This window comes from Pimephales promelas, chromosome 3 (genome assembly GCF_988280905.1).
Source record: "Pimephales promelas chromosome 3, fPimPro1.hap1.1, whole genome shotgun sequence".
NCBI lineage: Eukaryota > Metazoa > Chordata > Actinopteri > Cypriniformes > Leuciscidae > Pimephales > Pimephales promelas.
Window position 1 is genome coordinate 15,467,071 of NC_142771.1, and position 71,883 is coordinate 15,538,953.

Here is a 71,883-nt window from a genome sequence, read left to right on the forward strand (position 1 = left end):
TATAAACGCTAAATCTAATAGCTATAGAGTATAATATACAATGAGTATTGAGTAGGTGTTGAAATTCCCACCGAAGTCAATAATTTTAGCCCTTAAAACTCATCATTGATCACCAAAATGACATATACTATATATGAAGAGTTCAGATGCAAAAGCCTCTAAATGCCATTTGAAATTTTCTTCTAGAATGATCATTTTTATCAAGCTTGTATATTTAAGTTCAGTGATTTCACTTAAATGGCATTGATAATTACCTATTAATTGTTATTTAAGTGAAATTACTGAACTTAAATATACAAGTTTGACAAAAATCATCATTAAAGAAGAAAATTTCAAATGGCATTTAGAGGCTTTTGCATCTGAACTCTTCATATATAAATAAATAAAATAACTGTGAAAAAAAAAAAATTATTCATGCCTTAATGTAATTCGGTTGCTTTCTAAAAATCAGCATACTTAGAAACGCTTTGAACAACTCGGAACTTCAGTTGAGAAAGACATATAGTTAATCATAACATTGTAATATCATCATATTCTACATAATTCACCCGCTATATTGCAAAATATACCCGATTTTTCATATCACCAGAAAAATATACCAGGATAGCCTGACGATACACGAAAGCCCGCCCCCCTCGTGACGTGATTGGTTAAGGTAGTTTGTAACTTTCTAAGGAGTTCTAAGGAGAAAACCCTCAGCAGTAGTTATGACTTATGAATTTGCACATGATTGGTTTTAAAACATATTAAAAAACAACATATACACTCACCGGCCACTTTATTAGGTACACCTGTCCAACTGCTCGTTAACACTTAATTTCTAAGCAGCCAATCACATGGCGGCAACTCAGTGCATTTAGGCATGTAGACATGGTCAAGACAATCTCCTGCAGTTCAAACCGAGCATCAGTATGGGGAAGAAAGGTGATTTGAGTGACTTTGAACGTGGCATGATTGTTGGTGCCAGAAGGGCTGGTCTGAGTATTTCAGAAACTGCTAATCTACTGGGATTTTCACGCACAACCATCTCTAGGGTTTACAGAGAATGGTCCGAAAAAGAAAAAACATCCAGTGAGCGGCAGTTCTGTGGGCGGAAATGCCTTGTTGATGCCAGAGGTCAGAGGAGAATGGCCAGACTGGTTCGAGCTGATAGAAGGGCAACAGTGACTCAAATAACCACCCGTTACAACCAAGGTGGGCAGAAGAGCATCTCTGAACGCACAGTACGTCGAACTTTGAGGCAGATGGGCTACAGCAGCAGAAGACCACACCGGGTGCCACTCCTTTCAGCTAAGAACAGGAAACTGAGGCTACAATTTGCACAAGCTCATCGAAATTGGACAATAGAAGATTGGAAAAACGTTGCCTGGTCTGATGAGTCTCGATTTCTGCTGCGACATTCGGATGGTAGGGTCAGAATTTGGCGTCTACAACATGAAAGCATGGATCCATCCTGCCTTGTATCAACGGTTCAGGCTGGTGGTGGTGGTGTCATGGTGTGGGGAATATTTTCTTGGCACTCTTTGGGCCCCTTGGTACCAATTGAGCATCGTTGCAACGCCACAGCCTACCTGAGTATTGTTGCTGACCATGTCCATCCCTTTATGACCACAATGTACCCAACTTCTGATGGCTTCTTTCAGCAGGATAATGCGCCATGTCATAAAGCTGGAATCATCTCAGACTGGTTTCTTGAACATGACAATGAGTTCGCTGTACTCAAATGGCCTCCACAGTCACCAGATCTCAATCCAATAGAGCATCTTTGGGATGTGGTGGAACGGGAGATTCGCATCATGGATGTGCAGCCGACAAATCTGCGGCAACTGTGTGATGCCATCATGTCAATATGGACCAAACTCCCTGAGGAATGCTTCCAGCACCTTGTTGAATCTATGCCACGAAGAATTGAGGCAGTTCTGAAGGCAAAAGGGGGTCCAACCCGTTACTAACATGGGGTACCTAATAAAGTGGCCGGTGAGTGTATATATATATACAGCATTAAAAACTTTAATCATTTTTGAAAAGTCAAAGTCTTGCTGTGCAACACAAAAACGTGGCGTTTCTTAACTAAAAATGTATCAAAATCATAATTACCCCCACCCCCTCCAACCAGAGTTGCACAATTAGCTGATTTCTTTGTGAATGAGCTAAAACTCTGCTGTCATGTAATCAGGAAGAGAACAGGAAGTATAATTAACAAATGGGTCAGAGGCTACAGAACTGGGTTAATGTGCGTTGCAGTCTCTGGTTACTTTTGTCGTGTTTTTTCAATGGACCCAAAGCTTGATTATGCTGACGTGGTGATGGTCAGGCTGCCTACGGTCAGGTGGTTTATTCGAGATCTCCTTCACCCTCAGCCGCTGGGTGTTTCTATGGGAACTACATGAGGTTTGAGGACCACCAGCAGCGAGCTGCAGCAGGAGACTGGCTCTTAACCTCACCAATCCCTCAACCTTTGGTTTGGTTTTCCGCTCTTCTCCCGTTAACTTCTGCAGCGGCGCAGAAGAACTTGGACCTGGACTTTTAAAAGGCATTGGAATGAGTTATGGAAGGGAAAAATCATGAGCTGGCATTCATAGTGGACACTTAGCCAAACCTCACGCTTTGTATCAGAAGAAAAAAATGATGCCTATTCCCTTCTGATCCTTAATCCAATAGACCGAGCTCAAAGGAAGCGGCAGAGGATTTGGTGTAAAACATTGTTCAACTGGTACAATTGGCCTCAATTTTTCATTTTTAAAAACGCCTGTTCTCCATCGAGGCATGATATTAATACGCTTGCTTTTCTCTCTCTAAGCGTGACCTCATTGAGTTGAAACATTACACCATGTTTTAGCGAATTGATTACTATGAGTATCAGCAAGTGCATGAAATGCCAAATGCCGCCCTGCCACCCAAACCGTCAGCAGGGCGAGCATGCACTTCATTTCTGCGCTGCCTGCCTTGGTGGTCTCTGGTGTAAGCTATATTTTACCCTCGCCTTTCTTTTCCCCATTTTTTATAGCAAACAGAAAATTGTTCCTAATTCGCTGTTGCTAGAGGGGGGTAATTTGTGGCTTTTGGCAGAGTGTCACAGGCCTAAAATTTGAAAAAGCTGCTGTGGGGAAGCTGTTTTTTACGGCCGTGCAAGACAAGTTTTGGCAGCGAGAGAGCCAATCACTTTTATATATCAAGGAAAAAACAGAATTAAGGAAAGGAAGCGCTGGGACTAAACAGAGGGCAACAAGACTGTATTGATCTCTGAGGAAGGAAGTAACCCTTGTCTAACATAGTTATCTCCTGTTTTATGCGTACTGAGGAGGCTTTCGCAGCTGGCGCATTTGATCTTGAGATATTTCCATGTCTCTGAGGAGATCAAGAACATATGGGAGTTATACAGTATACAGCATTAAGTGTAAATGAATGAATTTCATTTAAACTGTTGAACATGAAGTGTGCGGTAGCTCCAAATTAATGACATTTTTTGGGTCTGTTGAAGATGGTGGGAAAAGTTGCAGGCAAACTGAACTTGTTTGATCACATTCTTTAGAATTCATAAAATGAGCTTCAACCTGTTTAATAGTTCTTCATTTTAACTGAACACTCTTAGTGTTAATAACGGCAATGTTTCTGGTAGGGCTGATTAAAAAAATACAAATTTAGATGATCACAATTCTTAAAATCCCAAGATCTATCTTGTAGCATAGTCTGGTTCACGAACAAGTGACCGGTGTTATGAACCGGTTCTTTTTAGTGAATATCGATACAGTACAGTGGAACAAATATTTTTTTGTACCGGTCATTTTCATTCATCACTCAAAAAGACTCATGGACTCAGTTAGAGGGGTTACAGTGTGAATCAGTGATGAATCCTTTACTCAATGAACTGAATTAGTGGTTATTGAATGAACATCAAGTCTTCGTAATTTCCAGTGAAATTTCCATTTTAATATATTAGCCTACATGATGGATGGATGGAGTATTAATATACTTATTAACGTGAATTAACTGAAGTGTTTATGAGTTTAAAAGTCTACAATAACTTAATCATTTGTAGCATAAACACACACTTTTAAGTTGATTACTCAAAAAATGTAAGTCGCTCCAACTACCAGAGTTGTAGCCCTGGAACCAATTAATCTTATCAGTTCAAATCAACAGATATCATAGCATATACTAACATAACTTATTTAACCGAATATTTAATGAACAAGTAAGTCAGTGTAGTTTACCTTCAAGAGTCAATGGTTTACCTTCAGCACAACCCCAAAAACGTCAACATTAGAAACTCTTTTAAATGTCAAACATTAAACATGAAAAAGTCTTTCCCTTCACTAAAAAAAAATAAATTAACAATTAATTTCAACATTTATTCTCCTTATCCAGTCCTAGGGAACTAGAAAGCCACTGCCTAATTTCTGAAGTTCAAATCAATTTCATTAAGTTACTTCAACATAATTTTGAAAAAAAATCCAGAAATTTGAGTTTAAATTACAGACGATATTAAGTTGATGTACTGATCAACATTATTATGTCAACAGAAATCTACAAAATAATTTTTTCAATTTAAAAGGTTTAATTAAAACAATAAATTCGAATTTTTAACTTGCATCCATTCATTTATTTAAGTTGTGGTAACAGGACCACTGAATTACTTTTTAAAGTGACAAATTGTTTGGATCAATTTAATAATTTATATTAAACTGTAAAATATTGTAATATTTTAATCATTTTAATTTTGTTATGTACCAAGTTAGAATGTTTGCAATTTACAACAATAGCTGAAGGAGAATTTCTTTCATTGTATATTAAATAATGAACTGGAATCAAACTGAAATCAGAATTGAATCAAAAGCTTCGAATCAAAATGAGAACTTTCTTCGTGTCAGTGCCTAGCTCTAGTTTCCAGAGGCCCTAAATATTTCTTTATAGTTATTTTTGGTTTATTCTAACTCAATTTCCCTCTATTTAAATACCTTGTTTTCCCTTTTGTCTCCTCCTTGTCAGACCCTCTCCCCTATATTCACTTTCACTCTTCGGGGAATGCTGAAGCATTTCACTGTCTCCAACTCCAGCATGGTTTTTCACTTTCACAACACCACGTCATTACCCTGGGTGTTTAGTCACTTAAGGAAGGTTTAAAGAGAAAAGAGGGGAAAAAAAAAACAGAAAGTTGTACATTAACTCTACATTACCCAAAGGCACTATAAAACCTGCACCCAGAGCAAAATGTAAATAAATAAAACCTGCGCCTGTCAAAGGTCTGGAACAGAAGAGTGGATGCGAGGGGGTGGGATGGGGGGGGGAGCATGTTGAAATTAGAAGCACTAAACTAGGAGGGTGTCTGCTGTAGACTGTGAGACCTTTAGACCAGTTGTTGTGTGCCAGTAACTAATGATGTTGGGTGTATTGCCTGCCAAGCCAAAAGTGTTTGAGTCTTAATAACTCATTTTGTTGAATGACACAACACAGTTGCCATTCGGAATGGGAACACCATCATAGAATATGACACTCCCTGTTCCTATCCAGTCTTTGGAGGTCTTAGAGCTGCAGAGAACATTCAAGAGTTGAGTAAAAAGTCTCAATCTAATCTAATCAAAACTCGACTGATACGTCATTTAGTTATTCTCTGAAATATCACAGTTTTTTCACCACGTTTAATTAAGCAACTGTACTGCCAAAATAATAGCAACTGTTTGTTGCATTCACACCCTCCAAACATCTGTTTCTGGTGGGAAATTCCATGGGAAAGTTATCACATTCAGAAACTCGTTGGCCACACAAGAAAGTTGGAAGAACCAATACCTTTTATATATCATCGTTACGCATAAAGCAGTTTTGTTCTACATTGGGGGCAGTTCTAGTCACACAATGAAGCTCTTTTGATGGATGGAAGCCCTGGAGGACACCACAGGTGTTGTGTGGGATACATCTATCACATGCCAAATCAAACCGAAGTTGTTCCTCCTGGATTGAGATGGATGGAAAACAGCATTCCAAAAGTCGTGAAAGAGAGCGAGGGAGGGGGGGCTCAATGTAAAAAAAGGTGAACGTTTGACCTCCTTATCTGACTATTAGGTTTACCGGAGAGGTTGAGTGGAGGAGTGAAGACCAAGGAAAGGTGAAATATGCGTTATGCGTTCCATGTATATGGGGTGCCATTATAACTTTGCTGTGTCTTCTACTAGTGATGAGTTGTTAGAAATATCTTAACTTAGCGTTTTAAAATCTTTAGGCACACATGCAGCAAAAAAGTTACACCTGTAACTGTTATTATTATTATTATTATTATTATTATATACTTTGGGGCTTTAAACAAACCAACAGTGTCATGACAACTCATAATAATTCGCATGAGATGGTGAAAGTGTATGATATTGTACAAATTGCCTTTCAAGATTACTTTTACAGGTTTTTGTACCTAAGTTGGACGTTTTCAACTCATCATATACAAATTATTATTTTCAAAGGGACGTCAATAATATCTATCTATCTATCCATCTCGTTCGTTGATATATTTGTATTATACATATTTGTATTACGTTTTACAATTTTTTTTCAAAGTTAGCATCACTGAATTTATTTCTCATGCGGCAATAAATATATCCTCACAAATGTCTCGCATTTACAAATCACAGAAAACCCCAATTCCTTCATGGCTCACCTCTTCTCTTTCTTTCAGTCCTTTCCTCTCTTTTAACCCCCCTTGGGGAGGTAAAAACCCAGACCTGAACCACGCTTCTCTCTTATTTAAGGGGGTCAGGTCGAGCTTATCGGTCTCCTGGGAGCTATAAAGCGGCCAGGCTAGTGTTTTCTCTGCGCGCCTCTGGATGAGTTGCGGCGCGTGAAAGGCTCGCGCTGTGGGCACGCGGAGGTCTCGCGCGCAGTTAAAATGAAACAGTGGCAGTGGAAAGAAAATATAAATACTTGTGCGGCCTTCGGAGTATTTGACTCCTGCGAACCTGTGAAGTTCCGGGAGGACATGCTTCGTAAATTTCCTTATTTTCGCTATTTTCCCTGTTAAAGCTGCGGTTCACACTGGTAAAGAACGTGCGCGCGCACACGTAAATACGGACATGACAGGTGTCGAGTGCGCGGAAATGGATTGCAAACGTTAGATTAAGTCTATGTTTCTGTTCTAGCTTTGACTTTTGACAACAAAAATGAAATTGTTAACTGAAGATTTAGCTAAATCTGAAAAAAATCCTTTCGGACCCTTTTCTTAAACAAAGGGACTAAAGAGAATGTATAAATATATAGGCCTATAGGCTACAATTTTTTTCTTCTGTAAAATAGACTTGGGTTCATGAGTAAATTCCTGCAAAATCATTCCAAATAAAATAATGCTCTAGTGAGTCGTAGATCGATGGTGGTCTTGAGGTATAGCCTAATGCTCTGCAAAAAAAAAACAAAAAAAAAAACACGTCATGTAATGGCCATTTTAAATGGTTTTAAAATTAGCCCTTGGCTTAGACTTTAGCAGGCAACATTTAAAATTCAATTTACCCTCTGAAAGTAACCTAGCTCCTCTTTATTTCACCTAATTAATGATGCTGCTCTGCAAAATACCTTTTACAAAAAGGAAATCTTTCGTGAAAAAAAACACCGTAGCATTTCAATATATAGCCTATGAACTCAACCACGATTACATATTTCGCAAATTGACTCCTTTAATGATCAATATTGGTAATGAGGGTGGGAATGGGAGGATCTTTTTTTAATTAGCCTATAATTGTTTTTCTTTCATCATATATGAAAAGGATATGAGAAAACTGAATAAAATTGTAATTAAAGAAAATATTTATTTTATTAATGCTCCATAAATATATATATATATATATTTGTATTTGTTGTTAGTACATATAAGTTAACTATATATATATATATATATATATATATATATATATATATATATATATATATATATATATACATATTGTTAACTTAATATATATGTATTATTTAAATATACATATTCCATAGAAAGAGCAATAGAGATATGGCCTGCTGGACCACAGACACGTAGTGAGTGTCAGTAGGGAGTGTAGACATTAGATGTAAAGAGAGGAAATTTATGTGCTGGTGAATGGGAGGGTGGTCAGGGAATGAGTGAACGAGGAGGTGGTTAGAAAGAGAGATGTGGAAGGAGGGGTGGGAAGCGGGGGGATAGCACATGTTCGGAGAAAGAGAATGTTTGGATAGAAGAGGGGAAAGTCACGCTAATTTATACTCGGCTAATTGGAACCAGGACAGGCCCTGCACCTGAGATGCATTCCACACAACTGCAACACGGGAGAGGGACAGGGGGCAAGGGAGTCTACATGTGTGTTTGAAAGCGCAGCAGGACGGTGTGTGTATCTCTGTGTGTTTTTGTTAAGTCAGAGGTCAGGTTCTTTTTAACATGGAGCAAAAGGTCAGCATCAATGGTTGTCTTTGTTATCTAGCATCTCACAGCGGTCGGAGTGTGTCGAGAATCGTCGTGACGGTCGCACAAAGCTACTCACAGTCAGACCACCCTGCTTTCGCACACACACACACGCTCATAAAGTTTCTCCAATCAGTTTGGAAAATCTGGAACGCACAGTCACTATTAGTATGATCTAACAACCAGGCCTTTATAGTGGCAGATGGACATCATCATGCTAAAATTCTCACTCCAACGTGGATGCTTAAGTCATAAAGCAGATTGCCAGATGTTAAGAATAGGCTATCACTGTATCAGTCCAGCTGGTATGAAACGAAAAGCCAACTTTGGTTTGTCTGCCATCCCGATGCTGAATAGAAGCGTCTGATAGCAATTTTAACAGATGATCTATACAGTGGTGATGATGTGCCTCATATCTTGGCTGGCATTAGATGTCTGTCAAGGAGGCTTTGACTTGTGCCTCGTCTCACACACGCAACAATGCAACCTATCAATATCCTGAGCTGTGAACGGATGGCCCGGCAGCGTGTAGGCTACACGCTCACTGAGTACACACATATAAATCCCAGGAGAATAAAAGCTAGATAAATAGATGTGTGGAAAAAAACCCTAAATTCCATTAAAAATAAAAACATGAGCCGGGTTGAAAGACATGCGGCTGCAGTCAGACATATGGGGAGCATATTGGTCACAATGCTATATCCCCTCCTTTTTTCCTGTTTTTTTCACCTCTCTTTGGAAAGGGAAGAATTGAAACAGAGATTCAGATGTGGCGGAGAGTGTTTTGTTTCCCTTTGAGAAGGGCTGCATCACTCAGGAAGTTCAGGACAGGCTTTTTTTTTTTCTTGCTCTTTTGAAGCTATCTTTTCCAGTTTCATTGTCCATGACAGACGGCTCGATATTTGCACACATTAATGACTTCAAATCACTGGAGAGTGAAGGAGCGTTGTGCTTGGTTCATTAGTGGTTGCTGCACAGACGCAAACTCTCTTCGTGTGTCTTCCCAGTCTATTCCCGACTCAAAGTGCTTCAAAGAGGCCGCAGCACGTCTGCCTTTTCTGCCTTTCGGGACACATGCACGCACAAACATGCCCATTTTGCCCCATTTCTGCACAATCACAGAACACTTTGATAACAGGTGTAATAAAAACAGACGTGAAGTCCAGATACATGAGGCCGGAAGGCCACCTCTGGATGCAAATTTGAAAAATGTATGAAAAATATATAAAAAAAAAAAACTAATAATATTGGTAACGCTTCCTTTTTACAGTAGCCTACTTATGTGTAATTACAGTGTACTTACCTAGAAAGTACTGGCTAATATATGGTCAGTACATGGGTTAGGGTTAGTATCTAGTTATTACCCAGTAATTGTAATTAGTACATAGTATAGTATGTACATGGGTAACAGCCGGACTGTAAAAGGAAGCGTTAGTATAATATCATTAATAAAACAATGTCAAATAGTTATATAAAATAAAGTAAATAAATAAAAAATGTGTGAAATAAAATAATGTATTTATAATAAATAAACAATAAATACAAATATTTTTATCAGCCAATATAAAACAGGATTAAAGTCAATAAGAAATGGTGTTCGTAATCTATATTAGAAACAAAAATTTCAATTAGACATGAACATTTGCTTTAAAGTTGTGATGAACCAAAGAGACAAATCATCCATATTGTGATCAGAGAGTCAATCACTTCGCCAGAGTGAGTCTTTTCACTGGAAGTAATGAGTAATGACATTTTGAAAAAAAAATAATAATAATTCGCCAATAATTCAAACCATTATGAATCACAATGAGACCAATAAACGCATGCATTTAGAAAAAAGAAGAGTGAATTTTCATTTAATGCCAACATTAAAAAAAGTCATTTTTTAGCTTACTGATGACACAGCACTGATGAAATTATCCCGTGAATTATCCCCCCTAGGCAAATTGTAACCATTCCTGTTTTCTATTTTTCCCTCCTCGCAGTTTTCTGCTGGATGCATGCTTTCAAAAGGACCACAGTAAAAAATCAGAGGTCTGGCCTTTAGGCCCAACTCACTGCCTTTCATTTGACATTTTAGATGAAGGACGCAATTTTCTCTCTCCTCCCTCTCATCATTTTCTGTCTTCCTTTTATTGGGTGATGAAAAACTTGGGGTTGGGGGTTCTTATATGATTAGTTCACGCAAAAAGGAAAATTCAGTCATTATTTACTCACCCTCATGTCGTTCCAAACCCCTTTGCTGTTATTTCTTTTCTGGAGCACAAAAGGAGATGGTTAAAGAATATCTACACATCTATTTTGTGTTCAAGAAGGTCTGTCAAACACGCGCACACACATTTTTAAATGAATTTAAATGAAACCAAAACTGGTTTCAAACCCAATTGCAGTGTTTCTCTCTGCCTTGACACCATATGATCGCTCTTTAGATCGCGCTCAAGGTCTCGTGTGTGCATGTTTTGCATTTGAAATTACACAACTGGATAGTCCTTCTGAACACATCTAATAGCTAGAGCATCAAAGAAAATGTGTTTTTACAGGCTTATGTTTCTTGTCACTTCAAACCGTTTTTTTTTTTTTTTTTTAAGTTTATTCCTTATGGTACGGGTCAACAAGTGCTGTAGCACTAACATCAGCCACTCGATCAAACATATCCATTAAAAAACAAAGACAGCCCTGCATGATGTAATTGCGCCATTAGCATTTCAGTCTCTCTGGTTGTCAGATTGACATTGCGTTACGAATTACATGACCAAACAGACCCGACTCTTCCATTACGCAAGTGTGCGGTCGGGCCAGGGTTAAGTCCATGATCCGCTGTGTTGGACAGGAGCGATCCTGGTCAGATCTGCATTGTATTAATTCATCCTTGAAGCGGAATCCAGATCTCTCTCCGTGTCTGGTAATGGGAGGAACAGTATGCTTGCTTTGGCTTGACCCCGAGCCGCGATCAGACCGCAGAGTGGTGTCCATTACAAAGAGCAGTGAGCTCTCTATGCTATGTTCAAACACATCCCGCAGGCCTGCACTTCAAACGTGGGCTGTACCCACTCACCAGCAGCAGCATGTCAGTTAGTGAGGCCCGCACAATTAATCAATTAAGGGCCTGTGCGGAGCGCTGCGAGGCCCCCGTCCTGCTGTGATTTGAGGGAAGGATCATTAGTACTCACTCTAGAGTCACTTTAAGATCACTCAAGTCTGCATTCAGATGAGGTATGTGCGGTAAAGCAGTTTTCATGGCATTAGGTTGTTAGAGGTTCTTAATGATCTGAGCGTTTCTCAATTCATTCACGTGTTCATTTGTTCACTTTTTGTATTGAATTGTCCAGAAAGGCTCATAAAACGAGACTGATGAATCAGTCTAATATGTCACTTACTGACTGAATCTTTTTGATGACTCATCCAGCGAACCTTGATTCAGTGAATTGATTCAGTAAAATTATAAAGTGGATACCTTGAATACAGTGTACTGGATATGGCTTTGGAGAAAAGTCACAAAAACGATGATCATGTTTCTTGTAAAGAAAAGTTGGTAATTATATTTCACAATTTTTCTGTGTTTTTTTGTTTATCAAATAAATGCAGCCTTGGTGAGCATATAAGACTTCTTTCAAAAACATTTGAATGGTACCAAAACTTTTTTAATGGTACCGAAGTTAACGTTAAAGGAGTAGTTCACTTAAAAAAAAAAACATTTGCTGATAATTTACTGATAATCCATGTCATTCTTTCTTGAACAAATCTTGTTTCGTGTCATTTGGTTCATTCAACGAACGAAATGAACGAATTGACTCGGAAAAAGATTTGTTCATTTTGATGAATGAGTTCGAACAGGAGAGTCATGAACGCACATCACAGAACAGAGCAAGGCGAGCATTTGAGCTTATAAAACTTAAACTTTGTTTTTGTTTTGTTTTTCAGATGAGTGATCATTTCGCTTGATAAGACCCTTATTCATCGTCTGGAATCGTTTAAAGCCCTTTGAACAGTTTGCAGTTTGCACTGAAACTGTCTTATGGATCTTGAACCGTTGGGTTACCAGTAAAGTCCATTAAATGGAGAAAAATCCTGGAATGTTTTCATCAAAAACCTTCATTTCTTTTCGACTGAAGCAAGAATGACGTGGACATCTTGGATGACATGGGGGTGAGTAAATTATCAGCAAAAGTTTTTTTTAAAGTGAACTACTCCAGTATTTTCTTCAAACTACCATTACATAGAACCACAATCAGACACCAAAGTTATTCAAATCAATTCATATCACCACTTCACAATACGATGCACATTGCAATAAATATTTTGAATGTATTTAGTTTTTTTTTTTTTTGGATCGATGCAACATCATGACCTGATTCTAGTTAACCCAAAAATGAAAATTCTGTCATCAATTACTCTCCCTCAAGTCGTTCCAAACTTGTAAACTTTTGTTCCTCTTCAGAACACAAATGAAGATCTTTTTGATGCAATCTGAGAGCTTCCTGTCCCTCCATTGACAGCTGCACAATTACTTGATGATTCAAAACGTTCACAAAGAGATTGTAAAACTAATCCATATGAATTGAGTGGTTTAGTCCAAATTTTCTGAAGAGACTCGATGGCTTTATGTGATGAACAGATTTAATTGAGGCTTTTATTCACATATAAACATTCATCAGCGAACATTAACAGAACCTAAACCAAACCTGGTGACGTGTATGAACAAACCTCGTTGATTCTTCCCTTTGACTGAAATAATATGAATGTATACACAAATAAATTAAAAAACAAACAAACAAACAAACAAATATATAAGGTATCAGTGCAATATTGAGAATCTCTACATATGTTGTAGGAGCTTAGATAGATTGATTTTATTTCTATTTGTAGTACTTGTGCAGTCAAAAACATATTTTAAGCATTCAAAAGACTTCAACTTGACAGTCCAGCTGAATGTAGACGCTGCAAAGTAAACCTTTACGAGTAAAGTGCTTTTGAGAGCAATACCTCATAGCTATAGACTTCATTTGTTCACAAATGTAATAAATAAACACCACCGTTTTACGCACTGAAATGTTGCCAGTGCCCCATAAACATTAAAAGTTTGATTGTGTGCGCATAAAAAAAATAAGCACTCAACCTGCTATTATGAAAGCAAACTTTTGTTGGTCCATTTTTATTTTGTAATTTGGCCAGGGCTATTATCAATGCTTTATAGGTTGCCTGAAAGCCACACACACTGTTACATACTGACTCTAAACAATCACTGCTGTGCACACACACACACGAAAACAGCTCTAATATGAAAAAGATGAGGGGACTGCAGTCGGAGCGCTCCCTCTCTCCTCCAGGGCTGGGCGCTGGACATTAGTGTTGTTCAGAAGAGTCATGCTGTTTGCAGTCAATCAGCAGACGTGTGCTGTGGCTAAGCAGCGTGTAGTTCATCTCCAGCATCTCTTTGATTTATAGTATTACACGTTTTATGTTTTTTTAAGGCTGTTTATAATTAAGCAAAATATTTTGATACATAAAAAATCCAATCTAAAACCTGTTTTGGGTTAAACAAATTATTAGTCATTCTATATAGGCTACACTACTGTAGCATCAACTTTTATCCTAGTTCTTTCTCAAGTCTCTATTTTTGTTTTCCGCACAGCTTTTTTTTTTTTTTTTTGACATGCCTGTTACTTCTATCTGTATTTTCATGGTATTACAGTCAAGTCACATATTTCCATTTTATTTGACAAAACAGCATTTTATTAAATAAAATGTTTGATGGCACATATGATGGCATCTTAACCGTCTGTGTGATTTATGTTAAAAGATAGGTCACTTTAAAAAGAAACTGAAGCCATCATTTACTCACTCTGGTGTTGTTATTGGGGGTGTCCATTCAGAAGAAGAACAATGGCCATTCTCCTAATCTCCTTAAGCTCTTAACTGTCAGTCCCATAAATCTCATAAAAATTATAAATCTTGAATACTTAAGTTTGGTCTCTTTTTAAAGGACATACTAGGCAGATTATTGTAGAAATATGTAATACAGGCTACATAGACCTACTACACACACACACACACACACACACACACATATATATATATATAGAGAGAGAAACATTTTATTTAATAAAATGCTGTTTTGTCAAGTAAAATGTGCCATCAAAGATGTACTAAACTTTCCCATAACTAGACTCCTTTGCTGACCATATAAGGACTCTTCAATTTCAATATGGTTTGAGTGATATGAACCATATATATCCATCATTTTTATACTATATTTATAAAGTAGACATCCTATTCAGAAATAGGTAATATGGGCAGTATGGTAGTAGGCTACATGATTTGAATTATACCTCTAACAAACACGTGAGACAGCCTACGGAAAAAAACACTGATGTGTAGCCTATCATTTCTTATTTATTTAAAACATTTTATTTTTTTATGAACTCTTGGCGTGAAAACAAACTGAGGTTTTTGCCATTATTTAACGATTTTTCATGCATGTTCAACGCTATTGTTATTTCAACATAAAGGTCTAAACACGCATCATGAGTCTGAAAGTATAGCCTACTTGTTGCAAATTAATAAATTATTATTTGTATTGAGAATAAGACATCAAATATGAAATCTATAGATTGTAAGCTTTCAAATTATTTATAGTTTGTCAATATTACTTAGGTTTAGATTAAGATTTAAATGCAGCCTTTAGCCTAGCCAAACATACCAACAGTGACCGTTAAGTAACGTTACCTAGATTTTTTGTTTTGTTTTTTTAACATGGAAAACGGTATTTCTAGGGTAAAATTGTAATCTTGTTAGGCCTACTATGTTAATTTAAAAATAGTGAGGATGAAAACCTAGCTACATTTATAATTGTATAAATTATACATTTAACAATTCCACAGCGTCTCAGTTAGTCTCGATATAAACCATTTTCACATTTCTGGGTTTATCAGAAGCGGAAGTCGTCATAGGCTAGTTGAGTAAACTTAGCTTATCAGTGAATGAGAGACTACATTAAATATATATTGTTTGTTTTCCCATTTGCTCAAATAGCAAAAGAAAAATCTCACTATATTTGTTCCCTCTTTTAGAAAGTTATGAAAACGAAGTGAGAAAGATGTCAACTTCACCATCACTCCCACAGCTGCTGTATTAGACACCTTCACAGCAGCGTTAAAGGATTAGTTCACTTTTGAAAAAACTTTTGCTGATAATTTACTCACCCCCATGTCATCCAAGATGTCCATGTCTTTCTTTCCTCAGTCAAAAAGAAATTTAGGTTTATGATGAAAACATTCCAGGATTTTTCTCCATATAATGGACTTCAATGGGAACCGGATGGTTCAAGGTCCAAAAGACAGTTAATAACTGTTTCAGATGCAGCTTCAAATGTCTTTAAACGATATCAGACGATGAATAAGGGTCTTATCATGCGAAACGATCGGTTATTTCAAAACTTATTCCAAAAATGTAACTTTTCTAAGGACAAATGCTAGCCTAGCTCTATTCTGTGAGGCGCGTTTGTAACGTCACGTAATACGTAATTACGTTCAAAAGGTCACGGGCGACGTAGCCGGAAGTACAGAATCAAAATCGTCCGACATCGTTGTTTTACCTTTTAATTCCTTTTTTGTAAACGGCGTTTGAGTTAGTTTTCACGTTCAACCTATGCGTTCAACTTGTAAACACTCTGACTCTGTACTTCTGGCTACGTCGCCCGTGACCTTTTGAACGTAATTACGTACTACGTGACGTTACGTACAAACGCGCCTCACAGAATGGAGAAAGGCTAGCATTTGTCCTTAGAAAAGTTACATTTTTGGAATAAGTTTTGAAATAACCGATCGTTTCGCATGATAAGACCCTTATTCATCGTCTGGTGTCGTTTAAAGACATTTGAAGCTGCATCTGAAACTGTTATTAACACTATCTTTTGGACCTGAACCATCCGGTTCCCATTGAAGTCCATTATATGGAGAAAAATCTTGGAATGTTTTCATCAAAAACCTTAATTTCTTTTCGACTGAGGAAAGAAAGACATGGACATCTTGGATGACATGGGGGTGAGTAAATTATCAGCAAACGTTTTTTCAAAAGTGAACTAATCCTTTAACTAGCTAGTTTCTTAATTTGTTACAATGGTAATATAATACAAAGTATAGTGTTACAAATGTACGTTTAAAAAAAATTGAAAATACAAAAAACGTTGCAGGATTTACTGATGACCTTTAAAACGCGTCGTCATTCCCAGTCTGTCATTAGAAAAACGGCTGCGCGAGCTAACGCTTTGAGATAGCAAACATTTGCCATTTGCTTTCATTCGCTTCGGCTTTTGTCAGCCCACAGGCCGCGGTCACCAGAGAGCAATGTCTGCAGTTTGCTTCTGCTCCTCATTGAGTGCACCGCAAGGACCTTTATCAACAACATCTCCGCTGCGGGGCGAGGCGGCTGCATCACTCATCCTTACTATATTAATGATGGGCCAGTTGTGACTCCGCGAGACTTTGGCCAGCGTTACGCATACCGGCACAAATCACCACGGTGTCAGTTCTCAAGGACATCGGGTCCTTTGAGAGCTAACCATATCACCACAGCATTCATGAAAAGAGCGTTCACGGTTTGTGGTGTTTTTTAAATTATTATTTATTATGCGAGGGAACAAACTAGTTTTGGTATGTTTTTATTCCCTCCTTCAAGTCCATATTAATCCATAATCCCCTCCTTTTCATTCTTTCCATTGCTTTCTTTTACACATTTCTTCCTCATTTTCTCATCTTTTTCTCTTCCTGTCCTCTTTCAGACGCATGTCCAATAGGACAGAATAATATTTGGACAGGTGTTCCTTTTTAAACACGTTATCCACAAGTCCAAGTACGCAGGGGACCGCACTACATTGCCTAATTCCTGCGCCGTTTCTTTAAGAAGATGGATCTGAGGTTAAATATACAGTACTGGTGGAGTCATACACAGCCTGGTATACTGTAATCTATAGAGCACTATATCCGTAATCCCTGACAATAAAAATCTGTTTAGCACCAATTTTCCTTTATTTTTTAAACGTTCTTTTTTCCTGTTTCAAACAACTGCAAAACGCCACATCTGGAAGACAGATGTGTGTCCCACAGCAAGCTTTCTCTCTCTCTCTCTGCTTAGAAACATGAGAGCAGGCTTGTGTCTCTCTCTCTCCCTGGGCGGACCACCCACATAAGGAAACGCCTTGCTGTACTGAAGGCAGAAATACAGGGATGGCTTTTTTGATGGATGGGTTTAGCAGACTATCACTTATGTCAATGTCAAAAACATAAAGCTGCTCTCACAAAAGAGGGCGAGAGAGAGAGACGTCTTTGCATCTGTCCGTCTGACGTCTTTCTGCAGTGGCATAAAAGCCTTTTCACAATATTCGTGGCTTCTGAACTGTTAAAAGACTAAGTCTATGGACTGACTGGGTTTCTCAGGTCTTTTTTTTTTTTTTTGGTAAAGAGACAACCTTTCTGTTTAAACGGATAAATCCCATACATGTGGAAGACGTGAGACAATCGATGTATAATACATACACTACATTGGATATGTGATAATATTTTCCCGAGTCAATTCATTCATTTCGTTCGTTGAAAAAAGATTTGTTCATTTTGATGTACGAGTTCGAACAGGAGAGTCACGAACGCGCATCACAGAACAGAGCAAGGCGAGCATTTGAGCTTATAAAACTTAAACTTTGTTATTTTTTTTTTTAAATGAGTGATCGTTTTGCTTGATAAGACCCTTATTCATCGTCTGGAATTGTTTAAAGCCCTTTGAACAGTTTGCTCTCATTTGGACCTTGAACCATTTGGTTCCCAATGAAGTCCATTATATGGAGAAAAATCCTGGAATGTTTTCATCAAAAACCTTCATTTCTTTTCGACTGAAGAAAGAAACACATGGACATCTTGGATGACATGCGAGTGAGTAAATTATCAGCAAAAGTATTTTTTAAAGTGAACTACTCCTTTAACTCCAAACGAATGACTGAAACCTGTAATCGGAGACGCTAAACGTGCGTAGAAATATTAGTCACACCATCACTGATTGTTTCCATTATGCCGATTTATTTTCATACTCCAGAACAGCTGCAGAAATATTTGAACTGCAAACCAATTAAGTGACAAAACTGCACATTAAAACCGCTTATATGAGGAGCGTTATTAATTTATGATCTGTCTCAAAGTGTGCAACATGCATTTGTTCCATAGCAGCTGATTAGTGCAGCAGTGACCTAATAAAAACACTTATGCATCTAGATCCAGAGATGTTTGCAGTCTGTAAACAAATTCAGACTTTATAGTGCACTTCGAGTTCAGTCCTCACTTCAAAGAAAGCACTTCAGGATTAGTAGTAGTGAGACAGTGAGTTTATAAAGTGTGGAATAAAGCTTTTTGGTGACAGTGTTAAGAACGTAATCTTCACTCCATTACTCTACAGAGCTCCGAAACAGATGCTTTTTAAACTCATCCAGCTTTTAAGGCAAAAAAGCTTTAGTGCAAAACGAAGGGTGCACACAATAAGAGAAGAGAATCTCAAAGACACATCTAAACCCTTCTCTTCGTTCACCATTAAAATAGTCTTGCTTTTGGATTCTCTAAGCACTCTTTGGTAACACTTTTTAGTATTTTTACATGAATAACATTAACAAACATTATTGCATAGGCCATGCAAGTTAATGTACTTTCATAGCCGGAAACCCTTGCATCTTCCCGTATTTTTATTAGATTTTTTTTTTTCATTTATGCTTATATTAAAATGTATATACTACATTTTGTGCATTTATATATTCATTGGATTTTTTATTAAAAAAAATAATAAAAAAATCCTACGGATACACAAATCATTTATTTTATTTAGACTTAAAATCTGTAAATCGGTCTAAATTTAACATTTAAGGATTTTAAAAGGTTAAATTAATTTTAAAATGTAATATTCTGCGCTATTTCTGTATCAGAAGTGAATAGCAACCACATGACCCTAAGACTTTGAACTTCATGTTCATTTTTCTATTCAACTTTTCACTCAAATTGTTTAGTTATAATGGGGGAAAAATTGTATTCAACTAGAAACATGCAAAAGCCTTTCATAATGTTCATTACCCAATTCTATATTCACATTGGAATGTATAATCTAATCTGTTTTTTGACGTTACAATAAAAAAAAAAACAATAAGCTGTTACCACATTCAAGTGCTCAATTGGTTTTTCGTTTCCGTCGACCCACCTCCGTTGCCACAGAGCCCACCGTTGCTCCCATAGCCCCTCCTAAGGGCCCCCCGACGAACAACCCCACGAACGACCCCAGTAAAGTACTGCCCCTCACCATATTCGGGAGCCACAGAAGCCACCCGACCACGCTGTCCCACAACCAGCGTAAGAATGAGGGGTCAGGCGTGGAGACGCAGAGGTCTGCGATTCCCTCAACCACCAGATCGTCCACACTTCTCTCTGCTTCGGCCCTTACTCCCTCCGAATCGTCTTCCCCTCTTTCTCTTCTGCCTCTCAAGATCTCCTCCTCCTTCTCTTTCACTCTCCTCTCTGCCTCCTTCAAGAGAGGGCAGGTGTAGAATTGAGTCCCGCTTTCTTTGACCATCTGCTCCACCTTTATCAGCAGCTCCTTCTCGCCTGCGTTCGCTCCTGCCCGCAGTGGGTGATGTCGATCCCCACACTTCTGTACGAGCTCCAGTAAGTCGACCCGTTCTGTGCTGAGATACTCATCCAGTGAAACTTCCTCAGGCAGGCGGTCCATGCGGGTGAAGAGCACCATTGCATGTTTACTAACTGCTTCAGGACCAAACACTTTCTCGATGGTCTCCAAAATCTGGAGCTCCAGATTGCTGGGCCGGTGAACAGGGACACAGAGCAGGAAAGCGTGGGGCCCCGGGGCCGATAAAGCCGCGCAGAGTGAAAACTGGCGGCGGACGTCCTCAGCGGGACGCTCGATGCACAGGCAGTCAGGTGTGTCCACAACAGACACCTGCAAGGAAGAAAACGGAGTCTTAGAAACAGGCCCTTTCAATAAACATGAAAGAACACTATGTGGATACACTCAAAAAAGTTAAAAAAACTATAACGGTAACGACATCAAGAAACAATATTGTTGGAATCACTTTCTGAACCATTTTTTCCCAGCCGATAAATGATAAAAACATTGACAGCCAATCAAAATCCATCCTGCTTGAAGAAGTTTAAGCATTTAAAGCTGCAGACAATAATAGCGCAGCGTGCGCTTATAGTAAACAGAACAATATCGTCAGCTGGTCTGGACGCTAATACAGTTATCTTTATAGATATCGTTATTGGTGTGAACCGGCCTTTACAGTGATTTTACCACGGTAAAGGGATGTTCTTAAGTACAATGTGTAATTTTGTTTTATAGTTTAAGGTAACGTTAGGCCAATTTCGCTTGCATAAAATATTTTATATACTTTTAATATTTAATTTTTTGATATACATTTTATTTATAATATATTTGGTAACACTTCTCAATGAGGTGTCATTAGTTTACATTAATGCATTAACTAAAAGATGAGCAATATACTTGTTGCAGTATTTATTCATATCTGTTAACATTAGTTAAAAAATGTTAAACATGAAACTCTATTTTATGTAAATAACTGTTCATTGTTAGTTCATGTTAGCTCAGGTCTATCAAATAATAAACAACCACATTTTTTGACAACTTTTAATGTATTAGTAAAAGGTGAAATTAACATGAACTAAGATTAATAAATTGCTTGTTCATTTTAACTAATGTATAATAATGTAAATGTACATTTTTCTTTTTTTTATTTGTTTCTCATGATCTTTTTGAATCAACGGTTTAATGGTACAAATATATATATATATATATATATATATATATATATATATATTTGTTGACAAATAAAGATGCTAATTTATTTACTGAAGAAAAATTAACTAAATGTAATTAAATTTCCCAGGTGGCACCTCAATTTTTAAAACTATTGGTTTTTGCACTTTTCTAAAAACAAACAGTTAAAATTTGCCATTTGTAAAATCTGTATGATAACGGTTATGGTTTATGATGTGCATACTGTATACATGTGAACAAACAAAAATATTAGATATAGACATCAAATTAAATGTTTTTGACATGCCTAGTCACATAATCACATACTTGCCTTGATGCAACTCTGACATTTTTAAAAAAAATTTCATATGCAGGACTGAACAATCAGGTGGCCCCTCGTAGAGTTTTAGGAGAGACATGAACTCACCTGTCGTCCTGCCAGCGTGCCGCGCCTCTTCTGACAGGCAGTGACTGGAGTCTCGGGGCCCGAACAGTCGGACTCAGATGTCGGGCCGCCCAGGATGGCATCGACCGCAGTGCTCTTCCCTTTACCCGCTGAGCCCAGCAGCACCAGTCTCAACTCTAGAACCACAGACAGAGCTATTATAAACAGCCATGAGTTACAAAGAAACCACTGTCCTCTAAATAATAACTTACGATAATACTAGGAAATGTTTCAGTTGACTTATTTAGATTTTAGTTGTACTCTTGAATAAATAATGCAAGGGAAATGGGACCATGATCCCATGCCGTGTTAGTGGTTTTGTGAGTGTTAATGCAATAGCTCATCTCATAAAATTAATAAATTTAATTACAGCAAATTCCACACCACAATACTGGCATATTAAATATTTTGTAATTCATCATTACAGGCCAAATTAATTTTTGCACTTTTTTAAGTCCACATTTGCTACTATTTACAGCATTTTGAGTTTGATTTTAAAATCTTCTTATCCAATATTTGAAAATTATGCTTGAATACATATATAACAATTTATCTTCACACTATCTAATAATACCATCTGGATTTTTGTAATGTATAAGAAAATAGGAAAAACATAGTCAGTTTTTTTTTTTTTAAAGTTAATTTAAAGCCTTGTACTGTTATTATTTTTTTTTTTATATATTTTATCAAGGTCAGTTAGTGGTGTGAAAAAATATTACAAATCAGGTTTTAGCGAAGCAACAAGCACACATTGGTTATATTTAATAAAGTGAAAGACAATTTAGTTAGCATAACATCAATTTTGATGCAATACCACCACCTAAAGACTGAACTGATACATAACACCTTTCATGATACGAAACATCCGTAATGCAACTTAAAGGGATAGTTCAACCAAAAATGAACATTCTGTCATCATTTGCTCACCCTCATGTTGTTCCAAACCTGTGTTTGAGATATTTTGCAAAATGTTGGAAGCCATTAACTTCCATTTAGGAAAAAAATACTATGGAAGTCAGTGGCTACCACCAACTTTCGTACAGGTTTGGAACAACATAATGGAAATGACAGAATTTTCATTGTTGGGTGAACTCTCCCTTTAAACTGCAAAATTGGATTTAATAAAGGTTGTGAAAATGAAATGTTGTGGCTGTGTTATGGTTACACACGTTTCAAATGACAAATGAAGCAATGTTGTTCTTCTCATCCGAGTCAGAATATAAAATATGTGCGTTTTATTTTTAGTAAGGCTGTTTTCTGACAAGTATCTTCTAAAAAATTGTTTCCTTTTTACTTTGGGGGATGGTGAAGAACATACTGACGCTTTTTGCAAGAGAAAACATGTTTGTCTCAGTTTCAAGCATGCAAGTAAGAAACAATTAAAAGGACAAAATGATGACGTCATGTGATATTAAGTGTGGGACAACTTAAAAACACTCTCAGTATCAGTTTAATTGATGCATTTATTATGGTATTTGCTCACACTGCAAAAAAATACAACCTACATTTTGAAACCTTGTTTTGTTTTGAGCCAAAAATATTAGTGGCAAACTAAAAGGGCCGCATTAGTCACTTTTTTACAGCGATACTTCAAAGTACTTCAAAAACACATGCCCAAAAGCAAGGTATGATTAGGCTGGTATCGTGTCCACAAAAACCTAGGTGATTTGTTTTAGTAAATCAGATAAAAAAAAAATTATACCAAACCTCGTTCTTTTGGATTTGTCCACCCTCCCTCACTGCTTTCTGGTGTTTCTTTCTCCTCCTGGTGAATTTCATCTTGTGTTGTAGTTCCCTCCATAGTCAGCACCTTGAAAGGACACAACAGAACATAATGTATTTTGCAGTATAGACTGTGAATTGTCATCTAATGGGAAAATGGAGGACATCATTCCATTCGCATGACTCAGCAGAGAGGAACTGGCAGAAAAACGCACATTTCACTTACCTCAGCTGCAGTTGAGCACTTTTCAAACTGCCTCATTTCAACTGACAGCTTAAAAACAGGCCAAAACTTACGTGTTCAGCTTCCACTGAAAGTTTGGTGTCTGCTTTTGATTATGTCAAAGCTGATAAATAAAACATGCTTAAAAAGCTTACCTTAACTGAGAAATTGATCTATTGTGTGTGTAGCGTGAGCTTATGAGCCTGCTCTGTGTTCCTCTGCACTTCCTGTTTCTCCTCCGGCTGTTCAGCCAAAACACTGCTGGTAGTGTGGCTCTCCCCGAACATGTGATACCGCCTCCGCCTCCGCCTCCTCCTCCGCCTCCTCCTCCTCTCTGTCTATGCAGAGACTTCTAAAAGGTGTGTCCATGAATACTGTTTTCATGAACATAAATAGTAGTTTTGTAGCATTTTTATGGTCTGAAACCCCAAACAGGTAGTTGAGAACTCTTCCTCAGTTCACTTATTTAATACTTCAGACATGCATGCCATGCTCAATGTGTTCCCTGTTTAGCTTCCTTCGTGTCATTTCAGGGTTATTAAATCTTGTGGTAAAGGGAACCCCGACTAGTGAGGCATGTTGGCCTTATAAGATTAACGTGGGCGTCAGCTATAAAAAGGTGATACAAAAACACTCCAAATGTTTTTGATTTTATTAAAAAAAAAAGTCGAAAATCCATTCACTGGTAGGCCGCCATATTTATTTACGTCTCAATGCATTCTGGGTAGTGACGTGTAATGGTTGTAGCCGGTTGAGCCTAGCCGCTGTAGCTGCTTCGTTTAATGTTTTTTCTACGTACCGACTAGCTAGATAAGTTTTGACAGTAGTGAGATGAACACGTCTGCCGTTCAGCCATCTCAGTTTGAACCTGAGCGTACCGTAGGCTTAAATCAAGAGAATAACAACTGCTTGCCAGTTCCAAGCGAGAACGACCGCGTTTGCTGTAAAGAAATATAGTCTAAGATTTAAGATTTTAATATGTAGCTAGTGCAAGGCCATTCGGTGCAATGGTAATTATTAATATTGTAACTCAATTGTAAGATTGAAAATGTACATGGGTAGATGAGCAGGATAGCCCTATAAGACTGGCATGAAGTTGGTTTGACGTTGGACGTTCGATATTCGCATATTTAGGGACCGTCTCTAAAGATACATGCGATATTGGTATAAACGTTTTTTAACTTCAATAGCATTTGAAGACAATGACTTACAGTCATAAAACATACTGTACAATGTTCACCCAGGTCTCAGGTATGATGCACACCTTTTAGATTTTTGATATTTATAACAATAAACTTTTAAATCATATGAAATATTGATATGTATTTCACTACTGTATGGGACCATACACAAAATATGACAATATTTAAAGCTCAATAGCATTTGGAGACAATGACTTACAGTCATAAAACATACTGTAAAATGTTCATGCAGGTCTCAGGTATGATGCACACCTTTTATATTTTGATATTTATAACAATAAACGTTTAAATCATATGTAAATACTGATATGTATTTCACTTCTGTATGGGATCATACACAAAATATGACAATATTTAAAGCTCAATATCATTTGAAGACAATGACTTACAATCATAAAACATACTGTAAAATGTTCATCCAGGTGACGTACTGCTTGTAAACAGAACGTTTTGCGCCTCCGGCTATATCAGTACGTCATCTTATACGGTAGGGGGCGGTAAAACTCCTAAGCGGTGAGCAGCCGGTAACAAAAAGTAGTCGAAGAACAACGGTCTCGTCTCAGTTCTCGCGCATGCGCCCATAAGGAAGTAATGGAAAGTCGAATAAAGTCGTTATTTACGTTTTTTTTCCGCACAAAAAGTAGTCTCGTCGCTTGATAAAGTTATAGTTGAGCCACTGTAGGCACATGGAATATTTAAACCTTTTCTTTTAATGACTTTCTGGGCCGTCAAGAGGCAGTCCCTCAGGCTGTCTATGGAAGAGTGATCCAGCCCTCAGATTCAATCAAAAATATCTTTATTTGTGTTCCGAAGGTGAACGAAGGTCTTACGGGGTTGGTACAGCATGGGGTGAGTAATTAATGACTTAATTTTCATTTTTGGGTGAACTAACCCTTGTAAAACTAAATAGTGCTGCTAGGACTGTCAACTCCACAAATCAGTCTTGGTCGACTGACATTGTTGCATATTTTTTTTTTACCTATAGAAAGAAATTTTCAATGATTTACTCCTTGATATTTATTCCTTTATAAGCATTTTATTACTGTATTCTAACATTAATTAGCCTATGTTTTATCCCCAACTTTAAATAGCCTACTTTAATTTAGGCTATTTTTTAACAGTGCCACAGTTTAGCTTACACACATACTCGGTTCGCACCTGAGGCTGTCTGCGCAGCTGCTGCGCGCTCAGTAAGGGAGGTAGTTTTCTTGATATGTTTTTGTTTTTATTTGTACACTTTACGCATTCGAAAATAGCCTAAATAATATAACAAAACGAAAATAAACATACGCTGTCCGTATGCTTACAATAAAGCTAATTATTATTAGGATTGTTTTTTAGGCTTTTGGTTTTTTGTGCGTTTGTTTTAAAAGGCCTAGATTGGCTAGACAAAAGTTAACCCATAGCTTTGAAAGTAAATAAGAATATAGCATACAGCCTGTATAAACGAGAGCTTTAGGATTTTTCATTATGTGGCAGATAGCAGTTAGATTTTTTTTTTTTTTTTTTTTTTGGTAGCGTGTAGCAGTGGTCAGGTGCGCGATTGTGACTGTTAGACCTAGGACAGAGCTCCTCACTTTGCAGTTAAATTTTTTTTAATTTTTTTCATTTGCAAAGAATTCTATTATTATTATTATTATTATTATTATTATTATTATAGTTTTATGTATTTTTGATGTTTTTTCGTTGTTGTTTTATAAATGCTCTATGACAATTGTTAAAAAATGTTCAATCAAAACATCCCGTCTTTGTTTTTTAATTAAATTTGTTATTTTATTTTTTTAGGTTGTGTAATCGTTGGGCAGGACGAGATTTTGGTCAGGATTTCTTTGGTTGATTACAGCCCTAATTGCTGCGCAGGGTGAAGTCAGTAAATACATATCAACAATTTGAGACAAATAATTTAAATTTAATATAAAACTATGTAAATGGTGCTCTGTGGCGCGGCAGGACTTTGAACAAGGTCCGAGAGCAACTATTTCTATGCATTCAACACAGTGAGTGACTGCTTAGGGAAATAAAGCACACGACGGCGGTAGATGACTTATTAAATTATTTATACTGATAGTACGATCGTCTGATCTATAGCCTACCCTGGACAGCTGCTGACAAAAAGTGGAGCTCTTTACAGCAAACGCTCTCGTTCTCGCATGGCATTGACCCTTGCCGCAGACACCATGTATTTTTGCCCCACTCTCGCTTCTTCAACTCTCTGATAATCTTAATTTTCATGTGACTCTTGAGTATGCCTGTCATTTTCCGCGTTTATTCTCTTGATTTAAGCCTACTGTGCGCTCGGGTTCAAACTGAAAAGGCTGAACGGCAGACTCGCTACTGTCAAAACTGGGCTAGCTACAACCATTACACGTCACTACCCAGAATGCATTGAGACGTAAATAACTATGGCGGCCTACGAGTGAATGGATATTTCGACTTTTTCATTAAAATCAAAAACATTTGGAGTGTTTCTTTCTCACCTTTTTATAGCTGACGCCCACGTTAATCTTATAAGGCCAACATGCCTCACTAGTCGGGGTACCTTGTAACAAATGGTTTTGGGAAAGTGGCAGGACAGGAATTTCTGTGTTGAAAATGCTAAATATGCACGTATCAAGTAAGTAAATGTGTTATATTTACATTTTAATAAACTGCTAAAGAACTAAGAAATGTTCCTACTAACAGAAGAAAAACAGTTAAATGTTTGAACTTTTAGGTGTTTTTCTTTCTTTTTTTTTTTAAATGTAGGCCTACCCCAGCATTTATTTGGACATGTATAAGTCACATGTATAAGTCTCAATATCTCAGCTCAGGAAGGGTCTAGAGCCTCGATTTTGGCACTCAGGTCTAAGTCTCATGGCCCTCTATCAGAATCCAGAGTTTCAAGAAGATTGGAGAAACAAGATAAAGAAAAAGAAAAAGATTTTTGGCACCAAAAAAAACAAAAACGAAAGGGGTAACACTGTCGGGTTTTTTTTTTTTTTGGGTCAAATTTTTGAGCATCTCCGATCTTCTTGAAACTCTGGATTCTTATAGAGGGCTATGAGACTTAGACCTGAGTGCCAAAATCGAGGCTCTAGACCCTTCCAGAGCTTTACCCCTTTCGTTTTTTTTTTTTGGTGCGAAAAAAAAGTTTCTCCATTTTTCTTAAAACTCTGGATTCTGATAGAGGGCCATGAGACTTAGACCTGAGTGCAAAAATGGAGGCTCTAGACCCTTCCAGAGCTGAGATATTGAGATCCCACGTAGCACATTTTTGCACTCAGGTCAAAGTCTCATAGCCCTCTATCAGAATCCAGAGTTTCAAGAAGATCGGAGATACTAAAAATTTTGACCGAAAAAAAAAACGACAGTGTTACCCCTTTCGTTTTTTGTTTTTTTTGGTGCGAAAAAAAAAGTTTCTCCAATCTTCTCAAAACTCTGGATTCTGATAGAGGGCCATGAGACTTAGACCTGAGTGCAAAAATGTGCTACGTGGGATCTCAATATCTCAGCTCTGGAAGGGTCTAGAGCCTCTGTTTTTGCACTCAGGTCTAAGTCTCATGGCCCTCTATCAGAATCCAGAGTTTCAAGAAAATTGGAGAAACTTTTTTTTTTTCGCACAAAAAAAAAAACAAAAGGGGTAAAGCTCTGGAAGGGTCTAGAGCCTCCATTTTTGCACTCAGGTCTAAGTCTCATGGCCCTCTATCAGAATCCAGAGTTTCAAGAAAAATGGAGAAACTTTTTTTTCGCACCAAAAAAAAAAAAAACGAAAGGGGTAACACTGTCGTTTTTTTTTTCGGTCAAAATTTTGAGTATCTTCTATCTTCTTGAAACTCTAGATTCTGATAGAGGGCCATGTGACTTAGACCTGAGTGCAAACATGGAGGCTCTAGACCCTTCCAGAGCTGAGATATTCAGATATTTATAATGCATAAATCAGGGTTCGAATTACAAAGTGGCTTTCGGGGGAGCCCTATTTTCCGATCCTCCCTGACTGACTTTAATGCTTTTTGGTGCATGTTCGGGCATTTAAAACAATAGTGTGATGCAAAACAGGTTCGTTGTGTGTGGGTGATGGAAGGAGACACAGGGTCGGCAAATGCTGGAACCCGTGCACTTTTATTTACAAGGCTCTTTTACAGCGCCTGATAACAACGCTCAAATAACATTAACTAAAAATATCAAAAAGGCAACAGAAACAGATGATAATTAATTGGTTACTCTTTCCGCTGGACACAGCTTTCTGGATACAGATGTAGTAATCCTCTTCTAGCTGAAAACAGCTTCACTGGATAGGCTACAGTTTATAGACCCACTCTTTCCGCTGGATACAGCTTTCAGAAGTCACTTTCTCTCAGGATACGTGCACGAGCTCCCAGTCTCTCTCTCACACACTAATTTCAGCACGGCCCGCTTATATGCGGTCTCCTCACGCCAAGATTGAAATTTTACTGAAATCACAGACAGGTGTTTGTCATTTGAACTTGACTCACTTGTTCACCGCTCGGCTCCGTCCCCTCCCCACTCTCCCGCTACAGACTTCGCTGAACCACGCCCATTGCATTTATTAGTGGAGACAGATGTTCGGAAATACAATTGAGGGAATAAACACTGACACATTTTTAATATCATCATTTATTTCAGGAACCTTAATGTACAGAAAATCAAAATATATGCGACACAAAAAAGGGACAGTGTTAGAGCTCCCCCTAAATGTCTCAAAGTACGCTTTCAGGGGAGCCCAGGTCCTTTTCAGGGGAGCCGAGCTCACCTTAGCTCCCCCGTAATTCGAACACTGGCATAAATGCTATGTAGCATCTCAATATCTCAGCTCTGGAAGGGTCTAGAGCCTCCATTTTGGCACTCAGGTCTAAGTCTCATGGCCCTCTATCAGAATCCAGAGTTTCAAGAAGATCGGAGTTACTCAAAATTTTGACCCCCCCCCCCCCCACCCCCCACCAAAAAAAACGACAGTGTTACCCGTTTCGAGGTTTTTTTTTTTTGTGCAAAAAAAAAAGTTTCTCCAATCTTCTCAAAACGCTGGATTCTGATAGAGGGCCATGGGACTTAGACCTGAGTGCCAAAATGGAGGCTCTAGACCCGTCCTGAGCTGAGATATTGAGATATTTATAATGCATGAATTCTACGTGGGATCTCAATATCTCAGCTCTGGAAGGGTCTAGAGCCTCCATTTTGGCACTCAGGTCTAAGTCTCACAGCCCTCTATCATAATCCAGAGTTTTGAGAAGATTGGAGAAACTTAATTTTTCGCCCAAAAACGAAAAAAAAAACGAAAGATGTAACACTGTCGTTTTTTTTTTTGGGTCGAAATTTTGAATTTCGATATCTCAGCTCTGGAAGGGTCTAGAGCCTCCATTTTTGCACTCAGGTCAAAGTCTCACAGCCCTCTATCATAATTCAGAGTTTTGAGAAGATTGGAGAAACTTAATTTTTCGCCCCAAAATGAAAAAAAAAGAAAGGGGTAACACTGTCGTTTTTTTTTTCGGTCGAAATTTTGAACTTCGATATCTCAGCTCTGGAAGGGTCTAGAGCCTCCATTTTTGCACTCAGGTCAAAGTCTCACAGCCCTCTATCATAATCCAGAGTTTTGAGAAGATTGGAGAAATTTAATTTTTCGCCCAAAAACGAAAAAAAACGAAAGGGGTAACACTGTCGTTTTTTTGGGGGGTCGAAATTTTGAATTTCGATATCTCAGCTCTGGAAGGGTCTAGAGCCTCCATTTTTGCACTCAGGTCAAAGTCTCACAGCCCTCTATCATAATCCAGAGTTTTGAGAAGATTGGAGAAACTTAATTTTTCGCCCAAAAACGAAAAAAAACGAAAGGGGTAACACTGTCGTTTTTTTTTCGGGTCGAAATTTTGAATTTTGATATCTCAGCTCTGGAAGGGTCTAGAGCCTCCATTTTTGCACTCAGGTCAAAGTCTCACAGCCCTCTATCATAATCCAGAGTTTTGAGAAGATTGGAGAAACTTAATTTTTCGCCCAAAAACGAAAGGGGTAACACTGTCGTTTTTTTTTTCGGGTCGAAATTTTGAATTTTGATATCTCAGCTCTGGAAGGGTCTAGAGCCTCCATTTTCGCACTCAGGTCAAAGTCTCACAGCCCTCTATCATAATCCAGAGTTTTGAGAAGATTGGAGAAACTTAATTTTTCGCCCAAAAACGAAAAAAAAACGAAAGGGGTAACACTGTCGTTTTTTTTTCGGGTCGAAATTTTGAATTTTGATATCTCAGCTCTGGAAGGGTCTAGAGCCTCCATTTTTGCACTCAGGTCAAAGTCTCACAGCCCTCTATAATAATTCAGAGTTTTGTAAAGATTGGAGAAACTTAATTTTTCGCCCCAAAATGCAAAAAAACGAAAGGGGTAACACTGTCGTTTTTTTTTCGGGTCGAAATTTTGAATTTTGATATCTCAGCTCTGGAAGGGTCTAGAGCCTCCATTTTTGCACTCAGGTCAAAGTCTCACAGCCCTCTATCATAATCCAGAGTTTTGAGAAGATTGGAGAAACTTAATTTTTCGCCCAAAAACGAAAGGGGTAACACTGTCGTTTTTTTTCGGGTCGAAATTTTGAATTTTGATATCTCAGCTCTGGAAGGGTCTAGAGCCTCCATTTTTGCACTCAGGTCAAAGTCTCACAGCCCTCTATCATAATCCAGAGGTTTGAGAAGATTGGAGAAACTTAATTTTTCGCCCAAAAACGAAAAAAACGAAAGGGGTAACACTGTCGTTTTTTTTTTTGGGGTCGAAATTTTGAATTTCGATATCTCAGCTCTGGAAGGGTCTAGAGCCTCCATTTTTGCACTCAGGTCAAAGTCTCACAGCCCTCTATCATAATCCAGAGTTTTGAGAAGATTGGAGAAACTTAATTTTTCGCCCAAAAACGAAAAAAAACGAAAGGGGTAACACTGTCGTTTTTTTTTTTGGGTCGAAATTTTGAATTTCGATATCTCAGCTCTGGAAGGGTCTAGAGCCTCCATTTTTGCACTCAGGTCAAAGTCTCACAGCCCTCTATCATAATCCAGAGTTTTGAGAAGATTGGAGAAACTTAATTTTTCGCCCCAAAATGCAAAAAAACGAAAGGGGTAACACTGTCGTTTTTTTTTTCGGGTCGAAATTTTGAACTTCGATATCTCAGCTCTGGAAGGGTCTAGAGCCTCCATTTTTGCACTCAGGTCAAAGTCTCACAGCCCTCTATCATAATCCAGAGTTTTGAGAAGATTGGAGAAACTTAATTTTTCGCCCAAAAACGAAAAAAAACGAAAGGGGTAACACTGTCGTTTTTTTTCGGGTCGAAATTTTGAGTTTCGATATCTCAGCTCTGGAAGGGTCTAGAGCCTCCATTTTTGCACTCAGGTCAAAGTCTCACAGCCCTCTATCATAATCCAGAGTTTTGAGAAGATTGGAGAAACTTAATTTTTCGCCCAAAAACGAAAAAAAACGAAAGGGGTAACACTGTCGTTTTTTTTTCGGGTCGAAATTTTGAATTTTGATATCTCAGCTCTGGAAGGGTCTAGAGCCTCCATTTTTTCACTCAGGTCAAAGTCTCACAGCCCTCTATCATAATCCAGAGGTTTGAGAAAATTGGAGAAACTTAATTTTTCGCCCAAAAACGAAAAAAACGAAAGGGGTAACACTGTCGTTTTTTTTTTTGGGTCGAAATTTTGAATTTCGATATCTCAGCTCTGGAAGGGTCTAGAGCCTCCATTTTTTGCACTCAGGTCAAAGTCTCACAGCCCTCTATCATAATCCAGAGTTTTGAGAAGATTGGAGAAACTTAATTTTTCGCCCAAAAACGAAAAAAAACGAAAGGGGTAACACTGTCGTTTTTTTTTTTGGGTCGAAATTTTGAATTTCGATATCTCAGCTCTGGAAGGGTCTAGAGCCTCCATTTTTGCACTCAGGTCAAAGTCTCACAGCCCTCTATCATAATTCAGAGTTTTGAGAAGATTGGAGAAACTTAATTTTTCGCCCCAAAATGAAAAAAAACGAAAGGGGTAACACTGTCGTTTTTTTTTCGGGTCGAAATTTTGAACTTCGATATCTCAGCTCTGGAAGGGTCTAGAGCCTCCATTTTTGCACTCAGGTCAAAGTCTCACAGCCCTCTATCATAATCCAGAGTTTTCAGAAGATTGGAGAAACTTAATTTTTCGCCCAAAAACGAAAAAAAACGAAAGGGGTAACACTGTCGTTTTTTTTCGGGTCGAAATTTTGAGTTTCGATATCTCAGCTCTGGAAGGGTCTAGAGCCTCCATTTTTGCACTCAGGTCAAAGTCTCACAGCCCTCTATCATAATCCAGAGGTTTGAGACGATTGGAGAAACTTAATTCTTCGCCCAAAAACGAAAAAAACGAAAGGGGTAACACTGTCATTTTTTTTTTTTGGGTCGAAATTTTGAATTTCGATATCTCAGCTCTGGAAGGGTCTAGAGCCTCCATTTTTGCACTCAGGTCAAAGTCTCACAGCCCTCTATCATAATCCAGAGTTTTGAGAAGATTGGAGAAACTTAATTTTTCGCCCAAAAACGAAAAAAAAACGAAAGGGGTAACACTGTCGTTTTTTTTTCGGGTCGAAATTTTGAACTTCGATATCTCAGCTCTGGAAGGGTCTAGAGCCTCCATTTTTGCACTCAGGTCAAAGTCTCACAGCCCTCTATCATAATCCAGAGTTTTGAGAAGATTGGAGAAACTTAATTTTTCGCCCAAAAACGAAAAAAAAACGAAAGGGGTAACACTGTCGTTTTTTTTTTTGGGTCGAAATTTTGAATTTCGATATCTCAGCTCTGGAAGGGTCTAGAGCCTCCATTTTTGCACTCAGGTCAAAGTCTAACAGCCCTCTATCATAATCCAGAGTTTTGAGAAGATTGGAGAAACTTAATTTTTCGCCCAAAAACGAAAAAAACCGAAAGGGGTAACACTGTCGTTTTTTTTTTCGGGTCGAAATTTTGAACTTCGATATCTCAGCTCTGGAAGGGTCTAGAGCCTCCATTTTTGCACTCAGGTCAAAGTCTCACAGCCCTCTATCATAATCCAGAGTTTTGAGAAGATTGGAGAAACTTAATTTTTCGCCCAAAAACGAAAAAAAAACGAAAGGGGTAACACTGTCGTTTTTTTTCGGGTCGAAATTTTGAGTTTCGATATCTCAGCTCTGGAAGGGTCTAGAGCCTCCATTTTTGCACTCAGGTCAAAGTCTCACAGCCCTCTATCATAATCCAGAGTTTTGAGAAGATTGGAGAAACTTAATTTTTCGCCCAAAAACGAAAAAAAACGAAAGGGGTAACACTGTCGTTTTTTTTTTCGGGTCGAAATTTTGAATTTTGATATCTCAGCTCTGGAAGGGTCTAGAGCCTCCATTTTTGCACTCAGGTCAAAGTCTCACAGCCCTCTATCATAATCCAGAGTTTTGAGAAGATTGGAGAAACTTAATTTTTCGCCCAAAAACGAAAAAAAAACGAAAGGGGTAACACTGTCGTTTTTTTTTTCGGGTCGAAATTTTGAATTTTGATATCTCAGCTCTGGAAGGGTCTAGAGCCTCCATTTTTGCACTCAGGTCAAAGTCTCACAGCCCTCTATCATAATTCAGAGTTTTGAGAAGATTGGAGAAACTTAATTTTTCGCCCAAAAACGAAAAAAAACGAAAGGGGTAACACTGTCGTTTTTTTTCGGGTCGAAATTTTGAGTTTCGATATCTCAGCTCTGGAAGGGTCTAGAGCCTCCATTTTTGCACTCAGGTCAAAGTCTCACAGCCCTCTATCATAATCCAGAGTTTTGAGAAGATTGGAGAAACTTAATTTTTCGCCCAAAAACGAAAAAAAAAACGAAAGGGGTAACACTGTCGTTTTTTTTTTCGGGTCGAAATTTTGAATTTTGATATCTCAGCTCTGGAAGGGTCTAGAGCCTCCATTTTTGCACTCAGGTCAAAGTCTCACAGCCCTCTATCATAATTCAGAGTTTTGAAAAGATTGGAGAAACTTAATTTTTCGCCCCAAAATGCAAAAAAACGAAAGGGGTAACACTGTCGTTTTTTTTTTCGGGTCGAAATTTTGAACTTCGATATCTCAGCTCTGGAAGGGTCTAGAGCCTCCATTTTTGCACTCAGGTCAAAGTCTCACAGCCCTCTATCATAATTCAGAGTTTTGAAAAGATTGGAGAAACTTAATTTTTCGCCCAAAAACGAAAAAAAACGAAAGGGGTAACACTGTCGTTTTTTTTTCGGGTCGAAATTTTGAATTTTGATATCTCAGCTCTGGAAGGGTCTAGAGCCTCCATTTTTGCACTCAGGTCAAAGTCTCACAGCCCTCTATCATAATTCAGAGTTTTGAAAAGATTGGAGAAACTTAATTTTTCGCCCCAAAATGCAAAAAAACGAAAGGGGTAACACTGTCGTTTTTTTTTTTCGGGTCGAAATTTTGAACTTCGATATCTCAGCTCTGCAAGGGTCTAGAGCCTCCATTTTTGCACTCAGGTCAAAGTCTCACTGCCCTCTATCATAATCCAGAGTTTTGAGAAGATTGGAGAAACTTAATTTTTCGCCCAAAAACGAAAAAAAACGAAAGGGGTAACACTGTCGTTTTTTTTTTCGGGTCGAAATTTTGAATTTTGATATCTCAGCTCTGGAAGGGTCTTGAGCCTCCATTTTTGCACTCAGGTCAAAGTCTCACAGCCCTCTATCATAATCCAGAGTTTTGAGAAGATTGGAGAAACTTAATTTTTCGCCCAAAAACGAAAAAAAACGAAAGGGGTAACACTGTCGTTTTTTTTTCGGGTCGAAATTTTGAATTTTGATATCTCAGCTCTGGAAGGGTCTAGAGCCTCCATTTTTGCACTCAGGTCAAAGTCTCACAGCCCTCTATCATAATTCAGAGTTTTGAAAAGATTGGAGAAACTTAATTTTTCGCCCCAAAATGCAAAAAAACGAAAGGGGTAACACTGTCGTTTTTTTTTCGGGTCGAAATTTTGAATTTTGATATCTCAGCTCTGGAAGGGTCTAGAGCCTCCATTTTTGCACTCAGGTCAAAGTCTCACAGCCCTCTATCATAATCCAGAGTTTTGAGAAGATTGGAGAAACTTAATTTTTCGCCCCAAAATGCAAAAAAACGAAAGGGGTAACACTGTCGTTTTTTTTTCGGGTCGAAATTTTGAACTTCGATATCTCAGCTCTGGAAGGGTCTAGAGCCTCCATTTTTGCACTCAGGTCAAAGTCTCACAGCCCTCTATCATAATCCAGAGTTTTGAGAAGATTGGAGAAACTTAATTTTTCGCCCAAAAACGAAAAAAAACGAAAGGGGTAACACTGTCGTTTTTTTTTTTGGGTCGAAATTTTGAATTTCGATATCTCAGCTCTGGAAGGGTCTAGAGCCTCCATTTTTGCACTCAGGTCAAAGTCTCACAGCCCTCTATCATAATCCAGAGTTTTGAGAAGATTGGAGAAACTTAATTTTTCGCCCAAAAATGAAAAAAACGAAAGGGGTAACACTGTCGTTTTTTTTTTTTGGGTCGAAATTTTGAACTTCGATATCTCAGCTCTGGAAGGGTCTAGAGCCTCCATTTTTGCACTCAGGTCAAAGTCTCACAGCCCTCTATCATAATCCAGAGTTTTGAGAAGATTGGAGAAACTTAATTTTTCGCCCAAAAACGAAAGGGGTAACACTGTCGTTTTTTTTCGGGTCAAAATTTTGAACTTCGATATCTCAGCTCTGGAAGGGTCTAGAGCCTCCATTTTTGCACTCAGGTCAAAGTCTCACAGCCCTCTATCATAATCCAGAGTTTTGAGAAGATTGGAGAAACTTAATTTTTCGCCCAAAAACGAAAAAAAACGAAAGGGGTAACACTGTCGTTTTTTTTCGGGTCGAAATTTTGAGTTTCGATATCTCAGCTCTGGAAGGGTCTAGAGCCTCCATTTTTGCACTCAGGTCAAAGTCTCACAGCCCTCTATCATAATCCAGAGGTTTGAGAAGATTGGAGAAACTTAATTTTTCGCCCAAAAACGAAAAAAACGAATGGGGTAACACTGTCGTTTTTTTTTTTGGGGTCGAAATTTTGAATTTCGATATCTCAGCTCTGGAAGGGTCTAGAGCCTCCATTTTTGCACTCAGGTCAAAGTCTCACAGCCCTCTATCATAATCCAGAGTTTTGAGAAGATTGGAGAAACTTAATTTTTCGCCCAAAAACGGAAAAAAACGAAAGGGGTAACACTGTCGTTTTTTTTTCGGGTCGAAATTTTGAACTTCGATATCTCAGCTCTGGAAGGGTCTAGAGCCTCCATTTTTGCACTCAGGTCAAAGTCTCACAGCCCTCTATCATAATCCAGAGTTTTGAGAAGATTGGAGAAACTTAATTTTTCGCCCAAAAACGAAAAAAAACGAAAGGGGTAACACTGTCGTTTTTTTTTTTTGGGTCGAAATTTTGAATTTCGATATCTCAGCTCTGGAAGGGTCTAGAGCCTCCATTTTTGCACTCAGGTCAAAGTCTCACAGCCCTCTATCATAATCCAGAGTTTTGAGAAGATTGGAGAAACTTAATTTTTCGCCCAAAAACGAAAGGGGTAACACTGTCGTTTTTTTTTCGGGTCGAAATTTTGAACTTCAATATCTCAGCTCTGGAAGGGTCTAGAGCCTCCATTTTTGCACTCAGGTCAAAGTCTCACAGCCCTCTATCATAATCCAGAGTTTTGAGAAGATTGGAGAAACTTAATTTTTCGGCCAAAAACGAAAAAAAAATGAAAGGGGTAACACTGTCGTTTTTTTTCGGGTCGAAATTTTGAGTTTCGATATCTCAGCTCTGGAAGGGTCTAGAGCCTCCATTTTTGCACTCAGGTCAAAGTCTCACAGCCCTCTATCATAATCCAGAGTTTTGAGAAGATTGGAGAAACTTAATTTTTCGCCCAAAAACGAAAAAAACGAAAGGGGTAACACTGTCGTTTTTTTTTTTGGGTCGAAATTTTGAATTTCGATATCTCAGCTCTGGAAGGGTCTAGAGCCTCCATTTTTTGCACTCAGGTCAAAGTCTCACAGCCCTCTATCATAATCCAGAGTTTTGAGAAGATTGGAGAAACTTAATTTTTCGCCCAAAAACGAAAAAAAACGAAAGGGGTAACACTGTCGTTTTTTTTTTTGGGTCGAAATTTTGAATTTCGATATCTCAGCTCTGGAAGGGTCTAGAGCCTCCATTTTTGCACTCAGGTCAAAGTCTCACAGCCCTCTATCATAATTCAGAGTTTTGAGAAGATTGGAGAAACTTAATTTTTCGCCCCAAAATGAAAAAAAAACGAAAGGGGTAACACTGTCGTTTTTTTTTCGGGTCGAAATTTTGAACTTCGATATCTCAGCTCTGGAAGGGTCTAGAGCCTCCATTTTTGCACTCAGGTCAAAGTCTCACAGCCCTCTATCATAATCCAGAGTTTTGAGAAGATTGGAGAAACTTAATTTTTCGCCCAAAAACGAAAAAAAAACGAAAGGGGTAACACTGTCGTTTTTTTTCGGGTCGAAATTTTGAGTTTCGATATCTCAGCTCTGGAAGGGTCTAGAGCCTCCATTTTTGCACTCAGGTCAAAGTCTCACAGCCCTCTATCATAATCCAGAGGTTTGAGACGATTGGAGAAACTTAATTCTTCGCCCAAAAACGAAAAAAACGAAAGGGGTAACACTGTCATTTTTTTTTTTTGGGTCGAAATTTTGAATTTCGATATCTCAGCTCTGGAAGGGTCTAGAGCCTCCATTTTTGCACTCAGGTCAAAGTCTCACAGCCCTCTATCATAATCCAGAGTTTTGAGACGATTGGAGAAACTTAATTTTTCGCCCAAAAACGAAAAAAAACGAAAGGGGTAACACTGTCATTTTTTTTTTTTGGGTCGAAATTTTGAATTTCGATATCTCAGCTCTGGAAGGGTCTAGAGCCTCCATTTTTGCACTCAGGTCAAAGTCTCACAGCCCTCTATCATAATCCAGAGTTTTGAGAAGATTGGAGAAACTTAATTTTTCGCCCAAAAACGAAAAAAAAACGAAAGGGGTAACACTGTCGTTTTTTTTTTTGGGTCGAAATTTTGAATTTCGATATCTCAGCTCTGGAAGGGTCTAGAGCCTCCATTTTTGCACTCAGGTCAAAGTCTAACAGCCCTCTATCATAATCCAGAGTTTTGAGAAGATTGGAGAAACTTAATTTTTCGCCCAAAAACGAAAAAAACCGAAAGGGGTAACACTGTCGTTTTTTTTTTCGGGTCGAAATTTTGAACTTCGATATCTCAGCTCTGGAAGGGTCTAGAGCCTCCATTTTTGCACTCAGGTCAAAGTCTCACAGCCCTCTATCATAATCCAGAGTTTTGAGAAGATTGGAGAAACTTAATTTTTCGCCCAAAAATGAAAAAAAACGAAAGGGGTAACACTGTCGTTTTTTTTTTTGGGTCGAAATTTTGAACTTCGATATCTCAGCTCTGGAAGGGTCTAGAGCCTCCATTTTTGCACTCAGGTCAAAGTCTCACAGCCCTCTATCATAATCCAGAGTTTTGAGAAGATTGGAGAAACTTAATTTTTCGCCCAAAAACGAAAAAAAACGAAAGGGGTAACACTGTCGTTTTTTTTTTTGGGTCGAAATTTTGAATTTCGATATCTCAGCTCTGGAAGGGTCTAGAGCCTCCATTTTTGCACTCAGGTCAAAGTCTCACAGCCCTCTATCATAATTCAGAGTTTTGAGAAGATTGGAGAAACTTAATTTTTCGCCCCAAAATGAAAAAAAACGAAAGGGGTAACACTGTCGTTTTTTTTTCGGGTCGAAATTTTGAATTTTGATATCTCAGCTCTGGAAGGGTCTAGAGCCTCCATTTTTGCACTCAGGTCAAAGTCTCACAGCCCTCTATCATAATCCAGAGTTTTGAGAAGATTGGAGAAACTTAATTTTTCGCCCAAAAACGAAAAAAAACGAAAGGGGTAACACTGTCGTTTTTTTTTCGGGTCGAAATTTTGAATTTTAATATCTCAGCTCTGGAAGGGTCTAGAGCCTGCATTTTTGCACTCAGGTCAAAGTCTCACAGCCCTCTATCATAATTCAGAGTTTTGAAAAGATTGGAGAAACTTAATTTTTCGCCCCAAAATGCAAAAAAACGAAAGGGGTAACACTGTCGTTTTTTTTTCGGGTCGAAATTTTGAACTTCGATATCTCAGCTCTGGAAGGGTCTAGAGCCTCCATTTTTGCACTCAGGTCAAAGTCTCACAGCCCTCTATCATAATCCAGAGTTTTGAGAAGATTGGAGAAACTTAATTTTTCGCCCAAAAACGAAAAAAAACGAAAGGGGTAACACTGTCGTTTTTTTTTCGGGTCGAAATTTTGAATTTCGATATCTCAGCTCTGGAAGGGTCTAGAGCCTCCATTTTTGCACTCAGGTCAAAGTCTCACAGCCCTCTATCATAATTCAGAGTTTTGAGAAGATTGGAGAAACTTAATTTTTCGCCCCAAAATGAAAAAAAACGAAAGGGGTAACACTGTCGTTTTTTTTTCGGGTCGAAATTTTGAATTTTGATATCTCAGCTCTGGAAGGGTCTAGAGCCTCCATTTTTGCACTCAGGTCAAAGTCTCACAGCCCTCTATCATAATCCAGAGTTTTGAGAAGATTGGAGAAACTTAATTTTTCGCCCAAAAATGAAAAAAAAACGAAAGGGGTAACACTGTCGTTTTTTTTCGGGTCGAAATTTTGAGTTTCGATATCTCAGCTCTGGAAGGGTCTAGAGCCTCCATTTTTGCACTCAGGTCAAAGTCTCACAGCCCTCTATCATAATCCAGAGTTTTGAGAAGATTGGAGAAACTTAATTTTTCGCCCAAAAACGAAAAAAAACGAAAGGGGTAACACTGTCGTTTTTTTTTCGGGTCGAAATTTTGAATTTTGATATCTCAGCTCTGGAAGGGTCTAGAGCCTCCATTTTTGCACTCAGGTCAAAGTCTCACAGCCCTCTATCATAATCCAGAGTTTTGAGAAGATTGGAGAAACTTAATTTTTCGCCCAAAAACGAAAAAAAAACGAAAGGGGTAACACTGTCGTTTTTTTTTTCGGGTCGAAATTTTGAATTTTGATATCTCAGCTCTGGAAGGGTCTAGAGCCTCCATTTTTGCACTCAGGTCAAAGTCTCACAGCCCTCTATCATAATTCAGAGTTTTGAGAAGATTGGAGAAACTTAATTTTTCGCCCAAAAACGAAAAAAAACGAAAGGGGTAACACTGTCGTTTTTTTTCGGGTCGAAATTTTGAGTTTCGATATCTCAGCTCTGGAAGGGTCTAGAGCCTCCATTTTTGCACTCAGGTCAAAGTCTCACAGCCCTCTATCATAATCCAGAGTTTTGAGAAGATTGGAGAAACTTAATTTTTCGCCCAAAAACGAAAAAAAAACGAAAGGGGTAACACTGTCGTTTTTTTTTTCGGGTCGAAATTTTGAATTTTGATATCTCAGCTCTGGAAGGGTCTAGAGCCTCCATTTTTGCACTCAGGTCAAAGTCTCACAGCCCTCTATCATAATTCAGAGTTTTGAAAAGATTGGAGAAACTTAATTTTTCGCCCCAAAATGCAAAAAAACGAAAGGGGTAACACTGTCGTTTTTTTTTTCGGGTCGAAATTTTGAACTTCGATATCTCAGCTCTGGAAGGGTCTAGAGCCTCCATTTTTGCACTCAGGTCAAAGTCTCACAGCCCTCTATCATAATTCAGAGTTTTGAAAAGATTGGAGAAACTTAATTTTTCGCCCAAAAACGAAAAAAAACGAAAGGGGTAACACTGTCGTTTTTTTTTCGGGTCGAAATTTTGAATTTTGATATCTCAGCTCTGGAAGGGTCTAGAGCCTCCATTTTTGCACTCAGGTCAAAGTCTCACAGCCCTCTATCATAATTCAGAGTTTTGAAAAGATTGGAGAAACTTAATTTTTCGCCCCAAAATGCAAAAAAACGAAAGGGGTAACACTGTCGTTTTTTTTTTTTCGGGTCGAAATTTTGAACTTCGATATCTCAGCTCTGCAAGGGTCTAGAGCCTCCATTTTTGCACTCAGGTCAAAGTCTCACTGCCCTCTATCATAATCCAGAGTTTTGAGAAGATTGGAGAAACTTAATTTTTCGCCCAAAAACGAAAAAAAACGAAAGGGGTAACACTGTCGTTTTTTTTTCGGGTCGAAATTTTGAATTTTGATATCTCAGCTCTGGAAGGGTCTTGAGCCTCCATTTTTGCACTCAGGTCAAAGTCTCACAGCCCTCTATCATAATCCAGAGTTTTGAGAAGATTGGAGAAACTTAATTTTTCGCCCAAAAACGAAAAAAAACGAAAGGGGTAACACTGTCGTTTTTTTTTCGGGTCGAAATTTTGAATTTTGATATCTCAGCTCTGGAAGGGTCTAGAGCCTCCATTTTTGCACTCAGGTCAAAGTCTCACAGCCCTCTATCATAATTCAGAGTTTTGAAAAGATTGGAGAAACTTAATTTTTCGCCCGAAAATGCAAAAAAACGAAAGGGGTAACACTGTCGTTTTTTTTTCGGGTCGAAATTTTGAATTTTGATATCTCAGCTCTGGAAGGGTCTAGAGCCTCCATTTTTGCACTCAGGTCAAAGTCTCACAGCCCTCTATCATAATCCAGAGTTTTGAGAAGATTGGAGAAACTTAATTTTTCGCCCCAAAATGCAAAAAAACGAAAGGGGTAACACTGTCGTTTTTTTTTCGGGTCGAAATTTTGAACTTCGATATCTCAGCTCTGGAAGGGTCTAGAGCCTCCATTTTTGCACTCAGGTCAAAGTCTCACAGCCCTCTATCATAATCCAGAGTTTTGAGAAGATTGGAGAAACTTAATTTTTCGCCCAAAAACGAAAAAAAACGAAAGGGGTAACACTGTCGTTTTTTTTTTTGGGTCGAAATTTTGAATTTCGATATCTCAGCTCTGGAAGGGTCTAGAGCCTCCATTTTTGCACTCAGGTCAAAGTCTCACAGCCCTCTATCATAATCCAGAGTTTTGAGAAGATTGGAGAAACTTAATTTTTCGCCCAAAAACGAAAAAAAACGAAAGGGGTAACACTGTCGTTTTTTTTTTTCGGTCGAAATTTTGAATTTCAATATCTCAGCTCTGGAAGGGTCTAGAGCCTCCATTTTTGCACTCAGGTCAAAGTCTCACAGCCCTCTATCATAATCCAGAGTTTTGAGAAGATTGGAGAAACTTAATTTTTCGCCCAAAAACGAAAAAAAACGAAAGGGGTAACACTGTCGTTTTTTTTTCGGGTCGAAATTTTGAATTTTAATATCTCAGCTCTGGAAGGGTCTAGAGCCTGCATTTTTGCACTCAGGTCAAAGTCTCACAGCCCTCTATCATAATTCAGAGTTTTGAAAAGATTGGAGAAACTTAATTTTTCGCCCCAAAATGCAAAAAAACGAAAGGGGTAACACTGTCGTTTTTTTTTCGGGTCGAAATTTTGAACTTCGATATCTCAGCTCTGGAAGGGTCTAGAGCCTCCATTTTTGCACTCAGGTCAAAGTCTCACAGCCCTCTATCATAATCCAGAGTTTTGAGAAGATTGGAGAAACTTAATTTTTCGCCCAAAAACGAAAAAAAACGAAAGGGGTAACACTGTCGTTTTTTTTTCGGGTCGAAATTTTGAATTTCGATATCTCAGCTCTGGAAGGGTCTAGAGCCTCCATTTTTGCACTCAGGTCAAAGTCTCACAGCCCTCTATCATAATTCAGAGTTTTGAGAAGATTGGAGAAACTTAATTTTTCGCCCCAAAATGAAAAAAAACGAAAGGGGTAACACTGTCGTTTTTTTTTCGGGTCGAAATTTTGAATTTTGATATCTCAGCTCTGGAAGGGTCTAGAGCCTCCATTTTTGCACTCAGGTCAAAGTCTCACAGCCCTCTATCATAATCCAGAGTTTTGAGAAGATTGGAGAAACTTAATTTTTCGCCCAAAAACGAAAAAAAACGAAAGGGGTAACACTGTCGTTTTTTTTTCGGGTCGAAATTTTGAATTTTAATATCTCAGCTCTGGAAGGGTCTAGAGCCTGCATTTTTGCACTCAGGTCAAAGTCTCACAGCCCTCTATCATAATTCAGAGTTTTGAAAAGATTGGAGAAACTTAATTTTTCGCCCCAAAATGCAAAAAAACGAAAGGGGTAACACTGTCGTTTTTTTTTCGGGTCGAAATTTTGAACTTCGATATCTCAGCTCTGGAAGGGTTTAGAGCCTCCATTTTTGCACTCAGGTCAAAGTCTCACAGCCCTCTATCATAATTCAGAGTTTTGAAAAGATTGGAGAAACTTAATTTTTCGCCCCAAAATGCAAAAAAACGAAAGGGGTAACACTGTCGTTTTTTTTTCGGGTCGAAATTTTGAACTTCGATATCTCAGCTCTGGAAGGGTCTAGAGCCTCCATTTTTGCACTCAGGTCAAAGTCTCACAGCCCTCTATCATAATCCAGAGTTTTGAGAAGATTGGAGAAACTTAATTTTTCGCCCAAAAATGAAAAAAACGAAAGGGGTAACACTGTCGTTTTTTTTTTTGGGGTCGAAATTTTGAACTTCGATATCTCAGCTCTGGAAGGGTCTAGAGCCTCCATTTTTGCACTCAGGTCAAAGTCTCACAGCCCTCTATCATAATCCAGAGTTTTGAGAAGATTGGAGAAACTTAATTTTTCGCCCAAAAACGAAAAAAAACGAAAGGGGTAACACTGTCGTTTTTTTTTTTGGGTCGAAATTTTGAATTTCAATATCTCAGCTCTGGAAGGGTCTAGAGCCTCCATTTTTGCACTCAGGTCAAAGTCTCACAGCCCTCTATCATAATTCAGAGTTTTGAGAAGATTGGAGAAACTTAATTTTTCGCCCCAAAATGAAAAAAAACGAAAGGGGTAACACTGTCGTTTTTTTTTCGGGTCGAAATTTTGAATTTTGATATCTCAGCTCTGGAAGGGTCTAGAGCCTCCATTTTTGCACTCAGGTCAAAGTCTCACAGCCCTCTATCATAATCCAGAGTTTTGAGAAGATTGGAAAAACTTAATTTTTCGCCCAAAAACGAAAAAAAACGAAAGGGGTAACACTGTCGTTTTTTTTTCGGGTCGAAATTTTGAACTTCGATATCTCAGCTCTGCAAGGGTCTAGAGCCTCCATTTTTGCACTCAGGTCAAAGTCTCACTGCCCTCTATCATAATCCAGAGTTTTGAGAAGATTGGAGAAACTTAATTTTTCGCCCAAAAACGAAAAAAAACGAAAGGGGTAACACTGTCGTTTTTTTTTCGGGTCGAAATTTTGAATTTTGATATCTCAGCTCTGGAAGGGTCTTGAGCCTCCATTTTTGCACTCAGGTCAAAGTCTCACAGCCCTCTATCATAATCCAGAGTTTTGAGAAGATTGGAGAAACTTAATTTTTCGCCCAAAAACGAAAAAAAACGAAAGGGGTAACACTGTCGTTTTTTTTTCGGGTCGAAATTTTGAATTTTGATATCTCAGCTCTGGAAGGGTCTTGAGCCTCCATTTTTGCACTCAGGTCAAAGTCTCACAGCCCTCTATCATAATCCAGAGTTTTGAGAAGATTGGAGAAACTTAATTTTTCGCCCAAAAACGAAAAAAAACGAAAGGGGTAACACTGTCGTTTTTTTTTCGGGTCGAAATTTTGAATTTTGATATCTCAGCTCTGGAAGGGTCTAGAGCCTCCATTTTTGCACTCAGGTCAAAGTCTCACAGCCCTCTATCATAATTCAGAGTTTTGAAAAGATTGGAGAAACTTAATTTTTCGCCCAAAAATGCAAAAAAACGAAAGGGGTAACACTGTCGTTTTTTTTTCGGGTCGAAATTTTGAATTTTGATATCTCAGCTCTGGAAGGGTCTAGAGCCTCCATTTTTGCACTCAGGTCAAAGTCTCACAGCCCTCTATCATAATCCAGAGTTTTGAGAAGATTGGAGAAACTTAATTTTTCGCCCCAAAATGCAAAAAAACGAAAGGGGTAACACTGTCGTTTTTTTTTCGGGTCGAAATTTTGAACTTCGATATCTCAGCTCTGGAAGGGTCTAGAGCCTCCATTTTTGCACTCAGGTCAAAGTCTCACAGCCCTCTATCATAATCCAGAGTTTTGAGAAGATTGGAGAAACTTAATTTTTCGCCCAAAAACGAAAAAAAACGAAAGGGGTAACACTGTCGTTTTTTTTTCGGGTCGAAATTTTGAATTTCGATATCTCAGCTCTGGAAGGGTCTAGAGCCTCCATTTTTGCACTCAGGTCAAAGTCTCACAGCCCTCTATCATAATTCAGAGTTTTGAGAAGATTGGAGAAACTTAATTTTTCGCCCCAAAATGAAAAAAAAAACGAAAGGGGTAACACTGTCGTTTTTTTTTCGGGTCGAAATTTTGAACTTCGATATCTCAGCTCTGGAAGGGTCTAGAGCCTCCATTTTTGCACTCAGGTCAAAGTCTCACAGCCCTCTATCATAATCCAGAGTTTTGAGAAGATTGGAGAAACTTAATTTTTCGCCCAAAAACGAAAAAAAACGAAAGGGGTAACACTGTCGTTTTTTTTCGGGTCGAAATTTTGAGTTTCGATATCTCAGCTCTGGAAGGGTCTAGAGCCTCAATTTTTGCACTCAGGTCAAAGTCTCACAGCCCTCTATCATAATCCAGAGTTTTGAGAAGATTGGAGAAACTTAATTTTTCGCCCAAAAACGAAAAAAAACGAAAGGGGTAACACTGTCGTTTTTTTTTCGGGTCGAAATTTTGAATTTTGATATCTCAGCTCTGGAAGGGTCTAGAGCCTCCATTTTTGCACTCAGGTCAAAGTCTCACAGCCCTCTATCATAATCCAGAGTTTTGAGAAGATTGGAAAAACTTAATTTTTCGCCCAAAAACGAAAAAAAACGAAAGGGGTAACACTGTCGTTTTTTTTTCGGGTCGAAATTTTGAACTTCGATATCTCAGCTCTGCAAGGGTCTAGAGCCTCCATTTTTGCACTCAGGTCAAAGTCTCACTGCCCTCTATCATAATCCAGAGTTTTGAGAAGATTGGAGAAACTTAATTTTTCGCCCAAAAACGAAAAAAAACGAAAGGGGTAACACTGTCGTTTTTTTTTCGGGTCGAAATTTTGAATTTTGATATCTCAGCTCTGGAAGGGTCTTGAGCCTCCATTTTTGCACTCAGGTCAAAGTCTCACAGCCCTCTATCATAATCCAGAGTTTTGAGAAGATTGGAGAAACTTAATTTTTCGCCCAAAAACGAAAAAAAACGAAAGGGGTAACACTGTCGTTTTTTTTTCGGGTCGAAATTTTGAATTTTGATATCTCAGCTCTGGAAGGGTCTTGAGCCTCCATTTTTGCACTCAGGTCAAAGTCTCACAGCCCTCTATCATAATCCAGAGTTTTGAGAAGATTGGAGAAACTTAATTTTTCGCCCAAAAACGAAAAAAAACGAAAGGGGTAACACTGTCGTTTTTTTTTCGGGTCGAAATTTTGAATTTTGATATCTCAGCTCTGGAAGGGTCTAGAGCCTCCATTTTTGCACTCAGGTCAAAGTCTCACAGCCCTCTATCATAATTCAGAGTTTTGAAAAGATTGGAGAAACTTAATTTTTCGCCCAAAAACGAAAAAAAACGAAAGGGGTAACACTGTCGTTTTTTTTTCGGGTCGAAATTTTGAATTTTGATATCTCAGCTCTGGAAGGGTCTAGAGCCTCCATTTTTGCACTCAGGTCAAAGTCTCACAGCCCTCTATCATAATTCAGAGTTTTGAAAAGATTGGAGAAACTTAATTTTTCGCCCAAAAATGCAAAAAAACGAAAGGGGTAACACTGTCGTTTTTTTTTCGGGTCGAAATTTTGAATTTTGATATCTCAGCTCTGGAAGGGTCTAGAGCCTCCATTTTTGCACTCAGGTCAAAGTCTCACAGCCCTCTATCATAATCCAGAGTTTTGAGAAGATTGGAGAAACTTAATTTTTCGCCCCAAAATGCAAAAAAACGAAAGGGGTAACACTGTCGTTTTTTTTTCGGGTCGAAATTTTGAACTTCGATATCTCAGCTCTGGAAGGGTCTAGAGCCTCCATTTTTGCACTCAGGTCAAAGTCTCACAGCCCTCTATCATAATCCAGAGTTTTGAGAAGATTGGAGAAACTTAATTTTTCGCCCAAAAACGAAAAAAAACGAAAGGGGTAACACTGTCGTTTTTTTTTTTGGGTCGAAATTTTGAATTTCGATATCTCAGCTCTGGAAGGGTCTAGAGCCTCCATTTTTGCACTCAGGTCAAAGTCTCACAGCCCTCTATCATAATCCAGAGTTTTGAGAAGATTGGAGAAACTTAATTTTTCGCCCAAAAATGAAAAAAACGAAAGGGGTAACACTGTCGTTTTTTTTTTGGGGTCGAAATTTTGAACTTCGATATCTCAGCTCTGGAAGGGTCTAGAGCCTCCATTTTTGCACTCAGGTCAAAGTCTCACAGCCCTCTATCATAATCCAGAGTTTTGAGAAGATTGGAGAAACTTAATTTTTCGCCCAAAAACGAAAAAAAACGAAAGGGGTAACACTGTCGTTTTTTTTTTTGGGTCGAAATTTTGAATTTCAATATCTCAGCTCTGGAAGGGTCTAGAGCCTCCATTTTTGCACTCAGGTCAAAGTCTCACAGCCCTCTATCATAATTCAGAGTTTTGAGAAGATTGGAGAAACTTAATTTTTCGCCCCAAAATGAAAAAAAACGAAAGGGGTAACACTGTCGTTTTTTTTTCGGGTCGAAATTTTGAATTTTGATATCTCAACTCTGGAAGGGTCTAGAGCCTCCATTTTTGCACTCAGGTCAAAGTCTCACAGCCCTCTATCATAATCCAGAGTTTTGAGAAGATTGGAGAAACTTAATTTTTCGCCCAAAAACGAAAAAAAACGAAAGGGGTAACACTGTCGTTTTTTTTTCGGGTCGAAATTTTGAATTTTAATATCTCAGCTCTGGAAGGGTCTAGAGCCTGCATTTTTGCACTCAGGTCAAAGTCTCACAGCCCTCTATCATAATTCAGAGTTTTGAAAAGATTGGAGAAACTTAATTTTTCGCCCCAAAATGCAAAAAAACGAAAGGGGTAACACTGTCGTTTTTTTTTCGGGTCGAAATTTTGAACTTCGATATCTCAGCTCTGGAAGGGTCTAGAGCCTCCATTTTTGCACTCAGGTCAAAGTCTCACAGCCCTCTATCATAATCCAGAGTTTTGAGAAGATTGGAGAAACTTAATTTTTCGCCCAAAAACGAAAAAAAACGAAAGGGGTAACACTGTCGTTTTTTTTTCGGGTCGAAATTTTGAATTTCGATATCTCAGCTCTGGAAGGGTCTAGAGCCTCCATTTTTGCACTCAGGTCAAAGTCTCACAGCCCTCTATCATAATTCAGAGTTTTGAGAAGATTGGAGAAACTTAATTTTTCGCCCCAAAATGAAAAAAAACGAAAGGGGTAACACTGTCGTTTTTTTTTCGGGTCGAAATTTTGAATTTTGATATCTCAGCTCTGGAAGGGTCTAGAGCCTCCATTTTTGCACTCAGGTCAAAGTCTCACAGCCCTCTATCATAATCCAGAGTTTTGAGAAGATTGGAGAAACTTAATTTTTCGCCCAAAAACGAAAAAAAAACGAAAGGGGTAACACTGTCGTTTTTTTTTCGGGTCGAAATTTTGAATTTTAATATCTCAGCTCTGGAAGGGTCTAGAGCCTGCATTTTTGCACTCAGGTCAAAGTCTCACAGCCCTCTATCATAATTCAGAGTTTTGAAAAGATTGGAGAAACTTAATTTTTCGCCCCAAAATGCAAAAAAACGAAAGGGGTAACACTGTCGTTTTTTTTTCGGGTCGAAATTTTGAACTTCGATATCTCAGCTCTGGAAGGGTCTAGAGCCTCCATTTTTGCACTCAGGTCAAAGTCTCACAGCCCTCTATCATAATCCAGAGTTTTGAGAAGATTGGAGAAACTTAATTTTTCGCCCAAAAACGAAAAAAAACGAAAGGGGTAACACTGTCGTTTTTTTTTCGGGTCGAAATTTTGAATTTCGATATCTCAGCTCTGGAAGGGTCTAGAGCCTCCATTTTTGCACTCAGGTCAAAGTCTCACAGCCCTCTATCATAATTCAGAGTTTTGAGAAGATTGGAGAAACTTAATTTTTCGCCCCAAAATGAAAAAAAAAACGAAAGGGGTAACACTGTCGTTTTTTTTTCGGGTCGAAATTTTGAACTTCGATATCTCAGCTCTGGAAGGGTCTAGAGCCTCCATTTTTGCACTCAGGTCAAAGTCTCACAGCCCTCTATCATAATCCAGAGTTTTGAGAAGATTGGAGAAACTTAATTTTTCGCCCAAAAACGAAAAAAAAACGAAAGGGGTAACACTGTCGTTTTTTTTCGGGTCGAAATTTTGAGTTTCGATATCTCAGCTCTGGAAGGGTCTAGAGCCTCAATTTTTGCACTCAGGTCAAAGTCTCACAGCCCTCTATCATAATCCAGAGTTTTGAGAAGATTGGAGAAACTTAATTTTTCGCCCAAAAACGAAAAAAAACGAAAGGGGTAACACTGTCGTTTTTTTTTCGGGTCGAAATTTTGAATTTTGATATCTCAGCTCTGGAAGGGTCTAGAGCCTCCATTTTTGCACTCAGGTCAAAGTCTCACAGCCCTCTATCATAATCCAGAGTTTTGAGAAGATTGGAAAAACTTAATTTTTCGCCCAAAAACGAAAAAAAACAAGAGGGGTAACACTGTCGTTTTTTTTTCGGGTCGAAATTTTGAACTTCGATATCTCAGCTCTGCAAGGGTCTAGAGCCTCCATTTTTGCACACAGGTCAAAGTCTCACTGCCCTCTATCATAATCCAGAGTTTTGAGAAGATTGGAGAAACTTAATTTTTCGCCCAAAAACGAAAAAAAACGAAAGGGGTAACACTGTCGTTTTTTTTTCGGGTCGAAATTTTGAATTTTGATATCTCAGCTCTGGAAGGGTCTTGAGCCTCCATTTTTGCACTCAGGTCAAAGTCTCACAGCCCTCTATCATAATCCAGAGTTTTGAGAAGATTGGAGAAACTTAATCTTTCGCCCAAAAACGAAAAAAAACGAAAGGGGTAACACTGTCGTTTTTTTTTCGGGTCGAAATTTTGAATTTTGATATCTCAGCTCTGGAAGGGTCTAGAGCCTCCATTTTTGCACTCAGGTCAAAGTCTCACAGCCCTCTATCATAATTCAGAGTTTTGAAAAGATTGGAGAAACTTAATTTTTCGCCCCAAAATGCAAAAAAACGAAAGGGGTAACACTGTCGTTTTTTTTTCGGGTCGAAATTTTGAATTTTGATATCTCAGCTCTGGAAGGGTCTTGAGCCTCCATTTTTGCACTCAGGTCAAAGTCTCACAGCCCTCTATCATAATCCAGAGTTTTGAGAAGATTGGAGAAACTTAATTTTTCGCCCAAAAACGAAAAAAAACGAAAGGGGTAACACTGTCGTTTTTTTTTCGGGTCGAAATTTTGAATTTTGATATCTCAGCTCTGGAAGGGTCTAGAGCCTCCATTTTTGCACTCAGGTCAAAGTCTCACAGCCCTCTATCATAATTCAGAGTTTTGAAAAGATTGGAGAAACTTAATTTTTCGCCCCAAAATGCAAAAAAACGAAAGGGGTAACACTGTCGTTTTTTTTTCGGGTCGAAATTTTGAATTTTGATATCTCAGCTCTGGAAGGGTCTAGAGCCTCCATTTTTGCACTCAGGTCAAAGTCTCACAGCCCTCTATCATAATTCAGAGTTTTGAAAAGATTGGAGAAACTTAATTTTTCGCCCCAAAATGCAAAAAAACGAAAGGGGTAACACTGTCGTTTTTTTTTTCGGGTCGAAATTTTGAACTTCGATATCTCAGCTCTGGAAGGGTCTAGAGCCTCCATTTTTGCACTAAGGTCAAAGTCTCACAGCCCTCTATCATAATTCAGAGTTTTGAGAAGATTGGAGAAACTTAATTTTTCGCCCCAAAATGCAAAAAAACGAAAGGGGTAACACTGTCGTTTTTTTTTCGGGTCGAAATTTTGAATTTTGATATCTCAGCTCTGGAAGGGTCTAGAGCCTCCATTTTTGCACTCAGGTCAAAGTCTCACAGCCCTCTATCATAATCCAGAGTTTTGAGAAGATTGGAGAAACTTAATTTTTCGCCCCAAAATGCAAAAAAACGAAAGGGGTAACACTGTCGTTTTTTTTTCGGGTCGAAATTTTGAACTTCGATATCTCAGCTCTGGAAGGGTCTAGAGCCTCCATTTTTGCACTCAGGTCAAAGTCTCACAGCCCTCTATCATAATCCAGAGTTTTGAGAAGATTGGAGAAACTTAATTTTTCGCCCAAAAACGAAAAAAAACGAAAGGGGTAACACTGTCGTTTTTTTTTCGGGTCGAAATTTTGAATTTTGATATCTCAGCTCTGGAAGGGTCTAGAGCCTCCATTTTTGCACTCAGGTCAAAGTCTCACAGCCCTCTATCATAATTCAGAGTTTTGAAAAGATTGGAGAAACTTAATTTTTCGCCCCAAAATGCAAAAAAACGAAAGGGGTAACACTGTCGTTTTTTTTTTTCGGGTCGAAATTTTGAACTTCGATATCTCAGCTCTGCAAGGGTCTAGAGCCTCCATTTTTGCACTCAGGTCAAAGTCTCACTGCCCTCTATCATAATCCAGAGTTTTGAGAAGATTGGAGAAACTTAATTTTTCGCCCAAAAACGAAAAAAAACGAAAGGGGTAACACTGTCGTTTTTTTTTCGGGTCGAAATTTTGAATTTTGATATCTCAGCTCTGGAAGGGTCTTGAGCCTCCATTTTTGCACTCAGGTCAAAGTCTCACAGCCCTCTATCATAATCCAGAGTTTTGAGAAGATTGGAGAAACTTAATTTTTCGCCCAAAAACGAAAAAAAACGAAAGGGGTAACACTGTCGTTTTTTTTTCGGGTCGAAATTTTGAATTTTGATATCTCAGCTCTGGAAGGGTCTAGAGCCTCCATTTTTGCACTCAGGTCAAAGTCTCACAGCCCTCTATCATAATTCAGAGTTTTGAAAAGATTGGAGAAACTTAATTTTTCGCCCCAAAATGCAAAAAAACGAAAGGGGTAACACTGTCGTTTTTTTTTCGGGTCGAAATTTTGAATTTTGATATCTCAGCTCTGGAAGGGTCTAGAGCCTCCATTTTTGCACTCAGGTCAAAGTCTCACAGCCCTCTATCATAATCCAGAGTTTTGAGAAGATTGGAGAAACTTAATTTTTCGCCCAAAAACGAAAAAAAACGAAAGGGGTAACACTGTCGTTTTTTTTTCGGGTCGAAATTTTGAATTTTGATATCTCAGCTCTGGAAGGGTCTTGAGCCTCCATTTTTGCACTCAGGTCAAAGTCTCACAGCCCTCTATCATAATCCAGAGTTTTGAGAAGATTGGAGAAACTTAATTTTTCGCCCAAAAACGAAAAAAAACGAAAGGGGTAACACTGTCGTTTTTTTTTCGGGTCGAAATTTTGAATTTTGATATCTCAGCTCTGGAAGGGTCTAGAGCCTCCATTTTTGCACTCAGGTCAAAGTCTCACAGCCCTCTATCATAATTCAGAGTTTTGAAAAGATTGGAGAAACTTAATTTTTCGCCCCAAAATGCAAAAAAACGAAAGGGGTAACACTGTCGTTTTTTTTTTCGGGTCGAAATTTTGAACTTCGATATCTCAGCTCTGGAAGGGTCTAGAGCCTCCATTTTTGCACTCAGGTCAAAGTCTCACAGCCCTCTATCATAATCCAGAGTTTTGAGAAGATTGGAGAAACTTAATTTTTCGCCCAAAAACGAAAAAAAACGAAAGGGGTAACACTGTCGTTTTTTTTTCGGGTCGAAATTTTGAATTTTGATATCTCAGCTCTGGAAGGGTCTAGAGCCTCCATTTTTGCACTCAGGTCAAAGTCTCACAGCCCTCTATCATAATCCAGAGTTTTGAGAAGATTGGAGAAACTTAATTTTTCGCCCAAAAACGAAAAAAAACGAAAGGGGTAACACTGTCGTTTTTTTTCGGGTCGAAATTTTGAGTTTCGATATCTCAGCTCTGGAAGGGTCTAGAGCCTCCATTTTTGCACTCAGGTCAAAGTCTCACAGCCCTCTATCATAATCCAGAGTTTTGAGAAGATTGGAGAAACTTAATTTTTCGCCCAAAAACGAAAAAAAAACGAAAGGGGTAACACTGTCGTTTTTTTTTCGGGTCGAAATTTTGAATTTTGATATCTCAGATCTGGAAGGGTCTAGAGCCTCCATTTTTGCACTCAGGTCAAAGTCTCACAGCCCTCTATCATAATCCAGAGGTTTGAGAAGATTGGAGAAACTTAATTTTTCGCCCAAAAACGAAAAAAACGAAAGGGGTAACACTGTCGTTTTTTTTTTTTGGGTCGAAATTTTGAATTTCGATATCTCAGCTCTGGAAGGGTCTAGAGCCTCCATTTTTGCACTCAGGTCAAAGTCTCACAGCCCTCTATCATAATCCAGAGTTTTGAGAAGATTGGAGAAACTTAATTTTTCGCCCAAACATGAAAAAAACGAAAGGGGTAACACTGTCGTTTTTTTTTTTTGGGTCGAAATTTTGAACTTCGATATCTCAGCTCTGGAAGGGTCTAGACCCTCCATTTTTGCACTCAGGTCAAAGTCTCACAGCCCTCTATCATAATCCAGAGTTTTGAGAAGATTGGAGAAACTTAATTTTTCACCCAAAAACGAAAAAAAACGAAAGGGGTAACACTGTCGTTTTTTTTTTTGGGTCGAAATTTTGAATTTCAATATCTCAGCTCTGGAAGGGTCTAGAGCCTCCATTTTTGCACTCAGGTCAAAGTCTCACAGCCCTCTATCATAATTCAGAGTTTTGAGAAGATTGGAGAAACTTAATTTTTCGCCCCAAAATGAAAAAAAACGAAAGGGGTAACACTGTCGTTTTTTTTTCGGGTCGAAATTTTGAATTTTGATATCTCAGCTCTGGAAGGGTCTAGAGCCTCCATTTTTGCACTCAGGTCAAAGTCTCACAGCCCTCTATCATAATCCAGAGTTTTGAGAAGATTGGAGAAACTTAATTTTTCGCCCAAAAACGAAAAAAAACGAAAGGGGTAACACTGTCGTTTTTTTTTCGGGTCGAAATTTTGAACTTCGATATCTCAGCTCTGGAAGGGTCTAGAGCCTGCATTTTTGCACTCAGGTCAAAGTCTCACAGCCCTCTATCATAATTCAGAGTTTTGAAAAGATTGGAGAAACTTAATTTTTCGCCCCAAAATGCAAAAAAACGAAAGGGGTAACACTGTCGTTTTTTTTTCGGGTCGAAATTTTGAACTTCGATATCTCAGCTCTGGAAGGGTCTAGAGCCTCCATTTTTGCACTCAGGTCAAAGTCTCACAGCCCTCTATCATAATCCAGAGTTTTGAGAAGATTGGAGAAACTTAATTTTTCGCCCAAAAACGAAAAAAAACGAAAGGGGTAACACTGTCGTTTTTTTTTTCGGGTCGAAATTTTGAATTTCGATATCTCAGCTCTGGAAGGGTCTAGAGCCTCCATTTTTGCACTCAGGTCAAAGTCTCACAGCCCTCTATCATAATTCAGAGTTTTGAGAAGATTGGAGAAACTTAATTTTTCGCCCCAAAATGAAAAAAAAAAACGAAAGGGGTAACACTGTCGTTTTTTTTTCGGGTCGAAATTTTGAACTTCGATATCTCAGCTCTGGAAGGGTCTAGAGCCTCCATTTTTGCACTCAGGTCAAAGTCTCACAGCCCTCTATCATAATCCAGAGTTTTGAGAAGATTGGAGAAACTTAATTTTTCGCCCAAAAACGAAAAAAAACGAAAGGGGTAACACTGTCGTTTTTTTTCGGGTCGAAATTTTGAGTTTCGATATCTCAGCTCTGGAAGGGTCTAGAGCCTCAATTTTTGCACTCAGGTCAAAGTCTCACAGCCCTCTATCATAATCCAGAGTTTTGAGAAGATTGGAGAAACTTAATTTTTCGCCCAAAAACGAAAAAAAACGAAAGGGGTAACACTGTCGTTTTTTTTTCGGGTCGAAATTTTGAATTTTGATATCTCAGCTCTGGAAGGGTCTAGAGCCTCCATTTTTGCACTCAGGTCAAAGTCTCACAGCCCTCTATCATAATCCAGAGTTTTGAGAAGATTGGAGAAACTTAATTTTTCGCCCAAAAACGAAAAAAAACGAAAGGGGTAACACTGTCGTTTTTTTTTTCGGGTCGAAATTTTGAATTTTGATATCTCAGCTCTGGAAGGGTCTAGAGCCTCCATTTTTGCACTCAGGTCAAAGTCTCACAGCCCTCTATCATAATCCAGAGTTTTGAGAAGAATGGAGAAACTCAATTTTTCGCCCCAAAATGCAAAAAAACGAAAGGGGTAACACTGTCGTTTTTTTTTTCGGGTCGAAATTTTGAACTTCGATATCTCAGCTCTGGAAGGGTCTAGAGCCTCCATTTTTGCACTCAGGTCAAAGTCTCACAGCCCTCTATCATAATCCAGAGTTTTGAGAAGATTGGAGAAACTTAATTTTTCGCCCAAAAACGAAAAAAAACGAAAGGGGTAACACTGTCGTTTTTTTTTCGGGTCGAAATTTTGAATTTTGATATCTCAGCTCTGGAAGGGTCTAGAGCCTCCATTTTTGCACTCAGGTCAAAGTCTCACAGCCCTCTATCATAATTCAGAGTTTTGAAAAGATTGGAGAAACTTAATTTTTCGCCCCAAAATGCAAAAAAACGAAAGGGGTAACACTGTCGTTTTTTTTTTTCGGGTCGAAATTTTGAACTTCGATATCTCAGCTCTGCAAGGGTCTAGAGCCTCCATTTTTGCACTCAGGTCAAAGTCTCACTGCCCTCTATCATAATCCAGAGTTTTGAGAAGATTGGAGAAACTTAATTTTTCGCCCAAAAACGAAAAAAAACGAAAGGGGTAACACTGTCGTTTTTTTTTCGGGTCGAAATTTTGAATTTTGATATCTCAGCTCTGGAAGGGTCTTGAGCCTCCATTTTTGCACTCAGGTCAAAGTCTCACAGCCCTCTATCATAATCCAGAGTTTTGAGAAGATTGGAGAAACTTAATTTTTCGCCCAAAAACGAAAAAAAACGAAAGGGGTAACACTGTCGTTTTTTTTTCGGGTCGAAATTTTGAATTTTGATATCTCAGCTCTGGAAGGGTCTAGAGCCTCCATTTTTGCACTCAGGTCAAAGTCTCACAGCCCTCTATCATAATTCAGAGTTTTGAAAAGATTGGAGAAACTTAATTTTTCGCCCCAAAATGCAAAAAAACGAAAGGGGTAACACTGTCGTTTTTTTTTCGGGTCGAAATTTTGAATTTTGATATCTCAGCTCTGGAAGGGTCTAGAGCCTCGATTTTTGCACTCAGGTCAAAGTCTCACAGCCCTCTATCATAATCCAGAGTTTTGAGAAGATTGGAGAAACTTAATTTTTCGCCCCAAAATGCAAAAAAACGAAAGGGGTAACACTGTCGTTTTTTTTTTCGGGTCGAAATTTTGAACTTCGATATCTCAGCTCTGGAAGGGTCTAGAGCCTCCATTTTTGCACTCAGGTCAAAGTCTCACAGCCCTCTATCATAATCCAGAGTTTTGAGAAGATTGGAGAAACTTAATTTTTCGCCCAAAAACGAAAAAAAACGAAAGGGGTAACACTGTCGTTTTTTTTTTGGGTCGAAATTTTGAATTTCGATATCTCAGCTCTGGAAGGGTCTAGAGCCTCCATTTTTGCACTCAGGTCAAAGTCTCACAGCCCTCTATCATAATTCAGAGTTTTGAGAAGATTGGAGAAACTTAATTTTTCGCCCCAAAATGAAAAAAAACGAAAGGGGTAACACTGTCGTTTTTTTTTCGGGTCGAAATTTTGAACTTCGATATCTCAGCTCTGGAAGGGTCTAGAGCCTCCATTTTTGCACTCAGGTCAAAGTCTCACAGCCCTCTATCATAATCCAGAGTTTTGAAAAGATTGGAGAAACTTCATTTTTCGCCCCAAAATGCAAAAAAAAACGAAAGGGGTAACACTGTCGTTTTTTTTCGGGTCGAAATTTTGAACTTCGATATCTCAGCTCTGGAAGGGTCTAGAGCCTCCATTTTTGCACTCAGGTCAAAGTCTCACAGCCCTTTATCATAATCCAGAGTTTTGAAAAGATTGGAGAAACTTAATTTTTCGCCCCAAAATGCAAAAAAACGAAAGGGGTAACACTGTCGTTTTTTTTTCGGGTCGAAATTTTGAACTTCGATATCTCAGCTCTGGAAGGGTCTAGAGCCTCCATTTTTGCACTCAGGTCAATGTCTCACAGCCCATCATAATCCAGAGTTTTGAGAAGATTGGAGAAACTTAATTTTTCGCCCAAAAACGAAAAAAAAACGAAAGGGGTAACACTCGTTTTTTTTCGGGTCGAAATTTTGAGTTTCGATATCTCAGCTCTGGAAGGGTCTAAAGCCTCCATTTTTGCACTCAGGTCAAAGTCTCACAGCCCTCTATCATAATCCAGAGTTTTGAGAAGATTGGAGAAACTTAATTTTTCGCCCAAAAACGAAAAAAAAAACGAAAGGGGTAACACTGTCGTTTTTTTTTCGGGTCGAAATTTTGAATTTTGATATCTCAGCTCTGGAAGGGTCTAGAGCCTCCATTTTTGCACTCAGGTCAAAGTCTCACAGCCCTCTATCATAATTCAGAGTTTTGAAAAGATTGGAGAAACTTAATTTTTCGCCCCAAAATGCAAAAAAACGAAAGGGGTAACACTGTCGTTTTTTTTTTCGGGTCGAAATTTTGAACTTCGATATATCAGCTCTGGAAGGGTCTAGAGCCTCCATTTTTGCACTCAGGTCAAAGTCTCACAGCCCTCTATCATAATCCAGAGTTTTGAGAAGATTGGAGAAACTTAATTTTTCGCCCAAAAACGAAAAAAAAAACGAAAGGGGTAACACTGTCGTTTTTTTTTCGGGTCGAAATTTTGAATTTTGATATCTCAGCTCTGGAAGGGTCTTGAGCCTCCATTTTTGCACTCAGGTCAAAGTCTCACAGCCCTCTATCATAATCCAGAGTTTTGAGAAGATTGGAGAAACTTAATTTTTCGCCCAAAAACGAAAAAAAACGAAAGGGGTAACACTGTCGTTTTTTTTTCGGGTCGAAATTTTGAATTTTGATATCTCAGCTCTGGAAGGGTCTAGAGCCTCCATTTTTGCACTCAGGTCAAAGTCTCACAGCCCTCTATCATAATTCAGAGTTTTGAGAAGATTGGAGAAACTTAATTTATCGCCCCAAAATGAAAAAAAACGAAAGGGGTAACACTGTCGTTTTTTTTTCGGGTCGAAATTTTGAACTTCGATATCTCAGCTCTGGAAGGGTCTAGAGCCTCCATTTTTGCACTCAGGTCAAAGTCTCACAGCCCTCTATCATAATCCAGAGTTTTGAGAAGATTGGAGAAACTTAATTTTTCGCCCAAAAACGAAAAAAAAACGAAAGGGGTAACACTGTCGTTTTTTTTTCGGGTCGAAATTTTGAGTTTCGATATCTCAGCTCTGGAAGGGTCTAGAGCCTCCATTTTTGCACTCAGGTCAAAGTCTCACAGCCCTCTATCATAATCCAGAGTTTTGAGAAGATTGGAGAAACTTAATTTTTCGCCCCAAAATGCAAAAAAACGAAAGGGGTAACACTGTCGTTTTTTTTTCGGGTCGAAATTTTGAACTTCGATATCTCAGCTCTGGAAGGGTCTAGAGCCTCCATTTTTGCACTCAGGTCAAAGTCTCACAGCCCTCTATCATAATCCAGAGTTTTGAGAAGATTGGAGAAACTTAATTTTTCGCCCAAAAACGAAAAAAAACGAAAGGGGTAACACTGTCGTTTTTTTTTCGGGTCGAAATTTTGAATTTTGATATCTCAGCTCTGGAAGGGTCTAGAGCCTCCATTTTTGCACTCAGGTCAAAGTCTCACAGCCCTCTATCATAATTCAGAGTTTTGAAAAGATTGGAGAAACTTAATTTTTCGCCCCAAAATGCAAAAAAACGAAAGGGGTAACACTGTCGTTTTTTTTCGGGTCGAAATTTTGAATTTTGATATCTCAGCTCTGGAAGGGTCTAGAGCCTCCATTTTTGCACTCAGGTCAAAGTCTCACAGCCCTCTATCATAATCCAGAGTTTTGAGAAGATTGGAGAAACTTAATTTTTCGCCCAAAAACGAAAAAAAACGAAAGGGGTAACACTGTCGTTTTTTTTTCGGGTCGAAATTTTGAATTTTGATATCTCAGCTCTGGAAGGGTCTAGAGCCTCCATTTTTGCACTCAGGTCAAAGTCTCACAGCCCTCTATCATAATTCAGAGTTTTGAAAAGATTGGAGAAACTTAATTTTTCGCCCCAAAATGCAAAAAAACGAAAGGGGTAACACTGTCGTTTTTTTTCGGGTCGAAATTTTGAATTTTGATATCTCAGCTCTGGAAGGGTCTAGAGCCTCCATTTTTGCACTCAGGTCAAAGTCTCACAGCCCTCTATCATAATTCAGAGTTTTGAAAAGATTGGAGAAACTTAATTTTTCGCCCCAAAATGCAAAAAAACGAAAGGGGTAACACTGTCGTTTTTTTTTTCGGGTCGAAATTTTGAACTTCGATATCTCAGCTCTGGAAGGGTCTAGAGCCTCCATTTTTGCACTCAGGTCAAAGTCTCACAGCCCTCTATCATAATCCAGAGTTTTGAGAAGATTGGAGAAACTTAATTTTTCGCCCAAAAACGAAAAAAAACGAAAGGGGTAACACTGTCGTTTTTTTTTGGGTCGAAATTTTGAATTTCGATATCTCAGCTCTGGAAGGGTCTAGAGCCTCCATTTTTGCACTCAGGTCAAAGTCTCACAGCCCTCTATCATAATTCAGAGTTTTGAGAAGATTGGAGAAACTTAATTTTTCGCCCCAAAATGAAAAAAAACGAAAGGGGTAACACTGTCGTTTTTTTTTCGGGTCGAAATTTTGAACTTCGATATCTCAGCTCTGGAAGGGTCTAGAGCCTCCATTTTTGCACTCAGGTCAAAGTCTCACAGCCCTCTATCATAATCCAGAGTTTTGAAAAGATTGGAGAAACTTAATTTTTCGCCCCAAAATGCAAAAAAAACGAAAGGGGTAACACTGTCGTTTTTTTTTCGGGTCGAAATTTTGAACTTCGATATCTCAGCTCTGGAAGGGTCTAGAGCCTCCATTTTTGCACTCAGGTCAAAGTCTCACAGCCCTTTATCATAATCCAGAGTTTTGAAAAGATTGGAGAAACTTAATTTTTCGCCCCAAAATGCAAAAAAACGAAAGGGGTAACACTGTCGTTTTTTTTTCGGGTCGAAATTTTGAACTTCGATATCTCAGCTCTGGAAGGGTCTAGAGCCTCCATTTTTGCACTCAGGTCAATGTCTCACAGCCCATCATAATCCAGAGTTTTGAGAAGATTGGAGAAACTTAATTTTTCGCCCAAAAACGAAAAAAAACGAAAGGGGTAACACTGTCGTTTTTTTTTCGGGTCGAAATTTTGAATTTTGATATCTCAGCTCTGGAAGGGTCTAGAGCCTCCATTTTTGCACTCAGGTCAAAGTCTCACAGCCCTCTATCAGAATCCAGAGTTTTGAGAAGATTGGAGAAACTTAATTTTTCGCCCAAAAACGAAAAAAAACGAAAGGGGTAACACTGTCGTTTTTTTTTCGGGTCGAAATTTTGAATTTTGATATCTCAGCTCTGGAAGGGTCTAGAGCCTCCATTTTTGCACTCAGGTCAAAGTCTCACAGCCCTCTATCATAATTCAGAGTTTTGAGAAGATTGGAGAAACTTAATTTATCGCCCCAAAATGAAAAAAAACGAAAGGGGTAACACTGTCGTTTTTTTTTCGGGTCGAAATTTTGAACTTCGATATCTCAGCTCTGGAAGGGTCTAGAGCCTCCATTTTTGCACTCAGGTCAAAGTCTCACAGCCCTCTATCATAATTCAGAGTTTTGAAAAGATTGGAGAAACATAATTTTTCGCCCCAAAATGCAAAAAAATGAAAGGGGTAACACTGTCGTTTTTTTTTCGGGTCGAAATTTTGAATTTTGATATCTCAGCTCTGGAAGGGTCTAGAGCCTCCATTTTTGCACTCAGGTCAAAGTCTCACAGCCCTCTATCATAATTCAGAGGTTTGAGAAGATTGGAGAAACTTAATTTTTCGCCCAAAAACGAAAAAAACGAAAGGGGTAACACTGTCGTTTTTTTTTTTTGGGTCGAAATTTTGAATTTCGATATCTCAGCTCTGGAAGGGTCTAGAGCCTCCATTTTTGCACTCAGGTCAAAGTCTCACAGCCCTCTATCATAATCCAGAGTTTTGAGAAGATTGGAGAAACTTAATTTTTCGCCCAAAAATGAAAAAAACGAAAGGGGTAACACTGTCGTTTTTTTTTTTTGGGTCGAAATTTTGAACTTCGATATCTCAGCTCTGGAAGGGTCTAGAGCCTCCATTTTTGCACTCAGGTCAAAGTCTCACAGCCCTCTATCATAATCCAGAGTTTTGAGAAGATTGGAGAAACTTAATTTTTCGCCCAAAAACGAAAAAAACGAAAGGGGTAACACTGTCGTTTTTTTTTGGGGTCGAAATTTTGAATTTCAATATCTCAGCTCTGGAAGGGTCTAGAGCCTCCATTTTTGCACTCAGGTCAAAGTCTCACAGCCCTCTATCATAATTCAGAGTTTTGAGAAGATTGGAGAAACTTAATTTTTCGCCCCAAAATGAAAAAAAACGAAAGGGGTAACACTGTCGTTTTTTTTTCGGGTCGAAATTTTGAATTTTGATATCTCAGCTCTGGAAGGGTCTAGAGCCTCCATTTTTGCACTCAGGTCAAAGTCTCACAGCCCTCTATCATAATCCAGAGTTTTGAGAAGATTGGAGAAACTTAATTTTTCGCCCAAAAACGAAAAAAAACGAAAGGGGTAACACTGTCGTTTTTTTTTCGGGTCGAAATTTTGAACTTCGATATCTCAGCTCTGGAAGGGTCTAGAGCCTGCATTTTTGCACTCAGGTCAAAGTCTCACAGCCCTCTATCATAATTCAGAGTTTTGAAAAGATTGGAGAAACTTAATTTTTCGCCCCAAAATGCAAAAAAACGAAAGGGGTAACACTGTCGTTTTTTTTTCGGGTCGAAATTTTGAACTTCGATATCTCAGCTCTGGAAGGGTCTAGAGCCTCCATTTTTGCACTCAGGTCAAAGTCTCACAGCCCTCTATCATAATCCAGAGTTTTGAGAAGATTGGAGAAACTTAATTTTTCGCCCAAAAACGAAAAAAAACGAAAGGGGTAACACTGTCGTTTTTTTTTCGGGTCGAAATTTTGAATTTCGATATCTCAGCTCTGGAAGGGTCTAGAGCCTCCATTTTTGCACTCAGGTCAAAGTCTCACAGCCCTCTATCATAATTCAGAGTTTTGAGAAGATTGGAGAAACTTAATTTTTCGCCCCAAAATGAAAAAAAACGAAAGGGGTAACACTGTCGTTTTTTTTTCGGGTCGAAATTTTGAACTTCGATATCTCAGCTCTGGAAGGGTCTAGAGCCTCCATTTTTGCACTCAGGTCAAAGTCTCACAGCCCTTTATCATAATCCAGAGTTTTGAAAAGATTGGAGAAACTTAATTTTTCGCCCCAAAATGCAAAAAAACGAAAGGGGTAACACTGTCGTTTTTTTTTCGGGTCGAAATTTTGAACTTCGATATCTCAGCTCTGGAAGGGTCTAGAGCCTCCATTTTTGCACTCAGGTCAATGTCTCACAGCCCATCATAATCCAGAGTTTTGAGAAGATTGGAGAAACTTAATTTTTCGCCCAAAAACGAAAAAAAAAACGAAAGGGGTAACACTGTCGTTTTTTTTCGGGTCGAAATTTTGAGTTTCGATATCTCAGCTCTGGAAGGGTCTAAAGCCTCCATTTTTGCACTCAGGTCAAAGTCTCACAGCCCTCTATCATATTCCAGAGTTTTGAGAAGATTGGAGAAACTTAATTTTTCGCCCAAAAACGAAAAAAAACGAAAGGGGTAACACTGTCGTTTTTTTTTTCGGGTCGAAATTTTGAATTTTGATATCTCAGCTCTGGAAGGGTCTAGAGCCTCCATTTTTGCACTCAGGTCAAAGTCTCACAGCCCTCTATCATAATCCAGAGTTTTGAGAAGATTGGAGAAACTCAATTTTTCCCCCCAAAATGCAAAAAAACGAAAGGGGTAACACTGTTTTTTTTTTCGGGTCGAAATTTTGAACTTCGATATCTCAGCTCTGGAAGGGTCTAGAGCCTCCATTTTTGCACTCAGGTCAAAGTCTCACAGCCCTCTATCATAATCCAGAGTTTTGAGAAGATTGGAGAAACTTAATTTTTCGCCCAAAAACGGAAAAAAAAACGAAAGGGGTAACACTGTCGTTTTTTTTTCGGGTCGAAATTTTTAATTTCGATATCTCAGCTCTGGAAGGGTCTAGAGCCTCCATTTTTGCACTCAGGTCAAAGTCTCACAGCCCTCTATCATAATCCAGAGGTTTGAGAAGATTGGAGAAACTTAATTTTTCGCCCAAAAACGAAAAAAACGAAAGGGGTAACACTGTCGTTTTTTTTTTTTGGGTCGAAATTTTGAATTTCGATATCTCAGCTCTGGAAGGGTCTAGAGCCTCCATTTTTGCACTCAGGTCAAAGTCTCACAGCCCTCTATCGTAATCCAGAGTTTTGAGAAGATTGGAGAAACTTAATTTTTCGCCCAAAAACGAAAAAAAACGAAAGGGGTAACACTGTCGTTTTTTTTTGGGGTCGAAATTTTGAATTTCAATATCTCAGCTCTGGAAGGGTCTAGAGCCTCCATTTTTGCACTCAGGTCAAAGTCTCACAGCCCTCTATCATAATTCAGAGTTTTGAGAAGATTGGAGAAACTTAATTTTTCGCCCAAAAACGAAAAAAAACGAAAGGGGTAACACTGTCGTTTTTTTTTTTGGGTCGAAATTTTGAATTTCGATATCTCAGCTCTGGAAGGGTCTAGAGCCTCCATTTTTGCACTCAGGTCAAAGTCTCACAGCCCTCTATCATAATTCAGAGTTTTGAGAAGATTGGAGAAACTTAATTTTTCGCCCCAAAATGAAAAAAAACGAAAGGGGTAACACTGTCGTTTTTTTTTCGGGTCGAAATTTTGAACTTCGATATCTCAGCTCTGGAAGGGTCTAGAGCCTCCATTTTTGCACTCAGGTCAAAGTCTCACAGCCCTCTATCATAATCCAGAGTTTTGAAAAGATTGGAGAAACTTAATTTTTCGCCCCAAAATGCAAAAAAAACGAAAGGGGTAACACTGTCGTTTTTTTTCGGGTCGAAATTTTGACTTTTGATATCTCAGCTCTGGAAGGGTCTAGAGCCTCCATTTTTGCACTCAGGTCAAAGTCTCACAGCCCTCTATCATAATTCAGAGTTTTGAAAAGATTGGAGAAACATAATTTTTCGCCCCAAAATGCAAAAAAATGAAAGGGGTAACACTGTCGTTTTTTTTTCGGGTCGAAATTTTGAATTTTGATATCTCAGCTCTGGAAGGGTCTAGAGCCTCCATTTTTGCACTCAGGTCAAAGTCTCACAGCCCTCTATCATAATCCAGAGTTTTGAGAAGATTGGAGAAACTTAATTTTTCACCCAAAAACGAAAAAAAACGAAAGGGGTAACACTGTCGTTTTTTTTTCGGGTCGAAATTTTGAATTTTGATATCTCAGCTCTGGAAGGGTCTAGAAGCTCCATTTTTGCACTCAGGTCAAAGTCTCACAGCCCTCTATCATAATTCAGAGTTTTGAGAAGATTGGAGGACCTTAATTTTTCGCCCCAAAATGAAAAAAAAACGAAAGGGGTAACACTGTCGTTTTTTTTTCGGGTCGAAATTTTGAACTTCGATATCTCAGCTCTGGAAGGGTCTAGAGCCTCCATTTTTGCACTCAGGTCAAAGTCTCACAGCCCTCTATCATAATCCAGAGTTTTGAGAAGATTGGAGAAACTTAATTTTTCGCCCAAAAACGAAAAAAAACGAAAGGGGTAACACTGTCGTTTTTTTTCGGGTCGAAATTTTGACTTTTGATATCTCAGCTCTGGAAGGGTCTAGAGCCTCCATTTTTGCACTCAGGTCAAAGTCTCACAGCCCTCTATCATAATTCAGAGTTTTGAAAAGATTGGAGAAACATAATTTTTCGCCCCAAAATGCAAAAAAATGAAAGGGGTAACACTGTCGTTTTTTTTTCGGGTCGAAATTTTGAACTTCGATATCTCAGCTCTGGAAGGGTCTAGAGCCTCCATTTTTGCACTCAGGTCAAAGTCTCACAGCCCTCTATCATAATCCAGAGTTTTGAGAAGATTGGAGAAACTTAATTTTTCGCCCAAAAACGAAAAAAAAACGAAAGGGGTAACACTGTCGTTTTTTTTTTCGGGTCGAAATTTTGAATTTTGATATTTCAGCTCTGGAAGGGTCTAGAGCCTCCATTTTTGCACTCAGGTCAAAGTCTCACAGCCCTCTATCATAATCCAGAGTTTTGAGAAGATTGGAGAAACTTAATTTTTCGCCCAAAAACGAAAAAAAACGAAAGGGGTAACACTGTCGTTTTTTTTTTTTGGGTCGAAATTTTGAATTTCGATATCTCAGCTCTGGAAGGGTCTAGAGCCTCCATTTTTGCACTCAGGTCAAAGTCTCACAGCCCTCTATCATAATCCAGAGTTTTGAGAAGATTGGAGAAACTTAATTTTTCGCCCAAAAACGAAAAAAAACGAAAGGGGTAACACTGTCGTTTTTTTTTCGGGTCGAAATTTTGAATTTTGATATCTCAGCTCTGGAAGGGTCTAGAGCCTCCATTTTTGCACTCAGGTCAAAGTCTCACAGCCCTCTATCATAATCCAGAGTTTTGAGAAGATTGGAGAAACTTAATTTTTCGCCCAAAAACGAAAAAAAAACGAAAGGGGTAACACTGTCGTTTTTTTTCGGGTCGAAATTTTGAGTTTCGATATCTCAGCTCTGGAAGGGTCTAGAGCCTCCATTTTTGCACTCAGGTCAAAGTCTCACAGCCCTCTATCATAATCCAGAGTTTTGAGAAGATTGGAGAAACTTAATTTTTCGCCCAAAAACGAAAAAAAAACGAAAGGGGTAACACTGTCGTTTTTTTTTCGGGTCGAAATTTTGAATTTTGATATCTCAGATCTGGAAGGGTCTAGAGCCTCCATTTTTGCACTCAGGTCAAAGTCTCACAGCCCTCTATCATAATCCAGAGGTTTGAGAAGATTGGAGAAACTTAATTTTTCGCCCAAAAACGAAAAAAACGAAAGGGGTAACACTGTCGTTTTTTTTTTTTGGGTCGAAATTTTGAATTTCGATATCTCAGCTCTGGAAGGGTCTAGAGCCTCCATTTTTGCACTCAGGTCAAAGTCTCACAGCCCTCTATCATAATCCAGAGTTTTGAGAAGATTGGAGAAACTTAATTTTTCGCCCAAACATGAAAAAAACGAAAGGGGTAACACTGTCGTTTTTTTTTTTTGGGTCGAAATTTTGAACTTCGATATCTCAGCTCTGGAAGGGTCTAGACCCTCCATTTTTGCACTCAGGTCAAAGTCTCACAGCCCTCTATCATAATCCAGAGTTTTGAGAAGATTGGAGAAACTTAATTTTTCACCCAAAAACGAAAAAAAACGAAAGGGGTAACACTGTCGTTTTTTTTTTTGGGTCGAAATTTTGAATTTCAATATCTCAGCTCTGGAAGGGTCTAGAGCCTCCATTTTTGCACTCAGGTCAAAGTCTCACAGCCCTCTATCATAATTCAGAGTTTTGAGAAGATTGGAGAAACTTAATTTTTCGCCCCAAAATGAAAAAAAACGAAAGGGGTAACACTGTCGTTTTTTTTTCGGGTCGAAATTTTGAATTTTGATATCTCAGCTCTGGAAGGGTCTAGAGCCTCCATTTTTGCACTCAGGTCAAAGTCTCACAGCCCTCTATCATAATCCAGAGTTTTGAGAAGATTGGAGAAACTTAATTTTTCGCCCAAAAACGAAAAAAAACGAAAGGGGTAACACTGTCGTTTTTTTTTCGGGTCGAAATTTTGAACTTCGATATCTCAGCTCTGGAAGGGTCTAGAGCCTGCATTTTTGCACTCAGGTCAAAGTCTCACAGCCCTCTATCATAATTCAGAGTTTTGAAAAGATTGGAGAAACTTAATTTTTCGCCCCAAAATGCAAAAAAACGAAAGGGGTAACACTGTCGTTTTTTTTTCGGGTCGAAATTTTGAACTTCGATATCTCAGCTCTGGAAGGGTCTAGAGCCTCCATTTTTGCACTCAGGTCAAAGTCTCACAGCCCTCTATCATAATCCAGAGTTTTGAGAAGATTGGAGAAACTTAATTTTTCGCCCAAAAACGAAAAAAAACGAAAGGGGTAACACTGTCGTTTTTTTTTTCGGGTCGAAATTTTGAATTTCGATATCTCAGCTCTGGAAGGGTCTAGAGCCTCCATTTTTGCACTCAGGTCAAAGTCTCACAGCCCTCTATCATAATTCAGAGTTTTGAGAAGATTGGAGAAACTTAATTTTTCGCCCCAAAATGAAAAAAAAAAACGAAAGGGGTAACACTGTCATTTTTTTTTCGGGTCGAAATTTTGAACTTCGATATCTCAGCTCTGGAAGGGTCTAGAGCCTCCATTTTTGCACTCAGGTCAAAGTCTCACAGCCCTCTATCATAATCCAGAGTTTTGAGAAGATTGGAGAAACTTAATTTTTCGCCCAAAAACGAAAAAAAACGAAAGGGGTAACACTGTCGTTTTTTTTCGGGTCGAAATTTTGAGTTTCGATATCTCAGCTCTGGAAGGGTCTAGAGCCTCAATTTTTGCACTCAGGTCAAAGTCTCACAGCCCTCTATCATAATCCAGAGTTTTGAGAAGATTGGAGAAACTTAATTTTTCGCCCAAAAACGAAAAAAAACGAAAGGGGTAACACTGTCGTTTTTTTTTCGGGTCGAAATTTTGAATTTTGATATCTCAGCTCTGGAAGGGTCTAGAGCCTCCATTTTTGCACTCAGGTCAAAGTCTCACAGCCCTCTATCATAATCCAGAGTTTTGAGAAGATTGGAGAAACTTAATTTTTCGCCCAAAAACGAAAAAAAACGAAAGGGGTAACACTGTCGTTTTTTTTTTCGGGTCGAAATTTTGAATTTTGATATCTCAGCTCTGGAAGGGTCTAGAGCCTGCATTTTTGCACTCAGGTCAAAGTCTCACAGCCCTCTATCATAATCCAGAGTTTTGAGAAGAATGGAGAAACTCAATTTTTCGCCCCAAAATGCAAAAAAACGAAAGGGGTAACACTGTCGTTTTTTTTTTCGGGTCGAAATTTTGAACTTCGATATCTCAGCTCTGGAAGGGTCTAGAGCCTCCATTTTTGCACTCAGGTCAAAGTCTCACAGCCCTCTATCATAATCCAGAGTTTTGAGAAGATTGGAGAAACTTAATTTTTCGCCCAAAAACGAAAAAAAACGAAAGGGGTAACACTGTCGTTTTTTTTTCGGGTCGAAATTTTGAATTTTGATATCTCAGCTCTGGAAGGGTCTAGAGCCTCCATTTTTGCACTCAGGTCAAAGTCTCACAGCCCTCTATCATAATTCAGAGTTTTGAAAAGATTGGAGAAACTTAATTTTTCGCCCCAAAATGCAAAAAAACGAAAGGGGTAACACTGTCGTTTTTTTTTTTCGGGTCGAAATTTTGAACTTCGATATCTCAGCTCTGCAAGGGTCTAGAGCCTCCATTTTTGCACTCAGGTCAAAGTCTCACTGCCCTCTATCATAATCCAGAGTTTTGAGAAGATTGGAGAAACTTAATTTTTCGCCCAAAAACGAAAAAAAACGAAAGGGGTAACACTGTCGTTTTTTTTTCGGGTCGAAATTTTGAATTTTGATATCTCAGCTCTGGAAGGGTCTAGAGCCTCCATTTTTGCACTCAGGTCAAAGTCTCACAGCCCTCTATCATAATTCAGAGTTTTGAAAAGATTGGAGAAACTTAATTTTTCGCCCCAAAATGCAAAAAAACGAAAGGGGTAACACTGTCGTTTTTTTTTCGGGTCGAAATTTTGAATTTTGATATCTCAGCTCTGGAAGGGTCTAGAGCCTCGATTTTTGCACTCAGGTCAAAGTCTCACAGCCCTCTATCATAATCCAGAGTTTTGAGAAGATTGGAGAAACTTAATTTTTCGCCCCAAAATGCAAAAAAACGAAAGGGGTAACACTGTCGTTTTTTTTTTCGGGTCGAAATTTTGAACTTCGATATCTCAGCTCTGGAAGGGTCTAGAGCCTCCATTTTTGCACTCAGGTCAAAGTCTCACAGCCCTCTATCATAATCCAGAGTTTTGAGAAGATTGGAGAAACTTAATTTTTCGCCCAAAAACGAAAAAAAACGAAAGGGGTAACACTGTCGTTTTTTTTTTTGGGTCGAAATTTTGAATTTCGATATCTCAGCTCTGGAAGGGTCTAGAGCCTCCATTTTTGCACTCAGGTCAAAGTCTCACAGCCCTCTATCATAATTCAGAGTTTTGAGAAGATTGGAGAAACTTAATTTTTCGCCCCAAAATGAAAAAAAACGAAAGGGGTAACACTGTCGTTTTTTTTTCGGGTCGAAATTTTGAATTTTGATATCTCAGCTCTGGAAGGGTCTAGAGCCTCCATTTTTGCACTCAGGTCAAAGTCTCACAGCCCTCTATCATAATCCAGAGTTTTGAGAAGATTGGAGAAACTTAATTTTTCGCCCAAAAACGAAAAAAAACGAAAGGGGTAACACTGTCGTTTTTTTTTCGGGTCGAAATTTTGAACTTCGATATCTCAGCTCTGGAAGGGTCTAGAGCCTGCATTTTTGCACTCAGGTCAAAGTCTCACAGCCCTCTATCATAATTCAGAGTTTTGAAAAGATTGGAGAAACTTAATTTTTCGCCCCAAAATGCAAAAAAACGAAAGGGGTAACACTGTCGTTTTTTTTTCGGGTCGAAATTTTGAACTTCGATATCTCAGCTCTGGAAGGGTCTAGAGCCTCCATTTTTGCACTCAGGTCAAAGTCTCACAGCCCTCTATCATAATCCAGAGTTTTGAGAAGATTGGAGAAACTTAATTTTTCGCCCAAAAACGAAAAAAAACGAAAGGGGTAACACTGTCGTTTTTTTTTTCGGGTCGAAATTTTGAATTTCGATATCTCAGCTCTGGAAGGGTCTAGAGCCTCCATTTTTGCACTCAGGTCAAAGTCTCACAGCCCTCTATCATAATTCAGAGTTTTGAGAAGATTGGAGAAACTTAATTTTTCGCCCCAAAATGAAAAAAAAAAACGAAAGGGGTAACACTGTCATTTTTTTTTCGGGTCGAAATTTTGAACTTCGATATCTCAGCTCTGGAAGGGTCTAGAGCCTCCATTTTTGCACTCAGGTCAAAGTCTCACAGCCCTCTATCATAATCCAGAGTTTTGAGAAGATTGGAGAAACTTAATTTTTCGCCCAAAAACGAAAAAAAACGAAAGGGGTAACACTGTCGTTTTTTTTCGGGTCGAAATTTTGAGTTTCGATATCTCAGCTCTGGAAGGGTCTAGAGCCTCAATTTTTGCACTCAGGTCAAAGTCTCACAGCCCTCTATCATAATCCAGAGTTTTGAGAAGATTGGAGAAACTTAATTTTTCGCCCAAAAACGAAAAAAAACGAAAGGGGTAACACTGTCGTTTTTTTTTCGGGTCGAAATTTTGAATTTTGATATCTCAGCTCTGGAAGGGTCTAGAGCCTCCATTTTTGCACTCAGGTCAAAGTCTCACAGCCCTCTATCATAATCCAGAGTTTTGAGAAGATTGGAGAAACTTAATTTTTCGCCCAAAAACGAAAAAAAACGAAAGGGGTAACACTGTCGTTTTTTTTTTCGGGTCGAAATTTTGAATTTTGATATCTCAGCTCTGGAAGGGTCTAGAGCCTGCATTTTTGCACTCAGGTCAAAGTCTCACAGCCCTCTATCATAATCCAGAGTTTTGAGAAGAATGGAGAAACTCAATTTTTCGCCCCAAAATGCAAAAAAACGAAAGGGGTAACACTGTCGTTTTTTTTTTCGGGTCGAAATTTTGAACTTCGATATCTCAGCTCTGGAAGGGTC

General features: G+C 38.6%; 1 protein-coding gene across 1 annotated transcript; it reads right to left on the bottom strand.

The window, feature by feature from the left end:
- Positions 1 to 18,451: 18,451 nt before the first annotated feature.
- LOC120489962 (GTPase IMAP family member 7) lies at positions 18,452 to 23,760 on the bottom strand. The gene is made up of 4 exons (XM_089128327.1): positions 23,617 to 23,760; positions 23,376 to 23,478; positions 21,651 to 21,805; positions 18,452 to 20,386 (listed from the first exon to the last, which is right to left on the bottom strand). Exons 1-4 carry the CDS (start codon positions 23,650 to 23,652, stop codon positions 19,604 to 19,606), a joined length of 1,077 nt encoding a protein of 358 aa, XP_088984453.1. The 5' UTR covers positions 23,653 to 23,760; the 3' UTR covers positions 18,452 to 19,603.
- Positions 23,761 to 71,883: the final 48,123 nt, after the last annotated feature.

What these genes read in the sequence shown, in the direction of transcription:
- LOC120489962 (XM_089128327.1), bottom strand. Translation starts at nt 23,652, where the DNA reads ATGAGGCAGTTTGAAAAGTGCTCAACTGCAGCTGAG. An exon ending in AGTGCTCAACTGCAGCTGAG is followed by an intron (nt 23,479 to 23,616) that starts GTAAGTGAAATG and finishes TGTCCTTTCAAG; the next exon opens with GTGCTGACTATGGAGGGAAC. An exon ending in GCACGCTGGCAGGACGACAG is followed by an intron (nt 20,387 to 21,650) that starts GTGAGTTCATGT and finishes TCTTCCTTGCAG; the next exon opens with GTGTCTGTTGTGGACACACC.